The 69,962-nt window shown below is 41.1% G+C and overlaps 2 protein-coding genes and 1 long non-coding RNA gene across 4 annotated transcripts; 2 read left to right on the forward strand and 1 right to left on the reverse strand.

Annotated features, from left to right (window-relative positions):
• Positions 1-13,834: 13,834 nt before the first annotated feature.
• Positions 13,835-15,143, forward strand: LOC139081951 (uncharacterized). The gene is made up of 2 exons (XR_011537491.1): positions 13,835-13,999; positions 14,810-15,143. It is a non-coding gene; the product is annotated as an uncharacterized lncRNA (long non-coding RNA).
• Positions 15,144-20,840: 5,697 nt separating this feature from the next.
• On the forward strand, positions 20,841-32,661 carry ANKRD1 (ankyrin repeat domain 1). Its single transcript, XM_008532230.2, has 9 exons — positions 20,841-23,809; positions 24,450-24,629; positions 25,555-25,692; positions 25,820-25,927; positions 26,966-27,064; positions 28,564-28,662; positions 28,952-29,050; positions 29,189-29,287; positions 31,794-32,661. The coding sequence occupies exons 1-9, from the start codon at positions 23,597-23,599 to the stop codon at positions 31,902-31,904; spliced, it is 1,146 nt and encodes a 381-aa protein (XP_008530452.2). The 5' UTR covers positions 20,841-23,596; the 3' UTR covers positions 31,905-32,661.
• On the reverse strand, positions 32,350-60,456 carry RPP30 (ribonuclease P/MRP subunit p30). Of its 2 annotated transcripts, XM_008532217.2 has the most exons (11): positions 60,318-60,456; positions 58,755-58,810; positions 58,132-58,188; positions 57,646-57,720; positions 54,885-54,956; positions 48,907-48,996; positions 40,017-40,133; positions 39,443-39,472; positions 39,009-39,046; positions 38,536-38,615; positions 32,350-35,465 (listed from the first exon to the last, which is right to left on the reverse strand). In XM_008532217.2, exons 1-11 carry the CDS (start codon positions 60,397-60,399, stop codon positions 35,356-35,358), a joined length of 807 nt encoding a protein of 268 aa, XP_008530439.1. In that variant the 5' UTR covers positions 60,400-60,456; the 3' UTR covers positions 32,350-35,355. The 2 variants fall into 2 exon arrangements, with proteins under 2 accessions (XP_008530439.1, XP_070466608.1); XM_070610507.1 differs by lacking the exon at positions 38,536-38,615 and having other exon boundaries at positions 38,987-39,046; positions 60,318-60,433.
• Between the last annotated feature and the right edge of the window lie 9,506 nt (positions 60,457-69,962).

Here is a 69,962-nt window from a genome sequence, read left to right on the forward strand (position 1 = left end):
TTTTGCCTGGTCTTCCTGCTTCCACCCTTGCCATGTTGCAACCTATCCCTTCTGTCGTGGCCAAGAGATCTTTAAAACTTGGGTCAAAAATTGTCATTGTGCTGCTCAAGCTCACCAATGGTTTCTCATCTCATTCAGAATAATCCAAAGTATTACTTATGGTCCACAAATTCCCGCATGACCTGGCCTTCACTACCTCTCTGCCTTTCTCTCTCTGTTGCAGCCACGCTACCTCTTTGCTAGTCCTTAACCTTGCTAAGCATACCTCTGCCTCAGGGACTTTTCACATGCTGTTCCCTCTGCCTGGAAAGCACTTCCTGCAGATATCCCCAAGGCTTCCTCTTCCCGCAGACCTCTGTGCAGCTGTTACCTTATCAGGGAAGCCTTTCTCAATCTCCCTTATAATATAGCAACTTCTTACCTTGTTTGATTTTCCTTTTTGGCACTTATCCCCATGCAGTCTACACATTTACTTGTTTATATGTGTCTAATTTCTTTCCTCTCACTGTAGAATTTTCTCTCCTCTATGAGCTGCTCCACAAGGCCAAGGACTGGGTCTTGTTTGCTGCTCTAATCCTAGAACAGTACCTGGCACATTGTTATCATTCAATATACAAAGGTTGGGTATTGTTAGGGATTACTAGGTATTATTATCATTAGGTAACATGTTAGGTATTATTATACTCCTCATTTGTAGAGGAGAAGATGCCTAAGGTGGCACAGGAGGAGAACTTGGGTCTTTTAAGTCTTAATTCAGAGATCCCTCTGAAACCTTGTGGGACCAGGCTGCTGTGGTCGAGGCAGGAGTTCTAAGTTAAGTGGGAAGGTTCAGACCCAGGTTTTCCCAGATCTCACCCGTCCCAGCTTTCATTGTTAGAGGCCGGAAACTGCAAGTTTCTGTGGTTAGGCTATGGCTGTGTGTCCTGCACAGGAAGTCAGTTAACCGCGGCAGTACTCAGAAAACAAACCGACACGACCTTTTCCTTCCCAGGTTGGGCTCAGAGCAGGTCAATTCTATTACCAGTGATGCGAATGCAGAGGAAGGCATGAATTCTCATCAGGTGTGTTCAGGTACTTTGTCAGAATCATAGGCACTAGTCAGCGTGAAATGCTGAAAATCAGGGGTTAGGATGAAATCCAGTGTAAACCACAGTAAATCATAGTCTAGTGGAGAGTTTTAGTCCTACTAATTATTTGCTTTCTAAACTGTTAGTTAAATATAATTTAAATATAATATGTTTAATTAATTTAATTTAAATAATATTTAAATAATTTACTAATTATATAAATACATATAAAATATAACTTTATAAAAATATATTATATAAAAATATATATGGAATATATAATTAAATAATTTAAATATATAAATAATTTAAATAAATAATATTTAATTTAATTTAATATATTTAAATGTAATTAAATATAATTACCTGAAAAATTCCAACTGTGCAAACGACATAAAGATTTGTGAAGTTTGGCTCAGCATCTCAATGTTTTAAGAGGTTGTCATTTTTTTGCCAAAACAGACATGTTTTGTTTTAGCTTCATACTAAAAATTATCTTTCACTTACTGAAAGTCAGGTAAATAAGTATTTTGGTTACCTATTTCTGCATAACAAGCCAACCTCAAATTTTGTGGTTTAAGACAGGAATTTGCTCTCCTGATCCTGTGGGTAGGCTGCTTGCTTTGGGTTCACTCATGCTGCTGTATTCAGCTGGAGACTCAGCTGTGCTCGGGACAGAGGTCAGAAAACTGTTTCTATAAAGGGCCAGGTATTAAATAATTTAGGCTTTGATGGCCTCTATCGCAAATCCTCAAGTCTGCCATTACAGCACAAAAGCAACCACAGACAATATATAAACAAGTGAGTGTGGCTATGTTCCAATAATGCTCTATTTGTGGATTCTAAAATTTGAATTTCATCTAATTTTCATATGCCACAAAATATTAGTCTTCTTTTAGTAGTTTCCAACCGTTAAAATGGTTAAAACTGTCTTAGCTCATAGGCTATACAAAAATATCTGGGCCGGATAAGGCCCATGGGCTGTAGTTTTCCAACCCCTAGTTTCAAAGGTCCAAGATGGTCTCCCTCATGCGTCTAGCAGTTGTTCCTGGCTGTTGTCTGGGGCGCCTTTGTTCCCCTCCACAAGCCCCTTATCCTCTAGGTGGCTGGACCAGCTTCTGTCCATGGCCATCTCAGGGCAGCATTCCAAGTGGGGGAGGCAGAAGCTGCAAGGACTCCAGACCTCACACAGTGTCCGTCCTGTTATATTCTCGTAGTCAGAGTCAGTCACGAGGGCTGCCCAGACTCAAGGGATGAGAGAATAGACTCCATTTCTTCATGGGAAGAGCTGTAGAGTATTGCGGCTGTGATTTTCTACCACAATGAGTAACTGTTATGGGTTGAATTGTGTCTCCCCAAAACTCATATGTTAAAGCCTTAACCCCCAGTACCTCAGAATGTGACCTTATTTAGAAATAGGGTTGTAGCAGATGTAATTAGGTAAGATGAGGTCACGTTAGAACAGAGGATGAGCCCTAATCCAGTTTGACTGCTGCCCTTTATCAAAAGGAGAACTTTGGAGACAGACAGGCACACAGGGAGAATGCCATGTGAACATGAAGGCAGAGATTGGAATGTTGCATCTACAAGTCAAAGAACTTCAAAATTGTCAGTTTATGAGTTTCCTAGGGCTTCTATAACAAAGGACCTGAAACTGGGTGGGTTTAAACAACCAAAATTTATTGTCTCACACTTTTGGGGGATAGAAGTCTGAAAGCGAGGTGTTGGCAAGTTTGGTTCTTTCTAAGGACTATGAGGGAAAGATCTGTTCCGAGTGTCTCTCCTTGACCTGTAGATGGCTGTCATCTCCCCGTGTCTTCACATTTTCTTCTTTCTGTATGTGTCTGTGTCCAAATTTCCCCTTCTTGTAGAGACATGAGTCATATTGGATTAGGTCCCACACTGATGGCCTCCTTTTAACTGGATTAACTCTATCTAGACCTTATCTCTGAATAAAGTCACATTCCGAGGTACTGAGATGGGACATCAACATACGAATTTTAGGGGAACATAATTTAACCCATAATGGCCAGTAACCCACCAGAAGCTAGGAAAGAGGTGTGGAACAGACTCTTCCTCACAGTCTTCAGAAGGATCCAATCCTGCCAACGCCTTGATCTCGGAATTCTAGCCTCCAGAACTATAAGAAAATGAATTTCTGTTGTGTAAGCCACCCTGTTAGTGGTACTTCCTTACAGCAGCCCTAGAAAACAAATACCATAACCACAGTAAAAGGAAATTTTTCAAGAGCTGAAACTGCAACTGGAAATCAATGAGAGGTTATAACACATTGAAGATCTAAGTTCAGCACTCAGATGCCTCTATTCAAATCTGTTGACAGATAAAAATATTCCAAAAGTCACTTGGAGTGATTTTACATGTGTTAGTTACAAATACCAAGGGTTGGGAATCTTTACATTTGACACTTTTTCAAAATAAAAATCCAGGCAATAATATTCTTGATCCTAATTTATATTCCTACACAAACATGAAAACATAAATTGAAGCAAACCAACTCAAAAATAAAAATATTTAGGGATAAAAAGGGGCATGTGATAACATCTAGTCTAACGTTTTTAATAGCTAAGAAATTGAAAGTTTAAAAAAAATTGTGTGATATCTCTAAATCCAGGAAGTCAGTCCAAGAGCTAGGTCATTACTGGGACCCACTATGTAAGTACTGTGACCTCTTTCTTCTAAACCACTTGCTCTTCCAGCCAGCCAGGGAGCTCCTCTCCTTCTTTGGAATTCAATCCAGAAAGGTCATATTGTATAATTTCAATTTAGGGTTTATAAAGGTTTTTTAACATGTACATCCTCATGTTTGTCCCGAATGATAGGATTTATTATCTTAGTTTTATAGATAAGAAAATGGGAGCTCAAGATCACTCAATTTAAGTGGACAGAACATGAGCCCAAGTCTTCAGATTCCAAACTCAGTCCCCTTTCTACTACACTTTCACTGCCTCCCTAATATTAAACAAAGGTGTCACAAAACTCAGAGCCAGTTGGACCATAGAATCAGGGAAGTCACATCTTGCCTTAAGTTGTGAAACCAAAGCTTTACCGTAAAAGCTCTATGAGCAACTTTATTTTTTTAAACCAATATTGAGCTTCCTTTAGAAAAAAAAGAATACATATATATATATATATATAATGCCCGCTCTAAGTATGGTGAGAAGGGTGTGGATTTTCATTTTGTGGCATGAAAGACCAACTAGCATGGAGCACACACCCTACTCGGTCAGATCTTCAAACATTGTTAACCATCGTTGCCTTTTCAAAACTACGAGCTATCACCAGTGTGTTCACTCCTCAGTTAACCAGAGCACTCTCATCCTTGAGCGCTCGGGCTAAGACGGCACTGTCAGCATTTTCCCATTTCTCGTAACAGCATTACAGAGTTGAGTTTAGTGAAAAATGTGAGCTTAGGAACCAGCAGATCTGACTTCAAACTCTGGCTCTGCCACTTGCTGGTTGGGTCCATGTTGTCTAGTTACTTAATCTCTATGAGCCTCAGGGTCCCCATCTATCATATGGGAATGACAACTAGAAGTCCTAGCACTGTACTCAGCACATAGTGGTTCTCAGTTTTAGTCATCAGCATTATTAATCTAAAGCATACCATTAATTGCAGTGCATATCAAAACCGTTACAGCAATGGAGGACAGGGCGTTGGACACTGATAGCCACTGGTGTTCACTCCTTGATTGCACTGTGCACCTGCCAGAGCATTTTTATTCTGGAAATTGTTAGCATATTTTATCTCTGTTATCATTTAATGGATCATCTTCCCCTTTCTGCTTCGGCTGCTGGAAGGATTGGAACCAAATTTGTGGCTTAGCCCTAACAAGAGTGCAGGACTGGAAGGCCTGTGGATCTTTGACCTGACTTTCCCTTTTCTTGACTATCATTCTATTCAGTTTATATTTTTTCTGAACCTACTTTTCATTTTCCACTGTATTAAATGGCTTTTTATAAATTACATTAAGTCTTTTGTGGGACAAAGTTAGGTATGAAACTAGGTTTCTGAGGAGTTTCAACTTGTTGGAGTATAAACATGAAACATTTTGATTTCTTTCAAATGCTGCTCCCAAGTCCCAATTATACTCCATCAAATCATTATTTATGCTTTAACAGCATCTTAGGTATATTCCATAACATTCTTTTCACTTTCAGCTGTTAAAGTTTAGTCTAGTACAGGGACTGGCCTGGTGGTGTAGTGGTTAAGTTCATGCGCTCTGCTTTGGTGGCCTAGGGTTCACAGGTTCAGATCCTGGGCATCTGATGGCTCATCAAGCCATGCTGTGGTGGCGTCCCACATAAAATAGAAGAAGTTTGGCATAGATGTTAGCTCAGTGACCATCTTCCTCATGAAAAAGGAGGAAGATTGGCAACAGATGTTAGCTTGGGGCCAATCTTCCTCATTGAAAAAAAAAATTTGGTCTAGTACATTGTAAAACTTCAACCTCCTATGTGGTTCAAAGCTCTATACCTTTCCTCTCCACTCATCAGGGCTCTAGCTCCTTCACTGTGCTGGAGTTGTGTACTAGTCAGAGTCTCTAGAGAAACAGAACCAACAGGATATTACATCCATATCTAGATCCATATCTATATGTATATCTGTATCTGTATCTATCTATCTATCTATAGGCTAAGATTTATTATAAGAAGTTGATTCATGTGACTATGGAAGCTGAAGCCCCAACATCTGCAGATGGCAAGCTGGAAGCCCAGGAGAGCCAATGGTACAGTTCCAGTCCATGTCTGAAGGCCTGAGACAAGGAGGGCTGTTGTCCAAGTTCCAGTCTGAATCTGAGTCCAAAGGCAGGAGAAGACTGATGTCCCGGCTCAAAGACAGCCAGGCAGAGAGAGCAAATTCTCTCCATTCAGGCCTTCAACAGATTGGATAAGGCCCACCCACATTGGGGAGGGCAATCTGCTTTCCTCAGTCTCCTGATTCAGATGTTAATCTCATCCAGAAGCAATCTGACAGACACACTCAGAATAGTGTTTAACCAAATATCTGGACACCCTGTTGCCAGTTAAGTTGATGTATAAAATTAACCAACATAAGTGGGGAAGAGGGAAGGAGAAAAGGCAAACTAGTCTTTACTTAACTGGCTGAGGCCCTCCCTTGTTGTATTGCTAGTTATCAAGCTCATGCTTGTCAGTGTCCACGCCACCCCTGTGACAGATGCTCATGCAGCAGTTCTCTGGAGACTCCTTCTGCTGTATAAACCCCTCACTAGAAGATTTGGCTCCAGCCCCACCTCTTCTAGTCCTGGGCTCTCCTTCCACCTCAGCTCCCTCCAGGGGTGGTATCTGCAACATATCCTATTGTTGTTGGGTATCTGCACTGGATGGACAACTCTCAAGATGGCTCAAGCCCAGCTCCCTGCAGTGCAGTGTGTCCAGCTGTCCCATGGGAAACTCAAGCTCACTGAGGCTCAAACTCAGGCTCAGTGCTGGGCGTGCAGCTGCTCCAAGGGGTAGATCATCTCTCTGCACCCTCCATATCGCTCCAATTCTCTTTGACACAGAGGCAGAAGAGCTAGTCTGCTGTGAATGTCTGTCTCCCCAGGGAAAGGAGGTACCTGTCTCCTGTTCAAGCTGGAAGCCCCACTCTTTACACTCAATTCTCTTGGCGCCCCCTCCTTACTTGACGTGGATGGGAAGTTGCCTCCCTACTGCAGGGAGCTGCAGCAGAAGCCACAGCTAATGACACTCTCTTAGACTTTCATCCCTTTCCCAGTCTTTTCTATAAAAGACTATGTCCTCAACAGCAGTAATACCATCTCCTGGGGGCACTTTGGACATATGTAGAGCTGTTATTGGTTGCCACAGTGAATGGAGACTGCATAACACTTAATGGGCTAGGCCAGGGATTCCAGACTTCTAGCAATGCAAGGGACAGCTCCACACCAAGAAGAACTGTCTCACATCCCCTGCATCTTTCTGGTGCCATCCAAGATATTAGATGATTATCTGAGCCTAGAATCTGATTCTATTTTATATTAAAATATAAAATTTTTTTGTAGGGCTTTAACAGACATTGCAGAAACATAACTACCGTGTAAATCAAGGGAAGATTATACAATACTTCTTTCTTCTGGAACTTTACCAAGAGCTTTTAATCGTTGTGGACAATCACATCACTGAGGACAAGGCTGGTTGTACTCTTCAAGTTGCCAATATCAATCTGCATTGGCAGTAAGTCTATATGTACAAACACATTTAGCTACTTATCCCTTATTTCAATGTGTTAAATATAAAGACAAAATGTCAACAGTATTCAACTGTATATTGCCCTACTTTTTTCTGAATCCAAACTTATTCATTGTATATAGACCCAAGCAATTGCCTACTTCATTATATCTTCTAGTGTTGTTACGCCCCAGAAGAATACATACTAAAACACATATTATTTTAATTATAAATTACCTCCCTTTATTTATATTACTTCTACCAAATCGAGGCATTATGTTGGTTTGAGGGCGAATTATACGCATATACAAGTTACATTATCTGTTGATTACATTTCATGATGGCAAATTGTCATTGAACAATAAAAGGAGGCACGCAGTCTGCTGGAGTTGATAGTCATTCATACACACTGAGGAGGTAGTATGGGAGGGGTGGTAATGGGGCTTCCGCAGGACTAGTTCCACCATCTCTTCCCTGTGGTAGGGTTTTTGGCCCCCACCCTTACAGTGTGTGGATGTTCTCCCTCTTTTTCAGTCATAGGCCCTAGACATCAAATCTAGGGCAAGAAGAAAAGTACCACTCAGTGTCTTGTTATAGGTATAAATTAATTAATAATATTTGCTATATCAATTTATTGGTGATTCCTAGATATTGGGAATATGGGATAGGAAGATGCTCTGTATTTTCCTTCTCACAAATTGTAGCTCTGCTCCTGTTTCATTTCAACATTTTGCTGTGTAATATATTGATCATTAGGCTTAACATTACTTTGGTCCAGGTACGTTTAGTTCAATTCAACTCAACTCAATTCACTTCACTTTATTTGATTCAGTTCTAGTTCAGCTGGAATCAACTCAATTCAAATCCTGAGAGGTCTCAGAATTTCTTTTTTCTTTTTTTAAGGATTGGCAGCTGAGCTAACAACTGTTGCCAATCTTCTTTTTTTTTCTGCTTTTTCTCCCCAAATCCCCCCAGTACATAGTTGTATATTTTAGTTGTGGGCCCTTCTAGTTGTGGGACGTGGGATGCCACCTCAGCGTGGCCTAATGAGTAGTGCCATGTCCGCGCCCAGGATCTGAACTGGTGAAGCCCTGGTCCGCCGCAACGGAGCATGCCAACTTAACCACTCAGCCATGGGGCCAGCCCCTCAAAATTTCTGAGGTAGACCTTTACTTCCGCTTCTATAAAATTATGGGATTGCACTAAATAGATCAGAGATGACGTAATTGTGGTAAGCATGCTGCCACTCCTCATTCTAGAACATGCAGACTTGGCTAACCAATCATGACACTTTTTCTTGCCAAGTCTTGATCCATCCTGAGACTATTTTTCAAAGCAGCACTTCAGATTAGTCTTGATCAATTGACTGGAGTTGGCCCAGGGGAAATAGCTCAAAGGGGACTGGACAAAGAATCAGATGGATCTTGGCCCAAGTTTTGGTTCTGTTGGTTACTGGGTATGTGACCTTGAGCAAGTCATTTAAGCTTGTTAGGTTTTCAGGTTTTTTCCTGTTAAAATGGGAACAACAACCCCTAAGTCATGGAGTTCTAGAAAAGATCATCTGAGATAATAGATATCAGTCTTTGCAAATGGTATAGGGCTTGATAAACGTAAATGGTTCTTACTTCAGTGGTCTTCATGGCATTCTAAGATTTACTGAACAGGCCTGGGGTGGGCAAGCAGGCTCCCTATCTGGGACATTTGTTGCCACTGGGCCTCAGAGCCAATTTTCTCTCTGTAGCTGGACTCTTAGGTGGTGAGTCTGGCCATGAGACAGGTATTTGTAAACGTAGACTGTCAGGTCAGCAGATCTGGATTTGAATCCCAGATCTCTCCTTTCCTAGCTGTGTGAACAAATTGTTTTAACCCATCAGGCTCAGTTTCTTCATCTGTAAAACAGGGAAAATAATTGTATCTATATTCAAGTGTTACTATGAGATTTATATGAGCTAATTAAACATTTATCCCAGGGCCTAGCACATGGTGAGTGCTCAATAAATGTAATAAATAGGTTGGGTTGAGGGAAAAGTCCTATTACAGTTTAGAATTTGTCCTAGGTGGAAAGTTTCACACCCTGCATAGCCTTTCCACAAGACCTTATAAACCTTTTTTAATCAATTTCATGAGCCGGGAATTTAAGGGATAGGCTTCCCTGACTCTTTGACTGAGACTCTCCTAAAAAAAAAATCACAAAAGGGAAATATAGAAAAAATGGAGCCGTGCTCGACAGTCTGCACCATAGACTGTCTTCCCTGCCCCTCACTGCAGCTGTCTTCTGCAGCTGAAGAAGAAATGGTCCTGGCCATTTTGAAGATTTTCTGAAGGTTCTAGAAAGAATCAGTAAAAATAAATTCCCTAAAATGCCATAGAGGAATGCTTGATTAAGCAAAGCTCTTTGTTTCCCCATAGGTTGGTTGAAAGTTTTTCAGCCAGCCTTTTGCTCAAGGGAGCGTCTTGGAAAAATACTTCTCAGGTGGGTTAAATCTCAGGCAAACAAAATTATTCTTTATTCTTCACTCTAAGCAACAAGCAACTGCAGTGTTCTAGAAGGTTCCTGGCTTTAGCCACAGCAAGAAATGAGAGGAATTCTTAACATTTTAAAACTATGATGTGGCAATTTCTTTGAACATTCTTTTAAAAGGAGGTTGGGTTAAAAAAAAACAAAGATCTTTCAATAGTTTCATTGTTGTACCTGAGCGTTCCTTATCCAGCGGATTTACTCTAATTATCTAAATGATTCTAAGGAAGACGATTTCCCTCCAGTAAAGGCATAGCAAAGTGATCATAAGAGAGACATGAATGTAAATTGCTATGGGATGGAAAATTGACTGAATTCTAACAAGTGGCAGCTGCCAACAGAGAGCCTCTGCTGCCTTTTATAAACCAAGGTCTGGCTACATCCCTCTGTCTCCTCCTGATCTTAGGTGTCTGGATATAAGGTGGGCCAGTGTCTGTGACAGGCCTGAGTTTCCCAAGCACTGTGCAGGGTGGGAGCATTGCCTGGCTACCATGATCTCACCCCTGACCGAAACCCATTACCATATTTGGGCATCCTTAATGCTCACTCCATCAATAGAAAATGCATCATAGCAGCAGGGGCAGCAGCCACAGTCAGAGCAAAAGGCAGGAGTAAGGAAGGGAGGGAGACAGAAAGAGGAAGAGAGAAGGGCAGACAGCCAATGACTGAGAGAAATACGCTGAGCCCGACGGAGAGACACACAAAGACTTGACCTACCTACTGGCAGACACACAGGGAATGAAATAGAGGCAGAGAGTTACAGACCAGAGGGAACAGAAAGAGAAAAGAGAACATAAGGAACGGAGAGAGAGAGACAGAAGGAGACCCCAAATTGATATCTGTGTATCTATTTACAGTTACATATATAAAAATATATGTGTTCAACCCATTCACACACCAAAAAACCTTGCTGGTCAGTGACCTCGTAGGGTCTCCATTGTGCGTTCCCGCAGAGTTTGGAGGCATTTCTTTGGTTTGGGTGTAGAACATAAGGTATAGTGGGGTCAGCTACGTCCACTCCCCTTCGAGTCTAGGGATCTCGCCTTGGTGTACCTGACAAAGGATCGGGAAGAAAAATCTCTCTTCTCTTGGAAAACTATTTCTCCAGCATTTCTAGCCAAATCATTGACTGATTTACACTTATCAGAATAAATAAACTCTAGATTAGTACTTAGTTCTAAGTTTTCCTTTAATATCAACTCAAATCGTGTCCTCCAAAAGAGATCATGCAGAAACCAAGGTGCCCAGGCCAGAGGCAACCTGCACCCTCGTTAGCTTCTCGGCCTCTCTTTTCCACTGACCCAAGCCCCGCTGGAGGAGGTGAGATATGGTTAAGAACTGAGTGCTTTAGTTCCTTAATTTTGCAGGGACTTTCATCTCACCTATGAGAAGCTCTACGCCACACCCTCCCTCTCCTTCTTAAAAGGTGGTAGATATGAGTTGAAATGAAGGAACTGGTTTTCTTTCTGTCTATTTCCATTCCTGGCAAGAAAGGGTTCAATTTTCTGGCATAAATTCTTTTCCTGGATTCATGCCCACCGCCCTGGAAGAGTTTAGCTATCAATCCACTCAAGTTTGATTGATTTGTCATTTTCTGATGCTGGAATGAGTTTGTTAGGGGGAATTTACGAACACATTACCCAACTGGCAAGAGCCTCGAGTGCTTGAGGATTTCCGGAAGAGACACTCCAAGAATCTTCTGTGGCTTTTTTTTTTCCTTAGGATGTGGTTGAGATTTTCACGGTCTATTTGTTATAATGCTTCCCTGACGTAAAATACTCATGCTGCATAAATAAGCTCTCCCTGAAACCCTTTGAATCTTTCCAATCTGGAAGTCTGAGCTTAAGCGCCCTGCTTTAAATACACAGTAGGCGAATTATTCCCTGGAAGAGACGACAAGTTCTTATCGGGCCCAAACAGTTCCTTTTACTATGTGAACTTGTCCTTGGGATGCCTGAGTTCACAGATTTGGTCTTTAGATATTTCGATGCTATGTGGTTGACTGCATAGAAATTAATTATTGGTAGAACTTCTCTTTGGATGATGTTTTCATCCTTGTTTGTCCCATTTAGTGCCTTTTGCTTTGAATTTAGTTTCTGGTACTAATATTCCCCTTCTGCCTATTTGGTAGCATTTACATGGTGTCTTTTTGTTCATCCCCTTATTTTCATCCTCTTAATGTCATGCTGGTTATAAGTGTGTCTCATAAATAGCAGTAGCTTGGTTTATATTGTTTTACCCCATATACGAACATCTGTCTTTTAAAAGAGGCATTTAACTCATTCACATTTATTGATTTGGATATATTCCTGCCACTTCATTTCATTTTTATACCTATTCATTTACAGATGTGTTAAGCAAATATTTTCTCTGCTTTCTTGTTGTTTCTCAAATACAGAGTTTTCTTAAGTTACTCTTGCATTGTCTTTGTAACCATGGTGAGCATGGCAATGTTGATGAATAATGCAAGTTCACCTTTTTTTATGCTTTTTTTTTTTTTGGTGAGGAAGAGTAGCCCTGAGCTAACGTGTATTGCAAATCTTCCTCCTTTTTTTTTTTTCTCCCCAAAGCCCCAGTACATAGCTGCATATCCTAATTGTAGGTCATTCTATTTCTTCCATTTGGGATGCCGCCACAGCAAGGCTTGATGAGCAGCGTGTAGGTCCGCGCCCAGGATCTAAACCAGCGAACCTCAGGCTGCCAAAGCAGAGCATGTGAATTTAACCACTTGGCCATGGGACTGACCTCTGGAAGTGCACCTTTTGATGCCATGTCTTGAAGAAAGAATACTTGTCTTGAAGTTAATGATGGCCAAACTTGGTAAATTGTCTTGACAGTGATTGCCGTCAGAGTCACGCTTAGTTGTGGTGAGTTTTAACTACAATAAGGGTGCTCTGGACTTGTAGTTAGCCTCAGGTTTGAATCCACAACTCCCCCTCCACCCCCCCACCCCCCAAACACATACACACTTGCTATGTGACCATGGATATTTAATTAACCTCTGCACCCACTAATTTCCTCATCTGTAAAAATCCTGGGGTGATTGAGAGGATTAACTGGAGCAACATGGGAAAGCACTTTCCACAATTCTGGGCTTATTGCAGAGTCTTAACAACGTCTATATAAAAATAAAACTCCACCTCTCTTGGTTTGTGGTACATTTCATTGTCGGAGCTGGGGTCTGGTTGGTATGCAGGAAAAAGAGAAGGCATGTGAGCTATGTTATCTGCTTGTCATCACAAGAGGAGCCAAGTGGCAGGCAACGGATTGAAGCGCATCCGGAGCGTTGGGGTGGGCCTTGGAATTCCACAGTGAAGACTCTGAGATAAAGAAGTGCCAAGGGTGGGGGCTGCCCGATGGCTTGGGCTTCTGCTGACGAGGGCCAGGTTCTTATGGGAAGAGAGATGAGGAGGGAATGAGGCTCACAGAGCCACCAAATAAGGAAGGATATCATCTCTCTCCACTTCATCCAAGTGTAGATGTCAGCAAGCGGAGCAACTCACCCCACACCGTCTCAGTACCCCCTAAACATGCTCTTGAAAGGACCCAGGATAAGCTCTGAGCTAAGTGGTACAGTCAGGAAACTCACAAATAAATCAAACATTCCTTTTATTTTTGATATGATTTCTAACGTCTCATTTCTTTTTTCCTTTTCTTTCTTTCCCACTTCATAATTTACCTAGAAAAGAGGACAGCTGTCCTTTGAAGGCAGGAGTTGCTTTAAGCATCACAAGGCTCCTGTGATCCCAGCCCCCTCCCTGCCCCGCCCAGGGCGCTGTGTCCAGGTTGGTGGTTCTGATCTGTTACTAACCCAAACTGACTCCCCAGGGAGCCATTGGGTTGTGGCTCCAGAGGTCATTTCCTTGCCAAACATTCCTTTTCAGTGAGAGGACGTTTTCATCCCCTGGTAAACAATCCCCAGCCCACACAAAGCAGAAAAGGGTGCCTGTCCCTCTCCGTGCTCTCCACTTAGTCCTGAGCTGATTCCAACCCCAGAGGCGTCAGTCGGCTCTATAAATTCCTTTGTGAAACCTGAGATCCCGGGCTCCGAAGGCGAGCAAAGATCTTGGAGGGGTTACAGTTTCCCTCCTCCCAGAAGATCTGCTTGTGTTGGCAGCGGAAGAGCGTGTTTTTCCGAACAGGCTCTTCCCTTTCTTATGTGAATTCAGTTCAGAAAGCACTGCCAGCCTCCTTCCAAGCGGGAGAGGTAAGATCACCTCCCTTGCAGGTCTACACAGGAAAGAGATGACAGGCCTGGGGGAATTTTTCTAGTTAAAAAGGTCTGAACCTCTTTCTCAAACGGTCGCTGTGAGGAAGGGCATGGCTCCATCTAACACGGGGAGACAGGGAGGTGGAGGCTGGGGTCAGCCTGAGCTCCACCTGCCTTTAGTTTCAGTTACTGTGGTTTGTTTAATTGAGAGAGAGAGAGAGAGAGGAAGGGAGGAAGGAGGGGAGGAAGGAAAGAGGGAAGAAAGAACGAAAGAAAGAAAGAGGGATGGAGGCAGAAAAGAAAGGAACGAGGTAGCGAAAGAGTAGAAGAGAGAAGAGAGAAGAGAAAGAGAAAAAGAAAGAGGAAAGACAGACACCTGTATCTAGGTGGCCTTCTGATGAGCCACCAGCAGTGCACACCCCTGGGTCTCTCACCACCGCCCCCGTGTTCTCCTCCATTAACCTCCAGGGCATTTTTGCTTTATTCATATTTTAAGCATTTCTTAATATAGATGTTTCTTCAACTCTAGAATTTGGAAATGAAGTAATGTCGTCAACAGGTAGAACCTCATAAAATTCATCTTTTTAGAACAATATATTGTTTTGGTGGCATTAAAGGAGATCAAATGAACGAGGAGGTCAGCTGTTGCCTTGCTATAAGACTTCCAATTTCACCCATAATGGGGAATCTATCGGATCTCACAATCCTGGAGGTTTAGCAAGGGGTCAGTCAAGATTTCACCTGAACCCAGGGGATGGCTGAACCCATGTGTGCTGACAGATGTGTACATTTTTATACTCTTATCAGGAACATCTTGACATTTCCAGTGGGATCGTGGCAGGTGGTGAGAAAGCAGGTCACCGGTAAGCCCTTCTGGCTGAGTGACTCTTCTTTCCCCAAACCCTGCCCAGCTGGCAGCACCAAAGACAGATGCGGCAGAGACAGCACCGCCCGCAGGAGCCTCCTTCTGTGGCGTTCCTGTGGTTCCCGGGGAGCTCTGAAAACTGCTGACTGGCAGGGCGCTGTGCCAGGCAGACACGCCAGCTCCTGGCTTCTGTCTCCTCCCTCTCTCCCTGACCCCAAGCTGGGGCCGCCTTCTTTTTTGTTTTTTGTCTCATTAAACATATGTTCATTGAGTGCCCGTTATGTGCTGGGACCGTGTTTGGCGTACATCAGTGAGAGAAACAAAGAAACATCCCTTGCTTCGTGGAACTTATGTTCTAAGGTTCCTATTTTACCAAAAGGCTTTATTTATTTACTTTAAAATTTTGAAAAGTACAGGAAAATTGAAAGAATAGCACAATGAGCACCTATACTCTTCACCTAGATTCAATTGTTAATATTTTAACATTGAGTGCTCTCTCTTTTTCTTTCTTATCTTTCTCTCCCTCGGTATATATACCCAACACACACACATACTCTTTTTTGCTGAACCATTTGAAAGCAGGTATCATGTCACCTCACCCCTAAATAATTCAGAATATATCTCCTAAGAACAAGGACATTCTTCCACATTATCGCAAAACCTTCGTTACACATTAGAAAACTATCAAGTCAATAATAGTGTCTAAAATGTAGTCCATATTCAAATTTCCTTAATTGTCCCCAAAATGTATTATATAGCTTTTGTTCTTTGAATTACAAGATCCAACCGAAGTTCATGCATTTTGTTTGAGTCTTATGTCTCTTAGTTTCTTTTTATCTAGAACAATCTTCCCTTTCTTTTTTGTTTGGCTTTTCAAGTCATTGACTTTTTTGAAGAGTCCAACTAGTTGTCTGGTTGAATGTCCAATATTCTGGATTTGTCTGGAACTTGTTTCATGATTGGATTCAGGTTAAACATTTTGGGGAAGAATATTACATAAGTGATGGTGTGTACTTCTTATTGCAACACTTCAGGAAATGCATAATGTCAGGTTGTCCCACAGGAACTGGCTAAATAAACATTTCTTGAATGAATAAATTATATTTATATGATGTATGTACTTTTTTCCCATAGTCTTAGCAAGGTAGAACCTTTAACAATCAATATTCGGAGACTGTGTTAAGAATGGCTTAATTGTTTACTACAACTTCAAGAATACATATGTACATTTACATGTGTATTCATGTAAATCTAGACCCTAGGATGGTGTTCTCAATTCTGGACGGAAATTAGAATCATGCAGAAAGCTTTAAAAAATACTGATATCTGAGCCCTAGCACTTCTCTTCATAAGGTTGGTGGTGCCTGCTGGGTCTCTCCGTTACAAAGATACATTTTGCCCCTTAGTATTTAATATGTCGTCTCTCTGTGATCTTTTAATACTATAAGAATATCCTAACACCCAAAGACCTTTCATAAAATGGTTCTAGTGTTCCCTGATGATCTTTGCTTGAATCAATTATTTCATTTGGGGGTTGTAAAACAGTGAACTTTTAAATTATATCCTTCCATCTACATTAATTAGCTGGCATTCTTCTGCAAAGAAGAGCTTTCCCTTTTGCCTTCCTTTCTTTGTTTATTTTCTTGTTTATGTATTTATATTATTTATTTATTGAGCATCACCATGGACTGAGTAGATTGGTTCCCTCATAAGTTACCATCATTATTCCTTTGGACGCTCCGCGTACCTTGTATTTGGGTAGCAGGAGCCCCTTACAGCTGCTTCTTTGGGCAAGTCCCCATTAGTCCATGATTCCCTCCTTGCTGTCTGGCACAGGATGGTCTAAGCTCATCTTGTACCTTCTCTGGCCTAGACTGAGAATCAACTATTTCTCCAAGGAATGTGAGCATATGTATTTTTGTTTTGAAAGTGACAGAGGAGTAGGAAGAGACAGAAAACATGAAATAATACATATGTGGACATTTACTTTGAAGGGAATGGAGCGCTAGATAGAGCTAGCATATCTTTGTGAAGAAAAATGCTGCAAGGCTTTTAATCTGGGGATGGAGCAATGGCCCGGAAGTAAGGAGACCTGGATTTGGATCCTGACTCGCTGTCTCATCTGGGATGAGCCACGTAACCTCTTCAGGTGTCGTTTGCTCCAATCTGTTTAATTAGGGCTCTAGAGTAGACGGTATTGAAGGCCTTTCTATGTTCCAAAATTCGATGTTCTGAAGAGTTTAACGATACCTAGTTATAAGACGGATTGTGAGACAGTGGAGGGGGGTGGTTCCTATAAAATTTCAGTGGTAGGAACTTCTTCTTTTTCTCCCCTTGATCTAGCAAACCTCATTTTAAAAGGCACTCTTTTTACAATTGTTATTAAAGAAATAAATGTTTTGACGGTAATGATCTTTCCTGAAGCTAGAATGAGACTAAACTGTCGATATCTAGGTACTAGATTCAGATATCTAGAAACTATGCTGCAGTGAGATTTTAAGCATTGGGATGTTTATAAAGGGAGGTTTTAGTGTTTGGAGTAAGAGGGTCCTACCTGCCTGAGCCTGGCCCTTCCTGATGGTCAGGGAATGGACTCAATGACCACTCAGTGCTTTTCCTGGCCCTAAATTTCTCTGCTTCCCAAATAACCCATATGTAAGATGTCTTGCAGCATTTTCTCTTTTATTAGGAAACTCCAAACTACACCAAGAAAATTTTTTCCCAATACTCCTTATTTGAAGTCAGAAATTGCATTTTAAAAATAATTCACCCCTGCTTTAATAAATTGGCTAAAAAGGCTAAATGGATTTTCTTTCTGTGTTTGCAGTCACAGAAGCACTTATCTCTCACCCCAAGTGGGTGTCCTATGTAATTGGATGTGAAGTTATTCCGAAGTTGCGTCAAAATCCTTTCAGAGCGTTACTATGACAATTGGACTTTTTTTTAAAAAACCACTTCAATGCAAACTCTCCATCATCCTACTGTCCATTCAGGGAAATTTCATCTCATGAAGTAAGTTTAGCTTCTCAGAAAGGTTAGGGGCAGGAGGGGGAATCATTGTGCATTCACATTAGCTCATTCTCCCACAAGACCGTTCTTCTCCAAGTTGTAATGGACAGTCCACTCATCCTTATCAAGGTCTCAGAATGTTGATTGTTAAAGACTTTCCCTTTCTAAGACTATGGGAATTAGAACAGGGGTCTAAAAAAGAACTCACTCTTTGAGGAAATAAGAATTTCAATATAAAGTTACTGACCGCCCTTCCTGACTGTTTATCGCTATTCTAAATGGATGCCAGCAAAGGCAAGAATTTGGGCACAGATTCTCAGAGAGGGGAGGAAGAGGAAAGACTTATCAAAATCTCTAAAGTCCATGAGGTTTGGAAAAGCATGTTGAAAATTATAGATGCTTTGATTTGGTTTGGCCCCAAATTGATCTTGATCTTCCTATTCATGTTAACAGAAGGCGTAAGATTTTCATGTTTATCAAATGGGTGCATGTCTTTAAAATGGTTGAAATACACTGGGCTAGTGAAGGCTTTATGGACCATTTCTATTTTAGAGGCTTCGGCAAATCGACTCTGCTGGATGTGATGCTGCAGTCATGAATGTTTATTTCTACCTTTTGATTCAGGGGTTTTGAGACCTCAGTAAAACTTTAGGGCCCCAGAAATCATTTCATTCAAAGCTCTCCTTTGGTAACTTGAGGATTTAAGATTCTAAGAGGTGGAGGACTTGCTCAACTACACACAGGGCAGAGCCAGGACTGAAAGCCAAATTCCCTAATTCCTCATCCCATATCCTTCATACTCCACAACTTCATACATACGCAACTGCTACCTTCCTTGACCCTCCTTAGTTTTGTGGCAGAAGTGTGTTATATTGTCTGAAGTTTTCCTTAAATACCTCAGGAAAACTGTGAAAATTCCACAACGGCAGGGGAATTTGTCTCTTGTGAGCATTGTCATACCTCAACTCTAGAAAAATGCCTGACGCGTACATAGTAGGGCCAAATAAATACTGAATGAGTAAATTTTATGTGTTCCCATAGTCTTAGTGAAGGCAGAGCCTTTAACAATCAAAGTTCTGAGACTGGGATAAGGATGGCTTGACTGCCTACTATAACTACAAGAATATATGTATGTATATTTATATACATATTCATTTAAATCTATGCCTGGGATTGGTATTGTCAATGCTGGGCAGAAATTAGAACCAACTGGAGAATTTTTTTAAATCCCAATACCTGGACATTAGAGCAAAGATTCAGATTTCATTTACCTGCACTGAGGCAGGGGAATCAGCATCTTCTAAAAGCTTCACGGATGATTCTAAGGTGTACCCAGCCTTGAGAACCACTGTCCTAGGAAATGTTAGTTCAGTTCTGAGGTGCTCTAACTGGCAAATTACACTTGTGGTTAGTTAACATTTAAAAGATGCTAATGAGCTTCTCATGCTCCAGAGGAGGCTAACATAAGCATTTTAACTATCTCTACATCAAATTAGTACTAGAGGATTTCTTGTTAATTAGCTTTAAAAATATGACAAATTATTTGTCACGGAGAGGAAGATTCTAGATATTGCGGTTTGGCTAGAAAAGAACATAAGACTTCTATGAGCTGTCAGCTAAATATTTAGCCCCATTATGTCTCAGGCACTTTGCTATGCCCTTTGGTGTCATGGACCCAAAGTGAGTACTGGGCCTTGGTCAGATCCTGTGTTGGGCCATATTTGGAGGTTCCATTGTCTGATTAGACTAGAAAATTAGCTGAAATCTGCTGCTAGAATGTGGTTTCATTTGCCTCAAGTGAACCGTTGATGTTGGACACTGTCCGAGGGCCTAAATGGACAGAGCATTGGCTTCACTGAGTTTAGAGAACAGCCAGTGAGGCTGTGTGTGCCTGTGGGGCGACATGGGTTCATATGTGTGGCAGAATTTGGATAGAGACATATAATTTACCATAACAAGGCACCTGCTGTAAGATGTCGGGGCGAGACCTACAGCTTTCATCTACCCCTACCACTGGAGGCCGCTGACATAGGCAGAGAGGCAGCTTCGACTGTGTTGCTTAGAGCAATTTGTGCTCGCTTTCCATCCACAGCCCTGGGTAGAAGAAGAGGACTTTAGTCTTGACCTTCTCCTTTAAGAGGAGATGAAGGCAGATGCCACAATCCTGCTCAAAATGTCCCCAGTACAGTCAGCTTTTCAAATACAGGTGATTCCATGTCTGGTTGTTGGGGGTGGGGAAACAACCTTCATCCTTGTTTGCTTCACTCTTATGACCTCCCGTTGGCATTTTGAGCATGTAACTGAACCACGGCTTGGCCATAAGGATACTTGGACTTCTCGTCAGGCGAAGTCAGCTACTTCTCTGAGCCAAGGAAGGTGAGGAGCAGCTCGGACTGGGAAGGCTATTAAGAGGGATGGCACAATGAGCAGTTATGAGTGCAAGGGCAGAACAAGGTGGCTTCCAAGTCAGAATCTGGCTGCAGTCCCTGGAGTCCTCCCTTTTAGCATCAAGGTGGGTGTTCTAAGGACAAAAAGTGTTAATAAAATTTTATGTGCTATGAAATGCCGTGGTAGCAAATAAAAGTGACCATTGTGAAAAAAAGTATAAAGGTCTATAATTAGGGGAGTTGTTAGATGAGCAATGGTATGTCCACACGTGGAAATCTATGCAGTTGTTCACAATAATGAGATAGATTCCTTTGTGCTGGTAGAAGATGATCGCTAAGACACATTATCAAGCGAAAAAAATCAAGTATCAGGGGCCGGCCCCGTGGCACAGCAGATAAGTGCCCGGGATTCGCCAGTTTGGATTCCAGGTATGAGCATGGCACCGCTTGGCAAGCCATGCTGAGGTAGGCATCCCACGTATAAAGGAGAGGAAGATGGGTATGGTTGTTAGCTCAGGGCCAGTCTTCCTCAGCAAAAAGAGGAGGATTGGTAGCAGTTAGCTCAGGGCTAATCTTCCTCAAAAAAATTAAAAAATCAAGTATCAGATCAACACTCAGTAAGATTGCAATTAAGCAGCATTCTTTCTGTGTTGTTTTAATTTTTAGCTATATCGTATTTATATATTGCTTACACAGTTAAAAAAATATAATAAGAAAAATAAAAAGTCTGAGTAGAAGTACGATGTCCTAAAATTTGGAAAGACAAAATTGTACTTGGAGCTGATCTACGGCACACGAACCTGGTGGTGTCTGGACACGTCTTTCAATCCCTGGGCAACAGGGTAAGTGCTTTAGGCCCACTGCTCTGTCTCTCACTTTCTCCATCTGTAAACAGGGTTACAATTCTGGTCCCTCTGAAAAGCATAGATCCTGAGGGGGCAGAGGGAGGAAAGGATCATGAGGTAACACTGGCAAAGCTCAGGGACCCTTCCCCTGCTCATTCTGGCCATAGATGGCTGACACCGGGTTGCTAAGATGGTAGAACTAACTTGGAGCTTTATTGTCTTAATTCATCTTGATAAGGAAAGGTTATGCCTAGTTTGAGCTCATGATATAGCCTACAAATTTCAGAACTTCCCCTATTAGGTGACCTTTTACAGGAAGGAAGCGCCTTAAAATCAAGTGATAGAGAACTCTCCTCTAGTTGAGGAGTTTTGTTCTCACTTTTCGTGAGTTAGAATGATTTGAAAAGAGAGTTTTGTCTTACGTGTTGCTAAGGAGCTAATAGTATCTAGACTCTCTTTTTGAAAAGCAAATTCTGTCATGTTTTGTGATGACAAACTGGACCAATGTGGGAAAAGGGGGAGTGGAGAGGCCTGAAGATGTCTGAGGATCCGCCCAGCTTGCTCCTCTCTTTAAGTTCAGCCCATTCCATCCACCCTTCCTCAACTGTCATCCTCTGCAAAGTTTTCTTCAGGACTTCCTAGAGCTTCCTGTACAGAACCAGCCAAGTTTGAGGGGATAATTAAATATTTGGAGGAGGGAATGGGCTTGTGAGCCATCTGACCCACTTTTATTTGCATTCTTTGAGTGAGTTGAACACTGAAGAGCAATGTAACCAGTTCCGGTTGGGCCCTGAGTGGGTCTAGGTGTGAACTGCTTTAGAAAATCTGCTCTGGGCTCAATGATACTCTGCTTCTGTTGGATGGAATCAAAACTCTTCAACCTAGCATCCACCAACTAGCTATTTTTTGTCTGCAGCAAGTTCTTAATGTTTCTCTGCCTCCTCATCCTCTCTGTAAAATGAAAGCATTGGTCTTGCTCAGACTTTAAGGGCACTCACAGCTCTGGGATTCCATATTCAAAACCCTTAAACAACCCATGACTCTTCCCCAAAGACGTCTCCTAATGGTCCACTCAGTTTAGGTCAGGCCTGGGACAAAAAGGCATAGGAAATGGTGGGAAAAGCTTAAATGGCCACTTCTCACTTAGATGAAGAGACCAATGAAAATAGCAATAGCCATCTCTGTCTTAAAGAAAATACCAGGAAGTTTCCTTTAAGTAAAATTCCTTTGAGGATAGAACATTAGGAGGCCAGAACAGATACAGGAGTTGGAAGGGTTCCACTTTGCCAGTGTTTTGGTTTTGGGGGGAGAGGAGGGAGTGTTAATGTCTCATTCTGAAAGTTCCAGAAAAATCATCCATTGGGCTAATCAGTTCAAGGGAAAAGAAGAGAATGGCAGCTCTATTTGTTGAGTGGGTAAGTTTAAGGGAGTGACAGACAAAGAAAGGTGAACCTAACATTCTAATTAACACTCCCCTCTGTTAATACTCCCTGTTTCTCACTCTCCCCTCCTTCAAATGGCTTTGAAGATAGTAACCCCAGGTTCTCCTTGAACTGTAAAAAGATCTAAACATTTTTACATAATTTAACACCTCAGAGATGAGAAACCAGAAACAGAGGTCTTTGTCGCCCCTCCCCAAAGCAAAGCTCATTGCCCCTCTGGCAATGTGTCTCAAACCTTGATCTATCAGAATTACCTGGGTTCCTCGAAAAATATAGATTTCTAGGACTCGCCAAAAGTCGACTCAGAATGCCCTGGAGTGGGGCCGAGAGATCTGCACTTTTGACAAGCTCCCACAGGTGAATCTTTTACCCATAGCATCTGAGAACGTTGGCTCTATGACCTAATCAATCATTGGTAATAACTGGTCTCATATAATCTATCTCAGGACCATTCAGATTCTTTTTGAATAAAACATGTTCCAGTAAGGATGCTGTTTTAGAAGACAGTAAGCATGTCATTTGCTAATTATGGCAGTGACACCATAAAATAAAAGTGCATTACTGAATGCTTTCAATTTCTTATAATGATGGTAAGGTGGCATGTCATGGGGCCTTTTTAGCCCCAGACATCACTCTAGGGAATTCCAAACAGATATAGACAAGGGCCTTTAGGACCCGGATCCTTCCCTCTCAGGCTGTTTGCCCACAGGAATAGGATGTCCTGAAGCAACACTTCCCCCCAGTGAAGTGTTGATAAGTCTGGTTATCAGAAAGATATTATTGGGAGTGTGATATGCAGGGCATTTACATTTTCTTGATAGGGTTAGTCATATGAAAGCTGACAAAGAAGGAAAAAGAGCAGTGCTGTGGTGCAATATCAACAGACAGCTGTCCCCTGGCTTCTCGATAAATAGGATGACTTGCATTGCTGAGCGGTGTGGTCACTGCCAAAGGCATGGCCCTCTCACATTTCTTCCTGATTCACATATTCAGTGGGGTTACTTGTCATCCCCTCCCTCTTCTGCTTCCCAGACATTGCGTCTGGAATGAAAATTCACCTGCCTCTGAGTTGGCCGCGGGTGGGGGCAGGGGTGTTACTTGGGTTCCCAGGTTGGAAGATTATCTCACCCAGCCCTGGCTATATAAGCCGACCGGTGTGGAGCGGCTCACAAGGGCCGACTCAAGGGAGTCATTCCACAGGAGAAGAACATACAGACGAACTTCAGGCTGACATGAAGATGCTGAAAGTAGAAGAGCTGGTATGTAAGACATTATTTTTTATGCAATGAATACTGGTTCAGTCTTAATTCTTATTTGAAAATCGAAATACCCCTTTCTTTCCGGCATAATGCACAGGTACTCTGAAAATGTCCAATATGGAAAATGGTTGGTTTAGGTGATGAAATAAGTGAAATTGGAAAAATGGAGCTGGCAGTAACAGATTCTCTACATAGTTCCTATTTATTATCTTCTCCTTTGGTTTTATTACTAAAGAGTGGAATCGCATGCAGTTACCAAAATGCCTTAGGGAGGAAGTTCTATTGCAAGAAATGTATGTCTGGAAACTTTACAACTCAAGGCCAAGGGTCATCAAAAGTATCTAAAATGGAAGAATTTTAAATAATCAGAGAGGGGTTGGGATTTCCCTAGGAGAGATGTGATGAAGCAGATTAAAGTAGATTTAACTATATCAACCTAACCTAAGACCTGATTTAACTGAGCAGAACAAGGTAATCCTGGAATAGTGCAGCAACATGGCACAGCCCAAGATCTGACACTGTGCTGCTCGGAGGTGTCCATCACCAGGGAGGGAGGACCGGGGGCCTCCTGCAGCATCCTCTGTGGAGAGTGACCCCAGGACCCCACTACTTCTGACCGTGCTATCTTCTTCCCTCTTAGGTCACAGGGAAGAAGAATGGCAGCGGGAACACAGGAGAGTTCCTTCCTGAGGATTTCAGAGATGGAGAGTATGAAGCTGCTGTTACTTTAGAGAAGCAAGAGGATCTGAAAACACTTCCAGCCCACTCTGTGAGCCTGGGGGAGCAACAATGGAAAATTGAGAAGCAACGAGAGGCAGAGGTAAGAACCTTCCATGGAATCCATAGTGGGGGGGGGGGGGGTGACCACGGAGTAGGGATGGAGGTGCCAGGCAGGAAGGAGAAAAGAGAGAAACAAGATAACCACAACCATTGCAAAGATGTTTCTTTACCAAACTCAAACCCATAAAGAGGCAACTTCCATGGGTCAGGTAGTGGGAAATAATTGTCTGGCAAGACTATGACCTTTGGATTCTGAATCAATGATTCAATGTTCTATGACCATGTTCTGATTGAAAGTCTTGGAAAGACAAACATGTCCAGTGAATTTCTGATGTCATAGGCCGTCTAGTTAATCCCAAGCAGAGGAAACCTCTGTTTCTCAATAACGTGGTTTGTGGTCCACTGATCATTGTTTGACTGTGTCCGCTATCTGTGTTGACAAGATCTGTGTTGCTGGGCAAATTTTCATTACTTACTAACCACAGATAAAACACGCATTAGTTAGCTGTAGTCCCAAGACAGTCTGTTTCATGGGCCTTTCTTAGTGGGCCACCTGAAGGAGTTTGGCTTTGATATTTCGGAGCTTAATGCTTATTATTGGGTTCTTTGGGGTAAAAAGAAAAAAAAAATTCTTGAGCATGATTTAAAAATCCTACAGCAATTGGGGGTTTGTTTGCGGAAGTGAATACAAAATCCTCTCTTAGAGACCAGAACCTATCTCTAAGTAGTCCAAAGCTGATGCTACAAGCAAAAGTGAAGATGAAGGCAATTAGCTGAAAAACCAGACCCCCAAATACTTAAATCAGAATTCACTGAATCAGAATCAAAGACTTATCTTAAATGTTTTTATTTTTTTGTTCAAACTGCAACAAACTTATCTCAGACCTTGCAGATTTTGCTTAGACACAACCAGAATGCTTATCAGTAGAACTCACCCTAGTTTGAAATACGGATTTCTTTTTTAGCTCAAGAAGAAAAAACTAGAACAAAGATCAAAGCTTGAAAATTTAGAAGACCTTGAAATAATCATTCAACTGAAGAAAAGGAAAAAATACAGGAAAACCAAAGTTCCAGTTGCCAAGGAGCCTGAACCTGAAATCATTGTAAGGACCGTTTGGTTTTGTCCTATGACACGTCCGCCGTTGCGCTCCAGGGGAATGAATATCTGTGGAGGGTTTGACTGATGCTGGAAAGCTCACGGTAACTCTCACGCTATTTTTCTGGCTGTAGACAGAACCTGTGGATGTGCCTCGGTTTCTGAAGGCTGCCCTGGAGAATAAACTGCCAGTAGTAGAAAAATTCTTGTCAGACAAGAACAATCCAGATGTCTGTGACGAGGTAAGGCTTATACAGAGCACTGCGAAATCCAGCTCATTAATTTTGTGTTTCTTATGCTTTACTGCAGCCATGCTAATATGGTGCCAAAAATCCATCCACCTGAAACAGTTTCCCCAGCTGTTGCCACATATGCCAGTAGCATAATAGGCGAGTGCTGTGGTCCAAAAAGAGGAAAAACGCTGGATTGGTCCTATGGATTGCATCATTTTTTGCACTCATACACTTTCAGCTGATTTTTCAGATTGCCTTTAACTTTTTAGAACCTTGGGATAGACTTTTAATGAGGCAGGACCAACAAGTTACTTTTGGAGAAATTATTAGCATTGACTTTGATTGGACCCAAACACATCAGCTCTAGACAGGGAATCTGGAGAATGGAGTTCAAGTGCCAGCTCTATCACTACTTGACTATGTGATTTTTAGCAGCTAATTTGCATTTTCTGAACCTCAGTTTCCTTATCTGTAAATAAAGGGCATTGGAGTGAAATCACGCCCAAAGTTGTTCCAGCTCTAATAGTCTATTCATCCATTCATATGAAGTCGATTTATCAGAAATCACTAATCCTTTTTGTATTCTTTCCCCTATGAACTGAAATGGGGATTCATTTCTGAAGTTAAACTAAAAATGAGTCTCCCATTCTCTTACAAATGAATTGAATACTTTTTGATATTCAACCTAGCAACAGTTCCAGACAGAAGAAAACTATCTGATCTGCATGGCAAATACTTCCCAAACAAGGAAGGTGCAAAATACAAGAAAGGAAAGTGTCAGCATTTTGGTAGCTTTGAACCTTTAAGTTCACATCCCTTGATTTAGACCTCTGAGCACATTGTGGGAAGCTCAAATCTCAGTTGCAGGATAATTGTTCTAGTTCTGTAATTTGAGTAAACTTGACATTTCTAATTCATAAAGAAGCACTCGAGGTCCTATCTGTTAGGTCATCAGAGTCCCCTGCTTCATACCTCTTAGAAAGGATTTATACATATTTTTATATGCATTGCTATCTCTCTCTTTTTTTAAAATCTCTATTCTGACAGTATAAAAGGACAGCTCTTCATAGGGCGTGCTTGGAAGGACATTTGGCAATCGTGGAGAAGTTAATGGAAGCTGGAGCCCAGATCGAATTCCGTGATATGGTAAATATATTTCTTTGCTTGGAAATGAGCCAAAATAAGTAGACTATATGAAGCTTGAGAAAACCTACAATGAAATACTGGGTTGATTGGATTGCAAATTTATCTGGGAGAACTAGGCAAAAGCTCCTTTCTCCATACAAAGGAAAGCTGGGAGATGGGACCATGTCATGTGGAAAGTATTTTCCATACACACCAAAAAGGAGAGGAGTGTTCCAGGGAAAATAAGGAAGTGAAAGCTGTTGAACAGAATTCAATAACCTCATCAGAGGGCTGGGTCATTATCAAGTCAGTAACGTTACTGAGAAGTAATACTGTCAACACTTGCCTTTCAACATCCCTGTCCTCCCATTATACACGGCAGTCTGCTCGTGGCCCCTTGGCTGCCAGCAACACATCAGCATTCTCTAACTGCACACCTTCTATGATAGACACCCACTGCCATCCATGAGATTTGGGGCCAGACGGTATACAAAATGAACTGCACGTATGGAAAGTCGCTGTTATTCAGACCTCAATAATTCAACCACTGTGATTTCTACAAAGACCCGTATGCAGCATATTTTATGACCTGAAGATTGAAGCTGGGAAAATGCTTTATTTATTTAACTGCAGCTCAATTTGACTTTACAGCAAAGTGGAAAGGGGATATGAAAAGTCCAAAGGATATGGCTAAAACTGAACCCAAAAGACAAACACACAGAAGAACAATTAAAGAAACAACAAAAATAGTTTCCCTAGAAAGACAGTAAAATTCATGAGTGTGGAATCCGGAAAGCCGGAGATCTATCAAACAGAGCAGTCAAGAGGGACTCTCCTCTCAGTAAGCGCAGGATGCAGTGACCATACATGAAGATACTGGAGGTACAGAGGCTGTGGTAGCACAAATGACAGCAGAGAACCAGCAAGAGAGGAGGAGAAAACAACAGGGATACAAGAAGTGTCAGATCCAGATTAAAGGCTCCTGGAAGGGACTACTCTTATTCTGCCAGAATTTTTAAATATACTTGTCTAGAACTTTTGGGTATATTTGGCAAAAGTGGCTAAAAGTTCCAGGCAGATGTGGGTCTGAATATTTATTCTGCTACTTATTAGCTGTGTTTCCTTGGGCAAGAAGCTTGGATATTTTGGAGCCTTGTTTTTCTCATCTGTAAATGAGCACAGTAACACCTCATAACGTTGCTGGGGGGATCAATGTGTCTAGAATGTGTAGCACCATGCTGGCATGAGAAAATTCACAATAAATTGTAGTTCTGAATCTTTTTTAAAAGAGATTTATTAAGAGTCTCCTAATTATGCACACACATGCACACAGATACACACACACGAGTGCATTCACACATGTATAGTGAAAACATTTGACAATCTAGATGAGGACAACCCAGCGTTACCACAGATGCCGTAGGAAACCTGGAATTCCTGGGCCTTAGAAACCAAGTACCAATTCCTTGGACCAGGTTCTTCTTTATGTTAAGTCATGTCCATTTATCTTCCTGGTACAGCTTGAATCCACAGCTATCCACTGGGCAAGCCGTGGAGGAAACCTGGATGTCTTAAAACTGTTGCTGAATAAAGGAGCAAAAATCAGTGCCCGGGATAAGGTATTTCTCCTCCTCCCACCACCGCCCCCCTTCCTGTCCCTCTCCTCTTCCTCCTCTTCTTTCTCTCTCTTCCCCTTTTCTCCTCCCTTGCCTCCTCTCCTTCCTCCTTCTTCTCCCTCCTCCTCGTTGCCCTCCACTACCAAATCCACCTCACCATTGCTGTCAGCTGGAAGCTCATGGTGTGCATAGTCACCATTGTGCCCACATCCCCTTCTTGCACATGCTTTGGGGTCTGGGAGTGCCTCTGTCTTCACGCCCGGTGAATCAGTGGTGTTCTTCAATTTCCCAGTTGCTCAGCACAGCGCTGCATGTGGCAGTGAGGACTGGCCATTATGAGTGCGCGGAGCATCTCATCGCCTGCGAAGCTGATCTCAACGCCAAAGACCGAGTGAGTAGCTGGACCAAGTTTGGCCTCTTTAAGCTTCATTCCTCATTTATTTGGAATCACTTCCCAAGCTGGGTACCCTTTAGGTGCCTACTTCCCGGCCTCAGGCCCACCTTTAGCCTGTTCACTCTGCTTCTCTAGGAAGGAGATACTCCCCTGCATGACGCTGTGAGACTGAATCGTTACAAGATGATCAGACTCCTCATTATGTATGGCGCCGACCTCAACGTCAAGAACTGTGTAAGTGCTCCAGACACGGGGCCCCACTTGCAGGCTTTCTCATTTACAAAAGCGTATCTTACATACTTGAAAATATTCCCACAGTGGTAGTATTTCAGGGGTCTTCTGATGATTTAAATGCCCCTGTTAACCCCATAAGGACATTGCTAACCTTGGCAAGGACTTGGGTCACCTGGTCAGAGATGGGGGAAGCCATAGTGACTGCTTTGACTTCAGTGCCTAATATGGTGTCTAGTAATTGTTTAAAAATTGTCTCTTGAAAATAAAAGACGGTCAAATTGCTCACCTTCCCAAACACAACCGTAGTCTGCATGGGCCACCTCTGGCTGAGCAAGACACCCACCATTCCTGAAGTGGGCTAAAATTCCACAGTGGTCAACACAGCCGAGGGCCAATGAACCCAAATTAATCAATCTCTATCTGAGTAATTCAGAATAGGCCTCCCCTCTTTACAACAGCATGGCATGCTACCACTTTCTTCCAGAGGTAGCATGCTTTTGCCTATATTTTTGAGATAATTTCCATTCATTCTCCACTTTGGTGTATCTGCACATCCCTCAAAATAATTTCCCTATATTTAGACCTGAAAAATGCTTGTATAAGTCCCTTCCACAAGTACATATTAATTTAGCTTCATCTGTAAGCAGGGAATGTAACCAACTTTTCCTCATGGTCCCAATTCCCAGACAAACGTCATCTAATATAAGCTTTAAAAATATCACCCAGAGGAATGAGTGTAAATTACTGAAGAAATAACTTGAAATAAGCTTTTGGAGAATCACTTTACAAAGAAGGAGAAGAAAACCCCAGTCATCTTAAAATGTGAATAATTTCTTCCCCTTATTGTGTTACTATGAGACTGAAATATTTTAGCACTAAAAAAAAAATAAACTGGCTTGGTGATTTAGGAACAAAGAATAAATGCAATAAATAGAGACTGCTTGGGGTAGGAAAGTGTTAACAGTAGGGTTCCCTCATCCTTGATATTAGGACTGGTCTTATCTAATTATTTAAATAAACTATCAGAAAAAGAGTAGATTCAATGAAATCTCCAAAGCTGCAGAAAATACGATTTTTTTCAGACAGTGAGACACTACCAGCAGAGGAAGCTAGCATATAGATTGGGGGAAACTGTGTAAGCAGCCAGAAAATCAGGAGATAAATTTCAATAGAGAGGAGTGCAAGGAATTTATGGAATAGCCCAAAATATACAAATAGGGCTCAAGGCTCTGAATTATTAGACTCAGGCATAAGGATTTTGGAACTATTAATATCATTGACCCAATGGATTGATGTTCCCCAAAAAGACCTCTAAGCTATTGGACACCATCTTGATGGGGACTGGAAACAACACACGATGCGTTATTCTATCGTTGTCCAAAACTCAGTCTTAATGTCTGCTGATGTGTTTTTCAAGGAAGATGCTAGAGAGGTAAGAAGTTCCAAAATGAAGGTTAGAGGGCCACTCAGATACGCACAGGGGCCATGCAGATCACATACATGACTTAAATGGGTGGCTGCAGGAGTCTGTGCACGTAACTTGTAAAGGTGGTGGCTCTTTCCCAGCCCAGTCTGTTGCTGCTCTGTAGAACCAGGGGTACTATGCTGCCAACTCTTCTGATTTTTTTCAGAGACCACAAATTCAGCTGGGAAATCTCTTCATTGCCAACTGTTGCCAATTAATTCCAACTTTAAAAAAAAAATCTAAGCTCTGTTTGGGCCCAAACAAAACCGGTCTCTAGACTGATTTGCATCTCAAAGCCGCCAGTTTGCAATCTCTGGGTTAAAGAGACTTCTCAATGAATAAAAATGGAAAAATTTAGTACTTCTCATATTTAAAGACAAGAATTGAGGTGACATAGTTTTAATTTTTGTAAATATTTTGAGACACATGCATAAGGGAAGAAAATTTCGGTCTCAAATATTTATTCACACTTGTCATTGCTGTCACCTCCAAGAAAAATAAATTTCCTGGGAGCCCAATGTAATTCTGAGCAGTTATGAAAAACCTACCCCCTGGAGCAGGAATAGTCCTGAGCAGTACCTGAGCACTTAAGCCCAGGTGTTGAAGGAGTTCATTTACCACCAGCTTTTATCAGTCAAGGAATCATCTTCCAAATTGATAGGAACCGGTTTTTGACCAAGAGATCAAGATTACCACCCCATGCCCATTCTGCAGCATACTGGAGATGTATGGAGGCATTTTTTTGAATTCCAAAATGCTTGGCGTGCTCCTGCCATTTAGTGTCTAGGGACTAGGCATTTTTATCAATACCTGAAATAGTCCCATAGGAAGAAAACCACTGCTAATCTCAAATGCCAAAAGCATTCCCTGGGAAACAGTGAAGGACTGGTTTGAATATAAACTGCAAATCACTCATAGTGGAAAGCATAAAACACTTCAGTAACACACCTATCCATCACCTCATTAAACACACAGAGAGGGGCTGTGAATTTATAGATGCCTCCCATCTGGAAGTGAAATTTCCTCATCTATTTTGACTAGGCTGGGAAGACCCCAATGGATCTGGTGCTACATTGGCAGAATGGAACCAAAGCAATATTTGACAGCCTCAAAGAGAACTCCTACAAAACCTCCCGCATAGCTACGTTCTAAGAGAAATGACGACAGACTTTTCAACAGCTGCTCTTCTTCGGTATTTTGAAGGCACGGCCCTAAAGAGTAACTAGTCATAAAATCCAGCTTCTCTTCATCAACCTGTTGTAAAGCTGCACCTAATGAAGTTTTGACAAAGCACAGGGATATAGGTATTGAAATTTCCCTTAGTGAAGCTCACTCTATTTATTTTTATTTATTCCTGTTTATTTATTTTTTTAAACTTACTTCGATACCACAGATATTCAGATCCTTCGCAATCATCCGTTTGGTGAGCAAAGCTTAATTTGTGTGTAACACTTCGGAGTCTTCTTGTAGACAGTTCTTAAGCCATGTTACAGAGCAATGCTCTCAGGGCCTACTCATGTGTCACCTCGCTCATGGAAGGTCCTTCAAGGTGTTTTTAAAAGACGAAGGTGATAATGCAGCCCTCTTTTCTCTTGAGTTTTTAATGCTGAAGTTTGAGGCAATGGAAGGCATGTGGTGACAGGGAAGGAAACAGGAGAATGAAAGCGACTCTGTGGGAAGGACAGTCGAGCCAGCCTGGGCCTGGTATTTCTTACCAAGTCAGGCACAGTATCGAGGTGAAGAGAACGTTGGAGCGTGCGCGAAGAGTAGTGGAAGGAGCAAGCACCGGGGCCATGCAGAACCGAATCTGCTCAAGAAAGATGAAAGTAACTGCAAATTGTAAATGTGTAAATGTACATTATGTTGTATGTATACTTTATATTCATAATAAAAGCGAACAAACTCTAAATCTCTTTCTAAGTACTTCTATAAGTATCGAGGGAAAGCAGCATGTGAAGGAGGCCATTAAGATGGGGTTTTTCTTGCCTTCCAAGTTCCTCAGATTAGGAATGTCCTGTCAAATAGGACTTCTCAGTATCTCATGTGTAGACAGATCACCTGAGGGTCATGTTAAAATGCGGATTCTGATTCTGCCTGTCTCGGGTGGGGCCTGAGATTCTGCATTTCTGACAAGCTCCCAGGTGATGCAGAGGCGGTGGATGCCACAACCACATGTGGAGCAACAAGGCAAGGTCCAAGCAGGGCAAGTTCTTTTGGCCCCAACCATGGGGAGAAAGAGACCCCTGGTGGGCAGAATAGTTACTGCAAGTTAAACATGTGCTCTTTAAGAAGTTCCCATCAGAGCTGGACTAATCTGAGATTTCACAATTATTGTGGACACCGGCTGGCAGTGTCAGAGACACCCCTCCCACCACCAACCCCAACGAGAAAACACACCCGGTCCATGATTTTTGACCTCCAATGTAAGCTATTTTGTTCCCAGGTGTGGGGCCACATGCTAAGACCCGTAATGAGAAAACTTGATAGTCCCTGCACTGCCTTCCTGGAATAGATGAATATCAAATAATCACAGGAAAAAATTTATAGTAACAATCTGTGGCAAGTACAACGAAATAAAAAATACAGAGTGCTGTGAGAGTCTAAGATGTGGAGGCACATCATTTGATGGAGGGGTCGGGATTTCTAGAGTCTTCTCTGAGGTGGTGACCTTTCAGTGGAGTCTGAAGGAGAAACGAGTTATTCAAGCACAGCGTTCCAGGCAGCAGAGAGAACAGAGGAAAGGGCGAGGTTATGGGAAGAGTCTGGCACTTTAGGAAATGCATGAATGCTGATGTGAAACACTAGCACTGGCAGCCACCCTTCCCTCCCCGAATACCCTTCCAGATAGGGTCACACACGTAACCTCTCAACTGTGCCTCTAACACTCTGAGACGGTGTACAGTGACAGTCCATAACCAGGTCTCCCAGTTAGCTGGTCATGGACACATACAGAGTTGTGAGAATGGTTTGAAATATTTTTGAACCTTTTCTATCTTGTCTAACAACCCGTAGAGTTCACTTTCCAGGAGCACTGGGAGCTTCATTCCCTCTGTTATCTCCTTCCCTCCCAATCCCCTTTTGTCACCCCTCTACCTTTCCTTGAGGGTCCTGGTTGTAACCCATCAAATCCTTGAGGCTCAGGGTCCTTCCATTTCTTCCAAGTAAAGCGCCAATTGTGCATAAGCTCAGAAGCCCCTATGTTTCTAATCTGTTCCCAGCTGCTGCTTTTGAGGTTTTCAAGAAGACAGTCACATCTGCAGTAACTTTACTTCCTTCCTAATCTAACACGAAAGTCCTCAATATTCTACCTGGTGCAATTGGGGCTCATAGATACAAAGTCAGCTGGCTGAAAAGTACACTGAGGTGGAGCATCAAAAAAAGTTGAACATACATCCCCTTAAACATTTTATTTGAGTTTAAAACATATAAATGTATGCCAATCTTTTAAAGGAGGGTCAAAGCCGGTTCTTGGGAGAATGGATCCACTGATGGGAGACCTAGTTGTCTTTCCTGAGTTCCAGTCTCTTTAAAGAAGAGAACTTACGACTCCAGTGAAGTAATCCAAGTATAGCAATTTTATGATTCTTTGTTCTATTTCTGTAAAGAATGTCATTGGGATTCTGATTGGGATTGCGTTGAATCTGTAGATTGCTTTAGGTAGTATAGACATTTTAACTATGTTTATTCTTCCAATCCATATACATGGAATGTCTTTACATCTCTTTATGTCGTCATCAAGTACAGCATTTTTACTGGATCGCCCCTAAATCTTAGTTGTCCTGCTCACACCTCCTTTGACAGCAGTTCTTTTTAATGAGTCACCTTTTTCAAATATTTCAAAAGCATCAACTTAGTTTTCCTGGGAATTCTTTTTTGCCCCCCCATTGTTCACAAGTTTTCATAATTTTTAGTTAATTTACATGATTTTATGATGCTAAATACAATGGCATAAACAGCCCTGTGAATAAACACACACCTCAACTTCTGGTGAATCCCCGTTGGGTGAAGGCAGAGGCGAGCTGGCACTCGAGGCAGCGGCAGACTCGCGGTGTGTGGGCTCAGCAGCAGTGGCCGTCAGCTTAACAGAGGGAGTGAACGAGGCCAGTCCATCAAATCGCTCAAGCGCAAGTCAGTCAAAAATGCTTTACATATATGTACATAGAGAGAGAGAGGGAGAGTCCTCAAAAAGAACCACTTCTTGAGTAGTAAGATTAAAAATCATAAGCCATGTATATCAAGTAAAGCAGAAAAGCACTGAGTTTTTACATGAATACGAAACATTTTTAAAGAGTCTCCTGAAACACTGAATCATCTTATTCAATTACCCCTGCCGCTTTATCACTTCACACAAAGGATAAACTAACCAGTCTCTGTTTTTCTCTTATGGTGTATCTAAATTCATTAAGCTGGCAGTCTTTTTTTTTTTAATGCTTCCCTAGATTTTGTTTGTTATCTTAATGGCTTGACTATAAAATCATTTTTATAGACTACTGATTTCTAGCTCCAAGTGAAAAAGTCAGTCATACGAAGGTTTTCTCTCTGTTGTGGCTGATGAACTATCAAAGGGAAGAAGGGAGTGTTGACAGAGACGGGGGGATTCTTTTCAGTCCTCACACTTGGCTTTTTTGCAAGCTGGAAGAGAATCATCATCTGCTTCTGATGGCCGAGGCTTCTTCACTGTGGCAATGATTCCAAAAGCGGTTTTTCTAGTTTCTATAAAACAAAAGGGAAACCATAGTGCTTGAAGACATGATTTAAAAAGAGGTGGTTTAACAAGTTTCACCATGTTACTTTGACTGACAGCACTAGTAAATGATAAAACCATAATGAACTGCTACATGTGCTGATGCCATTTACTGTTAGTACCTTCCCCCCACCCCCAACATATACAAATATCGGTATATTACTAACATCTAATTCATTCCAAATGGATTACCTCAAGGGTAAAATTGTGGGGCAGGTTATGTCTATGGTCTGTCTGTGGCATCTTATATAGCATAAGACCTTGGTGCAGCAGATGCTTTAAGTATGGTAGAAAGACAGATGAATAAGACAGCGAGGACAAGAGTCAACTGCATTGCTCCCATGGTGGGGCGTGTGCTCACTTTATTTTATAGCACGTACCATATCTGCGTCCTTCACTAGATCAATGTACCTCTGAAGAATCAGTTGTATTGTACTGCCAACACCCAGCAATGCCTGGTTATGTAACCACTGTTCAACGAATACTTGTTGAGTGAATGAAGAGAATCAAACTCACATGTTTATTGATCTCATGTGTTAGTGATGACAACGGACAAAGAAGAATGGGAATTATTAGATGTTTAGGTCAGGTTGGCAGCAGAGTTCAATTTAAATTTAGCTAACTTCTGCTACATATCTACTAATGGGCCAGGCATTGTGTCACCTCTGGAGGGTATAAAGATGCCTAACACAGTGCTGCTTCCTACCACACACCGAGAAAAGTGCATTCAGGGCAAGTACAATAGGAATGGCGGCACCCGCAAGAAAGAACTGCCTGGATGAATCAAGAAAGGTATCATAAAGAGGTGACACGGGAATAGGAAAGGAATACTTTCTTCCCCATTTTTTTCTTCTTTTCTCTTCTTTCCATCTCAGAAATGTTCTATTTTTTCTCACATGAACTTCTTAATCTAAACTGACAGACTATAAACAACTGAAAAACAAGACTTTTATAGTTATCAGATAAAGTAACCCAAGTGGGAGTCTTTTAGAAACAAATTTATTTTTTGTAATAGCAAGAAGCTGCAATTTGTATAGGGCTAAGTGTCCTCACATTAGCATTTCCTTTAATCACCCTGCCCAGGACATTTCACAACTACTTCTACAGGAATTATTTCTGAGTACGCTGTTTTGCTCTAGAGGAATTAAGGGGCAGTGTCCCCAGCAGGTCCATCTTAGTCCAAAGGCTGAGTGGACACCAAGCTCATCAATCACAGGCTGAAGCCTCTGGCCTTGAACCTCATTCCTCTGCCCCTTCTCCACAACCTTAGAAGTGCTACCACTGAACCCCACAGGCTCCATCTGATCGTGAGTCCCTACGGCAAGCCTTCCAATGTCGAATGCCAGCGACTACATGTCCCAAGTCTTCTGTTTTCCAGGTATCCATTCCTGTACTGCTTTCACAATTCCTTTCATAAGGTTTCTAGATTCTTTAAGAACCTCTTAACCGCCTTCTGGTAGTGCTCCAGTGCACGTACGTCCTTCTTAAACGTGGCGCTCAGGATGACAGAGGTGCCAGCTGGAACTGCATCAGTGCAGAGGGTAGTAAGGGGACTGAATCCCCTTGCTTCAGAATCCTGTATTTCTTCTAAGGTAACCTTAGACTGAACTAGCAATCTTAGGAACATACCACACTACTGTCTCATACCAATCCCAATGTCAACTAAAACCAGGGTAACTATAATTTATCCTCTAGATGTGTTAATTCTACAGGGACAGCAGGTACAAACTAGGTCTGTCCTGGACACACTAGGGTGAACGGTACTGCTACTAAAGTCCACAAAGTCTTCCTTTCATTTAGCTTTATGTATATCGTATGTTGAACAGTTGAGTTTTTTGAAGTCAAATTCAGAACTTCCTATTTTGCCCTATTAACATGTTTTTACACTTCCCTTTCATGTTTTAGAACACCAATTGTTATCCAAAATCTTGATGATTGCTTACGTTCATTTAAAATAGACAATAATTCTGGCAGAACTAACCAAGTGTGAGTCAACAATTCCCTAAGTTCAAGGCAATCTTGGTGAAGTCCTCGTTACTACGGTCATTCCCAGAGCTTACGTGATGGGGTCTAGGCTACACAACACAACGATGCCAAACTAAAAACGTTGAAAACAAAAGGAAAATCATCTAATTCACAGTAAGTCAATACAGTCACCAGTTCTCCCAAGTGGAAATCAGACCATTAAAATCTAGACACAACACACAAGCCCTCAATAACCTAACCATTCTATGACAAATAACCAAATCGATATGTAGCCACCTACACTGGTTTGAAATTGATCAGGGTGATATCAAGTAAACTGCTTCCTGACCACTGCTACTAGTCCTAAACATTACAAAGAGAATGAAGATAAAACAGCAAATCGAAAGTGTAAGTTTTTTTCTTTTAACAAAATCTCACTTTCATTCCCCAAAGTCTCAGCACATCAAATACTTCTAGTCCAATTTTTTTCATCTGATGAATAAAAAACTCAGTGGTCCAGTAGGTGGAATTAAGGTGAGGAGGTAGATATGTATAAACGAGATGTGAGTAAACACATAGTCTGCACATACTTGAACATGTAAACAAAAAAGGAGCAAAGAATCATAAGTTGTAATAAATGTGAAAAGTCACAATTTGAGTTTGTTAGCTGGGTTTTAAAAAATGTATTTGCTGTTTTTGTGTTCCTAATAAATGGCTTACCATATGTTAACATTTCAGTTCTCTAAAACTGATTCTCAGCAGGGAAAGTGTGCCCCTCTGGAGAGGGAGGAGAAAGGGGGATTAGAAGCCTATCAAAAAATGGAGGCAGGGACACATATGCAGAGCTTGAAAGACTGCATTCAATACTCATTTCTGTAATGCAAACTGTATTCATTCCACAAACTACAGGGTGAAAAAGCATTGATGGGTATGGTTAAAACAGGCTGAGAGGAGATGACCCTAAGGGAACTCTGCCGGGCAGGATAAAACAAGCAGATACCGCTCAAATGTTTGATAACCATGATTGGCTTCTAACAGGACCGTTGGGTGTTTTTATTGGAAGAACTTGCTCACCTCCATGGAGAATTGCTGCTCGGCAGTTGGTGGACACCGCAGCCTTGGCGTCACTTTCAGACAGCCCAAACAGCAAGCCTCTGGCGGGATCATTAAAGATTTCAACCCAGAGTCAGCCAAGGACACAAGACTAACAAAAATATAAGTGAAAAGGCCAGCTCACCTGGTCATACAGAGAGAGCTGCTTCACCTCTCCAGGAGGTCTTAGCCCAAAGGGAACGCATCTGAGAAGAGGCTCCTCTAACTCTAAGCTTTTCTACAGAGTCCCTCCTCCACCTTTTCCCACCTCACCCTTCATCCAGAAAACAAAGGATGAAGCTCTCTACAACCTGATGTAATTCGTTTTTGAAGCTATTAGTTGGAAAACTTACAGTAAAAGGTTGAGAAAAATATCTTGTTCAAGTATAATATCATATCAAATTCAAAATTTCCTAAAAAAGAATTTCGGTACCTTCTTACTCAGAAAAGGATACAAGTTTGCCACGTCATATGGGCCTCTTATTTCTAAAGGCTAAAATAAAATGAACAAAATACAGACATGAGAGAAGTTATTCATAACATTTCAATGACTTCATCTGCAGTAAATTAATAGCATGCTTAAGTAACCAAAAATAAGGAAGTCAAATTCCATAAATTTTAGTCCTTATAATTTTGATGAGTTTCTTAAGTTTTTGAAAATATAAAAGATCCTTGAAAATCATTTTGTAACAATATAAAGAGAAAACTATTGATATAAACAAAACTTGAAGCCCAAAAGGAACTGGGATATATTTTATTCTTCAGCAATTACAATAAGCAAATGTTGTTAAAAATGAAAACATACAATAAACATTCATTATATTACTATTTTAATTTCTCCCCTAGAAAGTTTTCCAAGTTTTAACAAGGTACTTAATGCCAGACTTACCCTTTCTGCAGCACTAGATATAATTACATTCTACAAAACAGAAAGTGATCACTATTAATCTTAGATAAATGTAAGAAAATTCAGAGTCTTATAATACAATAACCAGTAATAACATTTTAATATTTAAGGCTCTATAAATACCAACTTCTTTTAAAGATAAGGTAAATAATTAAAATGAAAGAATGAAAGAACTCACATCAAACTAAAAGCAGCCTATAATAAGAAATAGAATAGGCCTTCTCAATAGATGTTAGAAAAGATGAATTAGTTTTAAAAACTAGTTGAAAAGGTCATATAACCTTAATTCAACTCACTGATGACCAACAGTTGTTATCTAGACTATTCTTTTCACAGTGGGTAAACTGCACATGCCTTACTGAAAGACGAAGGCTTTCAATACATCTTTTGCCCCCTCGCATTATTCTTTCCCTTAAAATTTGCAGAGCGCATTGACGTGGGAGAATTTGTTCTTGTGCCTTTCTACTTTAAGGAAAATGAATCAGTTTGTTAATTCGAGTGTATTAATAATAACACACTGCTAGATTTGAAAAAATCCTAAATTTACAGAACTTACCTTTCCTTTGCAGATCTGCATCAAATTGAGGGCATTGGAAATTGTATACCTTCTCATTGTGGAGTCTTTGATAGCGGGGCTATAGACAAGTTCAAAGCTCACACCTCGGTCAATGGCCTTCATGAGAAGTAAAGAAAATAAAAACATCAAGGATAAACACACACTGTCCTACTACTTTATTTTCACTAAGGCTCCTCCTCGCTTCCTACCACCCACCCCCTGCATGTCAAGGTACAGCCTTAAACAAAGGCAGATTTACGCCCGAATGGCACCATCCACAGGAGAAGAAAACAGATCTGTGGCTCTATTTGATCAACAGAGTTTATCTTAGCTGTGGGGAAGCTGACTTTGTACAAACAGAAATCATGAAGAGGCTAAGGAGAGCAAAATCCCAGTTGGGGGGCAGAGGGCTTTTACTTCATGAACTAGCAAAAGGAAACCGGAGATGTGCTCCCTGCACTTAGGGTAAACTGCTTGCAAACTGTAATCTAAGTAATTCGATCCAAGAATGAAGAGACAAAGAAATGAAGAGCTGAAAAGTGTCCAAGGGACAGGGGTGGGAAGGCCTCTCCAGTCATTTATGATGCACATGTTGAATGAAGGAAGACGAACAGCCACGTTGAGTGCCAGACACTGTGCTGAGAGTCCTATGTACATATTTAACCTTCATAATACCTTTATAAGGCATTGTGGGAGAGACTGCCAATCGCCCCCAATATCTGTTGTCCCCTTTTTCTTTACTAATGGACACCCTGATTTTTAGCTGGACTCACGGATGCCCAGCAAAAAAGAAGAGGCCTGGGCCCTCGACGATTCTGTTCAGCTCACCAGACAAGCTTGGTCTTTTACATGAGAAAAAGAAATTTGCTTATTCAAGGCATTCTTAATAAGTAGGCAACCACAGGTAAGAAAACAGCCTGAAACGGGTGGAAATGGGATTGAAATCCATCACTACATTATGCAGCTTCCTTGAGGAGCAACTCAGTATCTTTACTCATTCACAACAGAATTGTATTAAGACACCTTTGTGTGGGAACAGTGAGCAAAAGCTGACCTCCCTTCTAAGAGCTTACAGTTAGCAGGGGAGACTATCAAATAATTACACAGAAATACAAAGCTTCAACTGTGATAAGCGCCATCAAGGAGAAGTTTAGGAGTGGGTGAGGAAGGAACTAAGCAGTAAATAGTAGAGGGAGGAGTATGTGGAAAGGCCCTGGGGTAGGAGGGAGCACAGCAGCAAGTAGAGAAGGTCACAAGCTGGGGAGGGGAGAATGAGGGGGCCCCTGTGGTGGGAGTGGAGGCTAAGGAGGATGGGACGGCCCAACCATCTACTGCAGTGCAGGTCTAGAACTGGAGATAGGATGAATCTTAACGGCAATAAGAAGCATCAGGAGGATTTTAGCATGAAGGTGATAACCAGACTGTAATGGCAAAGCCCCCCAGTTGCAGTGTCTTTTGAATGAAAGGAGGGAAGGCAGTCCGGTCCAAGTCTGTGCCTGGCAGATAAAGTTCTACTGCGCAGTGGACGAGTCGGAACTGGTCCAGCTGTGGCTGCTGGAGGTCTACTCCCGAGCATTTACAGGAAATAGAAAAACCCGTCCCGTTCCAGAACTGGTAGCCCACCTCGATTTAATTCAGGAGTACCTGGCAGGCTCCTTCTACTTTCCCTTCCTGAGCACAGATTTCCTTTTTTCCATCCCCCAATCTTCCCTTTCCTTAACTTTTCCTTCTGCTTTGAGGCTCCCAGGTTTTATTTTAGATTTTCCTACATATCTGATATTTGTTTAGTTAGAATTTACACTCTAATTTCCACATTGCAACCATACCCTCTCCCCTTTTCTCACAACTTTTTCCCACCTCTAATTCTTGTGTTACTTCTGGGAATGATGTCCGTTATGATATTCTTTGTGCCATAGTTAAATGTGCGCCTCATTCTCCCTGCCCAGCTTGTACACTGAGAACTGGCATCATGATACTTCTTGGTAACACACAGCTGCATTTCTACAAAAAGTGTTTATGATGTTTATATTCCGAGTGAATAAATAGTAGCTTATGGAAAGGAGGTCATTGATAATGCTGTTCACTACGGATTATCCATCATAAAAGGAAGCAGGATGAACTTGGGTAATGGAAATTCAGATAAACCAAAACACCTCCTTTAGCCATATTCTCAACTACTCCTCTGGCTATTTCTCTTACCAAAACTACTAATTAGCCAGAGGCTGACTTGTATGTCTTGTCTTCATCCTTCTTGTTGCTGAACTAAAACACAAGGCAGTAGAATGGAGAAGAGGGGGAAATAAAAGATGTGGATGATACACAGAACTGGGTGATCAGGTCTCAAAGTATTTCTAATGGAAACTTAAAATTTTCGCTTCCTCTGAGGACCAGATCAAAGTAAAAGCTCCTTTTCGGGGGGAGGGTGGGGAGAAAAAAATGACGTAATTATCAGTTTATTCTTTAAGAAAAAAGATCTGATTTTGATCTTAGTACATTAATCAAGTTCACTTTTAAATAGCTAAGAAAACTCTGAGACAGAGAAATAAAAGATGATGTGCTATTGAAAGTTGTGAAGATTTCTTCATAACACCTTATTTGAAATTTTTAGATAGATAAAATACAGGTTCATTACCTGGGCTCCTGTTCTAAGACCATTTTAATGTAAATTGCCTTAAGCTCATCAAATGATTGTTCATAACAGCCTCTTCATAAAGAATGACAGCACCTGCCTGATTGGCCTTTGTTCGCATCTCTGACCAAAGGTTCTGGAATAGGCAGATGATCAGATTTCTTTACTCAGGAGAAATAACAGCCATACTGTCGCTACAAACCAAGGGCAAGTGTGTGATACTTGAATCAAGAGATACTGGTGATAAAATTCCAAGAACTTAGCAAAGCTTAAGAAAAGAGAAAGGAAACAGGGAGTTGATTACTGGGACAATACATAGATTCCCTGTTAATTTGATAAAAATTAGCTCTTTATTGAATTCAAAAGGATGATTACTTTTGGTCTATCTGTCTTTAAGATAGGTAAACTTGTTCACGTGATTCACAAATCAAAGTAAAATAAGAAAGCAATACGGAGTCTTATTTCTATCTCTGCTCCTGTCTGTCCCATCCCTACCTCCCATAATCACTCATTAACTTCTGTGTCTTCTTCTAGAGTTTCTTCACACAAATATAAGCAAATATGAGTAAATATTATTTTTCCTCTTTCTTACTTAGAAGGTAGCTACGTTCTTGTTCTGACTTGAAGGGGCTTCCATGTCAGCTCCCAACTTCCACATTCTATTTTATAGCTGCATAGTATTCCATTGTAGAGGTATGGCGCGTATTTAACCAAGTCTCTACTGATAGACTTTGGGTTGTTTCACTCTTTCTGTAGAATAAACACTAAAGTGGGATTGCTGGGTATTATGGGTTGAATTGTGTCTCCCCATAAAACGTATGTTGAAGTCCTAACCTTTAGTACTTCAGAATGTGACCTTATTTGGAAAGAGGGTCACTGCAGGTGTAATTAGTTAAGATGAGGTCATACTAGAACAGTGTGGGTGCCTAATCCAATACGGTCCTTCTAAGACAACGGCCACGCAAAGACAGGGAGACACACGGGAAGAACACATTGGGAAGACAAAGGCCGAGACTGGAGTTATGCAGCTGCAGGCCAAGATCGCCAAAGACTGCCAGCAAACCACCAAAAGCTAAAAAGAGGCAAAGAAGGATTCCCCTACAGATTTCAGAGGAAGCAAGATCCTGATGACACCTTGCTTTCAGACTTCCGGCCTCCAGAACTGTGAGACAGTAAATTTCTGTTGTTTTAAGCCACCCAGTTCACGGTACTTCGTTAGGGCAACCCCAGGAAAGTAGCATCCTAGGTCAGAGGGTAAAGCGTTTGTAATTTTGATAGCTGTTGCCAGTTACCCACTCCCCTATACGGACTGTTCCAATTTACACTGTTACAAGCAATGTATGAGAATGCCTGCTTTCCCATAGCCGTACAACAGAGGGTATCATCAAACTTCTGGGTTTGTGTCAATCAGACAGGTGATTTTAAAGTGAATTTCTGTTATCATCATGAATTGAAGCAGCTTTCATCTTCAAGAGCTATCTCTATTTCCTTTCTTGTGAAATGTCTTTTTCCTATTCTTAATCTATTTATCAGGACTGTTCAGCTTTCTTTTTTAACTTCTCAATTTCTAGGAGCTCTTTATATATTAAGGAGATTCAGCCTTTTGTCTATGAGATGAGTGAATATATTTCCGCCAGTCTGTCATTAGTCTTTCACCTTTGTTTCTGATGTTCTTTTACCACACAGACATTTTTGATACTGGCAAGTTTGCTGGCACTGGTCCAAGCACTGAATCAATAAAGTACTTAACACATTTAAGTTCATAATATGTGTGATGAAAAATAAAGTTTATGGAGCACTCACACCCAACTCAAGTACAGATGGCATGATTCCTGGAACCACCTCACTGCTTCAGACACCGTTTACTGGACATCTCTCAGTGGGGACTGATTAGACCACAAGGATAGAAATGGATTAGGGTTAAAGGAAGTGGTGAGAGGAAAACATCAGAAAGAGAGTAAAGCAGACCATCAGTGAAAATAACTCAAAAAACTTTCAATCATTGTGGAATGGCAATAACATTGAAAAAAATCAAAGGGAAGGTAAAGATATGTACTGCTTAAAAAAATTCTTCTCAAAACTTCAATTCATAAAGATCACCTTTTTTTGTTTGGTTGGTCGGTTCCTTTTTGGTGAGAAAGATTAACAACAGATGTTAGCTCAAGGACAATGTTCCTCTTTTTGCTTGAGGAAGATTGTCATTGAGCTAACATCTGAAGATCACCTTTTAAAATATGAAATTATTCTGTGCTTAACAGAGTCCCGCTGTAAAGTAACTTTAAATAGCATTATCCACTGGGAAACGACAGCGGATTCAGAAGCAAAGATTGAGTACAAATCCCAAGTCAACCCTTGAGAGAAGAGTATCTGTGTGAGCCACAAACTACGTGGGTCTCAATTCAGTTACCTACATAATGGAGATAATTCACATCTACCCCACCCTAAGGCTGCTGGGCTAGAGCAGGTATGAAAGTGTTTAAAGTATAAAACGCCAAATAATTAGAAGCCATTTAATTATCCAAGAGGAGTTGAATTCAATCTTTCTGAAACCCAATTAGCACATGATACAGTTGTGATTCCACAAGTTACTTAGACTCCAGAAGAGGTCTGAGGAGACTGTGGAGGGAATTACCTAAAGGAAATCAGGGTGCCCTACGCATGTGGTGAAGATAACAGAAAGGATGAGAGCCTGAAGGTACGCAAATGGAGCGCTTTGGGATGTCCCAGCTCCTGTGCCCTCCTGCATAATCCCGACCTTCTTTTCTTTTTAACTTTACTGAGGAATAATTGACCATTACAATTGTATATATTTAGAGTGTACCATGTGATGATTTGATACACATATACACTGTGGAATGATTTCCAAGATCAAGATAATTCACACATCCACACATCTATCACCTCACACAGTTAACTCCTCTTTTTTTTTTTTGGTAAGAACACTTAGGATCTGCTCTCAATAACTTTCAAGTTTACAATACCGTATTATTAACTATAGTCACCCATGCTGTACATTAGATCCTCAGAACTTCTAAGTAAAAATTTGTACCCTTTAATCCTAACCTTCTGAGCGGAAATTCTCACATAGCTTATGGCCTCTAGGTAAAAGACTAACGAATGCAATGTCTTAATGCCCCAGCTTTTCATAACCACAAAAGAAAAGGGTATCCAAATCCAAATTAAGATCTGTGCCCAATAGAGGGATCCTTATAAAGCCAACCTATCAACTTTTCATGGCCAAAGACAAGTTTATTCTCAAGGCCAAAGGAACACAAAAGGGCCAAGACATAAGACAGAACTGCCACCCACATTCACTGCATATTCTATACTCTCATGATGAATATATTTCCATATTTTAATGTAAATATACAGCTTCATATCCAGAATAGATAGTATTAGATACAAATAATACATACATACTCATACAACTACTATTATTTACCCTGAACAACAAGCTGGACACCTTTTCTTGTATGTTTCCAGCTTTCTCTCTCAAGTGAAAATTACGTGCATAAATTAACAGGGACTTAGATTCGGCTTCCTGACCAATTCACACCACAGCCTACTTCTACACTAGATGAAGACTAAAAATAATCTTGCACAGCCTTTCCCTCCACTCCATCATCTAGTTTTTATTAAACAACATATGTAAAATGTTCACAGCAGATTTTTTAAAAAGCAGACGCTGTGTTAAATACTGCATATCCCTCTCACTTGTCAAATTTTTACTTTTCAGAATTCTTAAATTGAAAAATGTGGGAATTAAGCCAAACATAGCCATCAAACAGCAGCAGCTTTCCTGACCTCACAGATGGAACCAGAGGGTGGGATGTCCTACCACTGCCGTCTCCAGCACCCTTCTCCTCATGCCGCCCCAGCACCTCACCTCCCTCACCTCACTGTGTCTGCTTCCTGCCGAACGCTGACAACCAGCTAAAGGATTAACCACAGGCAGAATTTGACTGTGTGCCCCAAGCTGTACCTTGATATGCTAAGTTAGATATACACTCATTCAACTGACAAATTTTAGGGAGGACCAATTATAGGCAAGATATTGTGGTAACTGAAAAAGGCCCATGACACAGTTGGTGCTCTTGACAAGCTCTCAGTCTGGGTTGAATAGTCAGGCATGATCATAAGAAACCAATTGAAAGCCCTCACCAAAACAGCCATTGGGAAGCTTACCACTGCTGTGGGACATGAGGAATTGTGTGCTGTGCACTACTGTCCATTCCGTGGACTTGGCTCAGCATCACATGCTACTATCTCCTCCTAACCATGGACACAGCATCATACGTGGGTTTACTCAGGCAAAGCTGTCTAGAAAATGGCCTTCCTAGTTCATTAAGGTGAAGAGAAAGGTAAAAAAGTTTTAAGTTCAATGGCAATTTATACAGTGGCTGCACTGCTTAACTGCAGGGGGCACCTTTTCCAGAGAAACTGGATTGGCAGTTTGAAGCTGGCAAAGCCTGGCAAACTTCTAGAGACAAAGATTGCTACCTCTGGAGAGGAATGATATGTGAGGCCAACAAGAGCGCCATCACCTTGGGGGCCGTATTAGTTTGTGCCTTTTGTTTTTTGGTGAGGAAGACTAGCCCTGAGCTAACATCTATTGCCAATCTTTCTCTTTTTGCTTCAGGAAGATTGTTGCTGAGCTAACATCTGTGGCAATCTTCCTCTATTTTGTATGTGGGATGCCGCCACTGCATGGTGTGATGAGCAGCGCATAGGTCTGTGTCCAGGATCCGAACCTGCAAACCCCGGGCTGCTGAAGTGGAGTGTGCACACTTAACCACTACGCCACCAGGGCAGCCCCAGTTTGTGCCTTTTATCACAGGTAGCTGGGGCACATCAGAGATCTCATCTGATAGGGAATCAACTAGAACTGTCCTAACCTGGTGAGTGAAGAGGTGAATGGCTTCTTGCTAGCTTTCATTTTACCACATTTGATAAGTGGGCTGTTAAACAACATATACATCTCCAACTCTAAAAGGTGATAATTCAGGGTTTTTGAAGTGTTTACTTATAAATTTATAAGTACTGGCAAGACCACGGGGAAATGATGATTTCAGCTTAACCAATATTGCTGCGTGTTTAGTAGTACTCTCAATATTTATTAGAAAAGACCTGTTATATAGTCTTCCCGTTAAATATAGATGACTTTAAAATTGTGAGTACTTTTCAAGTACAGTTTTAGTAGCATATTTTTAGGGGGTAGAACATAAGCCAACTTAAATTTTTCCACACTGGATTCCATTTTTCCACACCATATAGATCAATTTTCTCCTCTCCCCGCCCCCATTCTCAGCATCAAGCCAATTCCTTAGCACCAGAGACAGGGGAACAAAAATCGAGGAAGTTGTGATTCTACAGAGACAAAAGAATAGGGGAGCTATCTATCTTGAGAAAACACATCCATTTTTAATTTTCCAATTCTGACAGGATCGTTTATAATCTGAGCTGTTAACCCCTTTTCCTCCTTCAACAGTAGTTTTTGAGAGTGGCAAACAGCTTTGGAAACCACTATCCTAAAATAGCACCCTACCCCTTCCTAGGACCTGGCTGCCAAAGCAAACAGTTGACAGGCGTGCTGACCTTATAGCTACTGGTGTGAAATAGCATCACCTTTATCATGTAATAAGACTTACAAGAAGGTATGACAGATGGAAGATGAAGGGTAGGAGAAAACAAGAGAAATGATGTAGCAAGGTAAGGAGAAAAATGGTATAGCAGAGGAAGGAACAAAAGATTCCCTGAATATACGGCCACCCTCCTAGGTTATTATAAAAGCAACCCTGGGCTTTTGGGTGAACTAGCGTCTTCCAGGCAGATTGTAATTTTGCATGGACCACGCCCACTGTGCTTCCATGCCCTGCTCCTGCCTGCACCCCTCCCGCCCCAGTTTGCTGGCACCTCAGGAACCCTCCAGATATTTTTTCCCTACTCCTTCTTGACTGCTCTGTCCCCTTAATGTTCAATGTTCAGGTTATTAGCGTCCGTCACTCTTAAGAAATGTCCTTCATAAATTTTGGTTCCTAAGGCCTTTCAAAAATCTTGATGATTTACTGGATATTTTTATTTTAAGCTTTCTTTCTACCTTTAGTCAGCTTACCAAAAAAGGCCTCCTTCTAAACTGCCTTCTATTTATTACCCAGCCTTTGTTTTTTCCCTCTAAGAACACTGGTTTCTTCTGCTCCTTTTCCAGTTTGTTAATGCAAGTTTCTACAGATTCATGTATAGAATGGAAAGTGTAACACTTACCACATTAATCGGGGGTCTTCTGAAGTAAAATGGTAGTTTTTCTGTTACAGTTATGCAGACTAAATCCACATCTAAATGTGTACAAGCAACCTGTCAAGAAGAAAAAAACAGGTAAAGCCAAAAGGAAAATTGGCACACATTAAGGATGGGAGATAGGATCAAACCTGATATAAAGAAATGGTTACTCCATAGGCATTATGACGGTTCTGTGTTGAAGCACATCTGTCCCTTTGCAAAGTCAATGGTCAGCCATTCCTTCTCGTTTGGTTTGACGGTTTAACTGCAATCTAGCTGAAGCAGAGCAATATGTCCACAGACAGTCTCAACAGACAGGGCCTAGAGACCCTCCAACTCACGGTCTGCCACATAAAGATGGGTTGCTAAGAGAAGCTCAGTTTCTGGAAGGCTACTTCAGATTGTTCCAGAAAGAGGAAACCAACTATTCTGAAATCCAAGAAAAAGAATAAGCCAAAAGGAATGTATGCATGATCCATTTATTCCACAAATTATTTCTGCGCCAGGCCTGCGGCTCCTATCAGTCTACAGAGTGGCTGAAGACACACTAACATGGCACTAGCAATGGCAGTTTGTTCAAATGCTAACAGAAACAAATAGTCTACAGAAATGGTTAAAGCAGAGTTGTTACGAATCAAATGATACTGAATGCATTTTTTCCAACTTTTAATTTCCCTTTCCTTTGCTCTAATTTTTGCTACTACTTGTTGATCAATACTCTGCATTTACTTCCAAAAGAGATTTGAAACTGCTTACAAAAAAATACATACAAGATAAAATAAACAGATAAGGAAATCAGGATAAACAGAAAATAAGGGCAGGAAAATAAAATACAGCTGGGGAAAGGTTCCGAGCCGAGGAATACAAGCCAAAGAGGCTGCCAGAAGAGGGAGCTCTGGCTCTAACTTCACCACTATGTGATTACAGTGATAAAAAGAACTGGCTGTTTTGCACTGTATTTAAAACAAGCCTAAGTGACAAGGCTGGTGTATACGACCTTGAAGAACAAATTCAAACTGCCAGGATGGCTATGCTGGCAAACCAGCCTCAGCCACATGGACCCAGGGAAAGGGCAGAGTAAGGAAAAGGGGTAGAGAAGGGGCAATAATGTCCTGTAGGATCCGCTCAACCTTCAGAAGTGACAGGAATGTCACATCTTGCTCTTTCTCTTCAGAATCCCCACTTGAGTCCTACCCCACCCCAGGGCTTTAGGAAGCAAGTAGTGATCAAAGGTTTCCTGGCTTAAGGCAGACAGTCCTAGTAACTCATGAAGCCCAGGCAGTGAGCTGTTTTGGCAGAAACTGGCTCATAAAGAATCTGCCCCGTGCCAACTGCTACAGCTGTCCAACTCATACAAGAGTCACCGAAAATTTGATAAGAATGGACGAAGAAAACCCCTAAAATGAGTTCAGCTTCTGTTCACCATTTTTAAACTATCAGAATGGCAAAGATCAAAAAGTCCAGTAATACACGGCTGACACGAGAATGAATAAACAAGCACTCACAGGGTCTTCAAATCAGTACAGGGTCTTGAAAAGCAATTTAGCAATCAAAATTTTAGATGCTTACATCAGCAATGTCACTTATAGGAATGTACAAACGCTCAAAAATATTAGTGCAAGAATAGTCACTGCAACACCAATTGCAAAAGACTAGACACAATTAAACATCCCTCAATTTTACGTGAATAAATTATGATTCCTTTATACAAAAGAAAATGCTGACTCTTTAAAGGGAATAAGGTACATCTCTAATTGATATTATGGAACCACCTCAAGATACACTGTTAGGTGGAAAAGGCACGGTGTTAGGTAGGAAGGGAGGAAGAGGACAATGACGGAAGGAAGGACTAGGTAAATGCTATTTCTGAAAAGAGACCCAAGAACTGTTTGTAGTGGCTGCCAATGGAGAAAAGGGAGAGGGAGTCTCAGGTAGGAGGAAGATGTACTTTTCAATGCATATCCCTTGGTATTGTTTGCATTTATTATCACGAACATAAATTTTTCATTAAAAAAAGTTGATTCATTTTTTAAAAAGCTGTTAAACATTCTTCTCCAGAGTAAAGCTAAATTAGGTTATTTTTTTACTTAAGTATTGCTTTTTTTCCCTCTCCTAAATAACGGTAATTATCCAAAATATCCCTTGTGTTGGTTTAAGTACACATACTACAATAAACTTTCAGTTACAAAGGACAGCTCCACTTGGCTCCCTCTGACACCTCAAACTTATAATGTCTCAAACCAAACTCTTCTTATTTATTTATTTATTTTTTGAGGAAGATTAGCCCTGAGCTAACTGCTGCCAATCCTCCTCTTCCTGCCAAGGAAGACTGGCCCTGGGCTAACATCCATGCCCATCTTCCTCTACTTTATATGTGGGATGCCTGCCACAGCATGGCTTGCCACGCAGTGCCATGTCTGCACCCAGGATCCGAACCAGTGAACCCCGGACTGCTGAAGTTGAACGTGTGCACTTAACCGCTGCGCCACCAGGCCAGCCCCCCTGCTGAACTCTTCTGTTATTAGCTTTCTATTAATCCAAATGCTCAATTCATACATTTAGATAACTATAAAATAAGAGCTAATGTTCACATTATAATGAAATATTTTCTATATCACTAAAAAAGATTAAATTTTGCCAAATAATATCTGTGGTTAAGAATCATCTTACAGTGGTTTCGGCAGGTTGTATATGAATTCCTATCAATTGTTCTCATCCTTTTTTGGTCCAAGGACTCCTACGAGGATTTAAGTAAGGCTTATTCCCAAAACTGTACATACACACACATACGTTTATTTTTGATTTTATGGAACAAAGAGAACAGAAGGGTAGGGGTTCAGTCTCCCCCAAATCCCCTTAATGGATGTCAGGTTAATACATCTTGGTATTTTATGATAAAACAGTATGCGAGGGAGAGCCAGGCTTACCCAGGGAAAAGAGAGATGCCCATAAACAGTACCTCTCAACCTAAAGTGTGTAAAAAAAGAATTCCCCTGAAGAATTTATTTAAAGTGCAGATTACCAGGCCCTACTCCCAGCAATAAGTTCAGCAGTAGGGCCTAATATCCTGCATTTTAACAAACATCCCCAGCAATTCTGAATCCGGTGGAGCCACACCACACTTGAGAAGCACTGACTTGAAAGGTACTCCTGCTCCTCAAGAGCCTCAGGTGCTCACAGCCTACTCCACAATACTGTTCTCCAACGCGGAAGGCATGGATTTCAGAAGCTGGATGGAAATAGAACTTCCATTTCCATTTATTTTTTTAATTCGTTCTCTTAAAATTTGTTTTGTGTGTGCATATTATTTCATAAAGCACACCGATACAATGGAACATGTAAATAATTTACAAGAAAATAAAGATACATACTGGGGATGCAGGCTCAACATTTTTTTAATTTGACAGGATACACAATCAAGTAGTTTGGAGACCACTGGGCTAAACAAACTGAATTCTCCTCACCCTGTCCAATCGCTTTAAATTCTAAATGGAAATAACTAACCCAGAAGCTTCTATGTAACTGTCTCTGCCACATTCCACTGCCTCCCCCTAAACCAATAAGCCCTGGCCAATGGACTCCCCTTACAATCTTTCATCTTTGCCTTATCCCCTGGGGTAACTATGGAGAAGAAGGGTTTATTTATGAGACACCTTCCAGATACTCCAAGTGGAAAACAGTGTTATTCGCCATGGAAACAACGCTATTTAAAGTGGTTAGATTTTATATTACTAATTGTTAACATATGTGTGTACGCTTTTATGACTCATCTTAGGGACTTAACTTGGCTTTAAATATCATATCTATAGGGACACTTGTTTAAATTCTAGATAATCAACTTACAAACTAAACAAATAATACCATGCACAGAATGCAACCTGTTAAAGCAACAAACTGCTCTCATTTGACTCAATTCCAAGCCATGATATAGTTACAAAAGCTTTATGATGATAAGAAAGACATCTTTTTAAATTGATTCTCTACAGACAAAGGAGACTGATAACTTCAACTGAGTCTTAAAGAATGGGTAAGCCTGGGACAGATAAGACATTCCAACTGTAAAACATGTTTTCACATAACTTTTTCCGTATATCTGTACAGTCAATTCCAAACAAACACTTAGTGAATTATTTATAGCTTTCTTCCATCTTCCAGAATATTTCCACCCACCATCATCAAGCATGTGTTCATGCTTTCGAATTCAAACTTTTGAATAATCTGAGAAAAACAAGTATTAAGATAAATAATATAAAATCACTAGATGAAATTATAATGTATTCTAAAACCCAAAAGTCCTAACTTTACTACACACAACCTGAGATTTAGAGCAATTTATTTAACCTAAGTCTCAATTTTCTCTTCTACAAAACAGGGATAGTAATAAACATCTGTACTGATTACCCCCAGGATTGTTGTGTTAAAGGTAATAAATACGTAAAAGTCTTTGGAAGATTGTATAAATGTATGCCTCCCAGCTGTGTGATTTTTAAATATTTTGTTTGCTTCTCTAATCACTAATAAATGGCTATGGAAATGTTAAGTTGTATGCTCTTCAAAATCAATTAAAACAACACACATACAACAAAAAATTGGGTACATCACCAACTTTTAGCCTACATTATAACTGAGTTGTCATTAGTGAATAATAAAACTAAGCTGCTGTTTAACAAATTTGGAAATACCCATGGTCCTCCTCAGGGTTTCTGCAATGAGTCAAAATCCTCTGTGGGACTTGAAAAAACAGATACCCTGACTCAACCCCAAACATCCAGTGGTGGAGATCTGAACCTGCCTGATTTTAAAAAATTCCACAGGGGTCTCTAATGACTAAGAACCACTCTATCTTACCTCTTTTCCTGAGATGAAATTTTTGGGAATTACTATAATTGAGAATTTTATAAAGGCAGTCACCAAAAAAAGGGCATTCATGGATAATTTGTGCTGTTTCCCTGCATTAACATAAACAATTCAGAATTGATAGTATGCTTTGAAAACTAAATTTACCACAGGTCAGCCTCTTTAGTCAACAGCTCCATCTACTGGACAAACTTAGGGAAAATCTTCGTATAATTTTAGAACAGATTTTACTTAAAAATGAACTATGGTGCAAAATTAAAACATCAAAGACCAGTATATTTTTTTCCCTAAAATATCCCTTTTGTGTATATACTTTTGGTAGAAGGCTATTTTTCTGAACCTAGATAAAGCCAACATTCAGAACTTCCTGAAGTAGCCATACTTCATTTCATACAGTAAGACATATTCCTGAAAAACCGTTACAGTTGATTTTTTTTCTGTAATCATTTAAAATGCCCAGGTGGTGTGTCTCAAGTTGACAAAATGAGCATACATGTTAAGCAACTTTCTCTCCTGAAAAGTCACAGTAATGGCAATTTTGAAAGTATAAAAGGAATTAAATTCAAAAAGGCTCTCTGAACATGAAGGGGAATAGTATCAGCAGGCTGGTTTTGAAGAATTTCTGGAAGACTAAAGGTTGACATGATCACACTGGCATATGGACCACCCCTGAGAGCATGCAAAGGAGAAAGCCGAGATGGGATCCTTTACGTCCCAGGAGAACCTTGCAACTTTCTTCCCTCACAGGCAGCAGTGAATAGTAAGGACAGAAACTGAAGTGATCTTAGAACTAGAACGACATAGACCAACATTTAACTAAGAGAAGTTTCACATGAATGAATGAATGAAGCAGAGATAAAGAAACAGAAGAAAACCTTGATGGACTTTTTCAATCTGAGCCCATCAAACATCTAGCAGGGTGAATAAAACAAAACAAAACAAACACATGCCACCTCGATACGCTTGAGGAATTCCAGAACTCAAGGCATAAATGAAAAATGCTGAAAGTTTTCAGATGGGGCAAAACAGGTCATCTACAAAGGTATGACATCAGACTTCTTATATAAAATAATAAATTCTATTCTCTTTTACTATCTGTTACTTACGTGAAAAAGTTTTTCTGTCTTTGGAAAAACTGCAACAATATCATACAGCCGAACCCTTGAAGAAGTTGCTCTCTGGTAATGCAAAAACAATGTCATCATAGAGTAACAACAACAATACACGTGGAATTCTGAGTAGTGGCCTGGCTACACTTATATTTCAATCACATAACACTTCTAATACACCAAGGACATTTCTGCTTTGCTTTGTCTGTTGGCAGAAGAGACCTTCTAAGCCCATGAGAATTTAGATGTCAACGTCCATTCCACTAACCATCCTCCTTCTTTCCTACACTGTTACACTTTACCTGTGTACCAAACACCGTTTGAGATATAAAACCGCAATTAGATAGCTCTTGTTCTTACAAGCTAGTGGAGGAGCTTGCCAGACATTTACTGAGCACCTGCTGTGTGCAGGGCACTGGGGGTACAAAATCATTTAAGGCATCTGTCTGCCCTCCATGGAATTCGCCATTTTTCTGTGAGACAAGAAATACACATGACTGAGGACGATATGACTAGGTTCATAATGAGAATACTGCTAAATACAAATTAAACTACTAGACGTGCAAGAAAATACCTGAGAGTCCTAGAACAGAATGAGAGAAATATATCAGTTAAAGAGAAAGAGTTCTTGTTTTAAAAAAGAAAATCTCAAATTTATACTGTATGTGTATGTATGTGAAAAGACTACAAAACTATATATTCAAACCTACAATCTCTGAATGATGGAGTAATGTGTGATATTTCTTCTTTACCTGTCGGCACCTTCTAAATTTTTATCTCTTATTTTGTAAAAAGAAAAGCCATCATAAAAATGAGAGGAGGGCTGAAGAGAACCAGCAGCCACCATGCTGAGGTAGGTGAGTGGGCCTACTGGGTGGACCTGTGCTGACACAGGACCAGCTCCAGGTCTCAGAACAAGTCAGGATCCAGGATTCTCTGCTCTCAGCCTGCCCACTCTCACCTGGGAAGGGGACAAAAAGGGGCCACCAGGATCTTCAGGATAACAAGAGAAAACGAAAGTCTTTGTGATCTATCAAAAGGCAGCTCCATTTATGTCTATCTGGGCCTAGAGAACCAGAATGCTGCTTAGCAGCTGTATAAAACACCAAAATTTAGCTTTAGCAATGTTAATTGGTACAAGGACGCTAGCCTTTCCTTGATTACTCCTGTTCTATGACAGAGGCATCCATTCCAGCTAAAGATGAAAGAGCTCACCTTCTCAGGGGTCTTACTTTCTCTCTCCCCATCTAGGCCCTTCCCACCAGCAAGCACACTCCAGTCTCTCCCATCTCACAAACAAAATCTAGACAGCAAGTTCTCATCCGCCAACCTCTCTATGCCTTCTGTTCCCCTACAGAGTCAAATTTCTCCAGCCAAGTCTGCATCACAGAGTCCCTACACCTTCTCATGGCCCTACCATTTCCATGGAAATGGTGTTTGCTGAGGCAACAAATAACTTCCTTGTCAATAAATTCAAGACATTTTTTAGCCCTTCTCCTGCTTGACTGCTTAGGTATACCGATGCTGCTGACACTTCCTCATTTTTCCCTTCTCTCTCTCTACGATGTCCTTCTACTTCTCAGACAGTCCCTCCTCCGTCTCCAATCCCAGCTCATCCTCCTCTACTCCACCATTAAATGCTGAAGTCCCTCTGGACTCTGTCCCAGATCTTCTCTTCCCACATGGCACTTTGATCAGCGAGTCTCATCCATTCCCATGATTTCAATTACTCTCCACAGGGCCACCCCTTCCAAATCAGTATCTTCTTAACTGGGATCACTCTTCTGAGGGCCACAGCTTTTTTCCCAAATGCCCATTTGACAAACTCCCCTGGAACTCTCACAATAACCTATTATGTCCCAAACATGATGCCCTCAAACATGCTTCTCTTTGATTTCCCATCTTGGGAAATGGTACCCTCATCTACCTTCCAGGCTGCCCAGGCCAGGCCAGGAAGTCATCATTCTATATCCAATCAACTATCAAATCCTGTCAATCCTCCCCAGATGCTCAAAGCCCCTCCTTAACCCCTCTGACCCATTCTCTATAATGTAAACCTCATAACTTTATTCCCTTGGTTAAAACCTTCAAGAGCTTCCAAGTGCTCACCCAGACCTGCCTCTCTAACCTCACCCCAGGTTAGCCAGCTCACTAGTCTCAGCTCTACTGCTGTTTCATTTCCCAGAACACACCATGTTTCCTTGGCTTCAAGATCTCTGCATAATCCATCCTGTCTGTGGGAACTCTCTCCCCTGCTCGGTACCTATGCAACACTTACTGATTCTTCTGGCCCCAGTCTGAACATCAACTTCCTCAGGTCAGCCCCGTGTTACACACTCCCAGAGCATCCTTTATGTACTATCTCCCACTTTTTACACCTTCCTCACATTTTTAATTACTATTTATGTAATGCTTGTCTTGCCAATTAATTTGACTATAAACTTGAAAAGTTCAAGATGTATGTCTCTTTATTAATCACAGCAATATCGTCAACACCCACTTTATGTCTGGTTCATGTGAGTTCAATGAATAACAGTGGTCAAAGGACTCTTTAATTGTGGTACCCCTACACAAGTGCCATGAGGAGAAGAGAGTTTGCTATAGTATGTGAATTCTGAGGATAGGGGGAGCAGGCAGGTGTCACACGTGGTGGGGGTCAGGGGATGTAAGAATGGAGTGAGTTGAAAAACAACACTGTTCAACATTAGCCAATACAACTTACAAGGCCAAAAAGAGAGAAGAAAAATAATTAACTTACCAAAACGTTGCAGTGAGATGGATCCGAAACGATAATCGTCAGTCTAGTTAAAATTTTAATTGGTCTTGATTTTCCCTACAATCAAAAACATGCTATCAAAAAAGCACAAAATACAAATGATTGACTATCCTCTCTATCAGTGGAAAGTATTCATTAAAGGGTACTAGCAATAAGGGAAGTGAAGATTAGTAAAACCTGGTTTTTGTTTTCAAGGAATTTACAATACAGCTAGAGAAAAAAAAAAGAATGTACATATATTAAACTACATAATGAAATAATTTAAAGGTTGTAGGACTTCAGGAAAGAAGATCATTGAAGTACTGAATCGACAGGCAGAGAACGCTTCATGGAAGGGCTGAGTTTTGATGGAAAGGTGAGACTGGTCAACAGAGGAAAGGGCAGTGCAGGTAAGAGAATCACAAATATCAGTGGGCACGTTTGAATGAATGAACAGGTATTACGCTTCTGAAACAACAAAACACCTACCTGCACAATTGGCAAACTTGTAAAGAGTTCAGAAACAGCTACTGGCTTTTCAATTTCCTACAACAAACAATCAACAGTCACCTAGACTGTACATGTCAATGGGACGAAGCCTTATGGGAAACTTAGAAGAGGTTTTCAGAAAAGATAATTAAAAAACAATAAACAGGAAAGCTAATTTCTGGTATTCAGCAACACTAAAATTTTTTTGTTTGTTTTTAAAAAGGAAGAAAGCTGAAGAGTAGAGAAGCAGCTGAGTATATCAATGATGGGAGAGACAAAAACTAGTGTTTAGACTGAAATAATCTGTAAGGTAGAGCTGTTGGTCTAAAGAGAAATAGACATATTTACTAGTATATTTAAGAGGGAAATCAATGAGTAACGAGTCTATAATAGTAAAATAAAAGGTCTAAATAATGAGAATACAGTTCAGTGAATAACAACGCACTTTTTAAAAGTTATTGAAAAATTTTATCATTAGCACAAATATGCATCAGTTCAACTGTTAACATAGGATAGGGCACAGAGTGCATTTAAGAAATATGCTCATCTGTAGCTTCCATATTACCAAGATAAACACAAATAATGATAAATTCTGGTTATTAACTTCAGGAATTGTATTTTACCTGTTTCTTTTCCTTAAATTCAACAACATGATTGATGGCAACAACTGAATAGCCCACTGAAAAGAAAAATTGAACATTCCTGTTAAATATAACAATCTGTCTTTCCTGTACACATAGGGTCATCCAACTCATGTCAGGACTAGGAGGCAGTTAGCAGAGTGGTTACAGGTCTGGGTTTTCGTGTCAGATTGCCTGCCTTCAAATCTAAATCGCCACTTACAAGTTATTTAACCTGAAGTTTCAGGTTCTTCATCTGTCAAATGGTGATAATAAGAGAACTTACCTCATATGTCTGTCATGAGAATTAAATGAAATAATACAGGTAGGATGTTTTAGAACAGTGCCTGGCACATAGTCAGGGCCTTGTGTGACCTCTGTTATGTATTGTTAGCATGATACTAAGACCGTTAACTTCATGCTTTTCCTTTCAACCATCACTCTCTTTCATGTCCTTTCTTTCACTTTCATCCCATCGAGTTTACACTTTTTCAGTGTCACTTTTATTTGCGTTCATTTCTTTTGTTTTTTACCCTTTCTACTTCCTTCAGAGGCCTTCTTCCTAAGGAGAAATGGAGCAATGACCCCCTCACACCACTGCTCACTTCCCCTTTTGAGCTGCCCACCATCAACAGACTGGGAACTCCTTGAGGCCAGGGTCTTGTTTTATCAGCCTCAACACAGCACTGTTCTAGACATTTGTACTACCTAAAATATGTCTAAATCATGACTCCTAGCTTTAAGTTACTAAACACCAATGGGGACGACAGGATATTAATAGTAAAAGATAACGCACATTAATACCAAAATAGTGATCCTCCCTCTGATCAGTTACTCCAACTTCCCTGTTTCCTTCCTCCTTCAAATATTTATTGAGCACCAATTACTTGACAGGCTCTGCAGAGAGCTCTTTATTCTTAATCCTCTCTATCCTCATGCTTTACAGTCTAATGAAAGAAGACAGCTGTCATCATTAACCCCAATAATTAAAATGGGGTCCGATCTCTCAGGGCTTTCGCTTCCCTTGGATTCAGACACGAGTAACATTCTAGCATTTGGGCCAGGCTGCTCCCCTCTAACTCGCTTAGTATGTCCTCCGCCCCAACCTACCCTCCCTCTAAATAATATTATTCCAACACTCGCATCCCCATCTCCCTCCCCGTCTTGTCTGAAGCCCCACAGTACTCCCCGTGTGTGCTGACACTGTTCTAAGAGGCAGGGAGGAGAGTCATTAAAAGCACTGGTGTAGGAGACTGTATACTCTGAAGTCCTGGCTTCCGCCAACCACCAGCTGTGCGCCCTATGCAAATCCTCTCATGGCCTCAGTTTCCCCAATTTACAGGAAAGAAGGAGCAGGACTGGGTAACAGCTCCCCAGTGTCTTCGAGTTTCCCGCGCTCGGGAAGAGCAACACCGCAGCGGGCATCAGCTTTCAGGGACATCCCAGAGACCCCAGGAGACCTGAAAGAGCCCCGGCCTTGCTGGCTCCCTCCCGAGCGTGGCCCGACTGTCTGGCGGGCAGCGAGGCTGGGCGGGCACCGCGGCCCGCGAAGCCAGAGCGACTCACGGTGAGCAGCGTTTTCCACCAGCCCGCGCAGCGCCTTCAGGTCAGAACCTGCACGCAAGTCCAAATCCGCAAACACCGCCATGCCGAAGTCACATGACACCCGCGCCCGTCTGCGCAGCCGCAGGGCCCACCCCCTCAGCACTCTGGGAATTGTAGTTTACCTGCGCGGTCGGTCCGTCCCTCGAGTTGACTTTAGTTTAAGGTTCGCAGGTCCTTGCCTCGCCTTCAAGTACCAGCCAAAATTAGTGTGTTGGAATCAACAGCCTCACTTCAATCCTTCTTTGTCTTCTGAATGAGAATGTTTGGTTTCCCTCGGAGGGGTTCAAATCTCTGAGCATTCGTCTCATAAAATAATGTAGAAAGTGACTCTTTAGAAAGGCACATATACAGCGCTTATGGAGCGCCTACCGTGAACCAGACACTTTTGCTAAGGGCTGGAAACGCTTTTTAAAAAGTCGTAGAGAACCTGTTTTTCTTTAGTTTTCCTAAAGTCCATTGTGTTGTTAGACTTATCGGGAAGAGGGGGAAACTGACCTGAAGCCCTCGAAAGCGGACTGCCTGAGAAGAGAGTGTCTTTGCCTAGTCAGAACTGGCAGTGTCACGGCACGCTGCTCTCTGTCACAGTCAACAGCTTCAACCACAAGATGGCAGGGCTTTCTCTAGGATGAGCGGTTAGCTCCAACAGTGGTTTAGCCAAAGACAGGTTTGATAAGGGAGGTGCAAAATTGAAATGTTTTACAGTTTTCCATCTGAGAGATGTACAAGGTAATGTATATCCCATATATTTGATGTTTCCACATTTTTGGACTTTGTATAAATGAACTCTTGAAGATGGATAAATCAGTTATCTGAAAAAGTTGTGGAACTATGGCTTACATCCGTGCTTCTCAAACTGTGAGGAAGGGCCGCCCCCCCTTCCCGCCCCCACCCCCCGCCCACCCAATTCTTCTCCCATCAGTCGTCATCCCTTGTGCATTACCAGTAGTCAGCTCTAGCCCCAGAAGATTAATTTGACGACAGCCGAACTGCTCTATAGTTGGCTGAATAAGAATAGTCCACTGGCAGGGCACTTGGATATCTGGACAATGCGGACGTGCTGTAAAAGTTTCTAAACACTTTCAGATTCTGTACTTATCACAAACAGTACACAAATAGTCTGTGGTCTATAGACTACACATTGATTAACACTCCTTTACACGATTTCTTTCTTGGTCTCAGAAGGGAATTTTAAGAGAGATCTGTTCCAGATAATAGTATGCAATTCTCCTTTCGGTTAAATTTTATAGGGAAGAAATATTTTACTTTTTCCAATACCTGATATTTCGTAAGTAAGAACAGAAGAAAGTTTTAGTTCTGCAGGTAGAACAAGGTCATACAAAACAAACCGTTTGCTTATCATCAGAAAATCTAGAGTTCATTTTGCAGGATCATAGAGGCATCTTCAGCTATGAGCACAAAATGTAGATTGGTCAGAAATGTGACCAATGGGTGATGGAGGTGAATAAGATGACTGATTATCTGATGCCAGCATTAGACTAAGAAGGCTTCTTCCCTTGAAAGTCGTGGTGTTGTTGCTGTGAACTGTAACCTTTAGACTTCTGTTCTCATCTTCACCCTGGACCGAGGTGAAGAGGTAGAGAAAGGGCTCAAAAGAAAATCTATAGGTAACAGTCAGTGAGCACTTCAGTGAGGGCCAGCCAATTTGCTAAGTCCTTACCTACATGTCTTATTTAATTTTCAAAGCAACTGTGAGTTAAGTACTGTTTTTTAGCAACATCTGTATTCAACATCTGAGAAATCTAAGGCTTAGGTAGTAATGGTAGAACTACGTGTGGATCTAGGCAGTTTGGTTTAGTTCTCACCTCATGTACTGTCTCCCGGGCAAAGCAAGCAGAGAGGAGGGCTGGGAGATGGAAAGAGAAGGGAGAGAAGAGGAGGGAAAGGAAGAAGAGAATGAGAGCTGGAGGGGAGAGGAAAGAGGAAGTAGGGAGGGAGAGGGAAGGAGAGGAAGGAGGTGGAAGAGAGGAAGGAGAAGTGGGAAGAGGGAAAAGACAAGATGGGATAGGGGAGAAGAAGAGGGAAGAAGGGTCAAAAGTTGGTCTGGAGGGGTAGCTGAGGCAGCAAGGATCTGGAGTTTGAAGAAGACCCTGGAAATTTCCAACTGGGCAATGAGAGTACTGTATAATGACTCTAAGTACTTTGTATCCTTTATCTGATTTAATCCTCACAACCGGCCAAGAAGAGAGAGATTGTTATTCCTGTTATATCAAAGAGGGGTCCTGGGCTCAGAGAAGATGGCTCTTGAAGAATTTCCTCTTCCTTAGGGAGCTTAGAAAGAGAGGGTGGTGGGGGGCCAGCCCAGTGGCATAGTGGTTAAGTGCACATACTCCGCTTCAGCAGCCGGGGTTTAGATGTTCAGATCCCAGGCATGGACCTAGCACTGCTCGTCAAGCCATGCTGTGGCAGAATCCCACATACGAAATAGAGGAAGATTGGCACAGATGTTAGCTGAGTGACAAACTTCCTCAAGCAAAAAAAAGGAAGATTGGCAACAGATGTTAGCTCAGGGCTAGTCTTCCTTAAAAAAAAAAGAAAGAAAAAGAGGTTGGGTTTTGGGATCCAAAGAACCTTCCAGCACCTCTCAATCTCCCCACCTCTCTTTGTTGGGATGGCCCCTAAAAGTCAGTCTGTGCTCAGTTAGTCTTTGGCCTCATCCTCTTTTTATTTGGTTCACCCTTTCTGGATGAGCCGAGAAACACTCCACAAGGCTGCTGTCCTCTGGGAGCTTAAGGCTGAGGCGGAGCAAGGCAAGAAAGCAATATTGTAATATGATTTGCACAGGTGTGTCAGGAGCATCTGGCAGGGTCTTCTTTCCAAGATTGAGGAGGAAGTTTGGGAGATTTGGAGAGGATAAAGGACAGTTCCTGGGAGAGTTAATGTTTGAATTAAACTTTGATGCATGGGATCGAGGAGTAACAAGATGCACAGGTCTGGGGTGTATCCAGAACTGGCACAAAGTAGTGGTACTCAGTCAACAGTTGCAGATTTAATAAATGAATCCATGACCTCCAGTTCACCTTCATACCCATGTCAACACAACTGTAACACTGTTCAATGTGTTCAATTATCTGAACACATGGCCAGAAGTTCACTGAACTGTGCATATGGTGCACTGATATGATATACCAGCAACCCAAACATAACCACCTCTCCTGTCCCAATGATGGAGCACTTAGGGGAGTTCCTGTGCAGATGGAAAAAAAGATGCTCTTCTTCCAGGCAGACTTGCCTCGGCCCCTATTCTCCACATGTCTGGTAGGTGTGCAATGAACCACCTGCCCAACTCTTCCCAGAGGCCTTGATAAAGCACACTAGAGGAGTTAATTGCTAAACCTGGAACTCTAATGAGATGCCACAGGACATCACCAATCCAGGAGGCCTCCTCAGTAATTCCTCCTTCATCTTCTTGCCTTCCCCCAGAAGCTCCCATTACTGAGCTGATATCACGAGAATATGTCTATCTTCTGAGTGGGTGTAGAGAGAGAGTGTATACATATATACAGAGATTATAGAGTATGGAATATAGAGTGTATATATGTAGATATAGCATATAGAGTATATACATATATGTACGGAGTCTATATATAAAGAGAGAGTATAGGGTACGTATATAGAGAGTATACAGTATATACATATATAGATTTAGAGTATAAATATGTGTGTGTGTATATATATATATATATATATTTAGAGAGAGAGAGATATTTTTGAAAAGGAACTGGCTCATGTGATTATGGAGGTTGACAAGTCCCAAGACGTGCAGTTGACAAGCTGGAGACCCAGGAGATCCGATGGTGTAGCTCCAGTCTGAAGGCAGGGAGGCTCAAGACCCCGGAAGAGCTGCTATTTCAGTTTGAATCCAATGACAGGAAAAAGCCGTTGTCCCACCTTGAGGCAGTAAGGCATGAGGAATCCTCCCCTCTTTGAAGAAGGGTCTATTTTTGTTCTATTCAGGCCTTCAACTGATTGAATGAAGCCCACCTACATTAGGGAGGTTAATCTGCTTGACTCAGTTTACTGATTCAAATGCTAATCTCATTCAGAAAAAAACCCTCATATATACACGCAGAATAATATTTGACCAAATATCTGGGCCCCCCTGTGGTTCAGTCAAGTCGATAGATAAAACTAACCATCATAGTGATGCTGCATTGAGATTGTTGCCTATTAAGTGAAAAAAAAAAATTGCTCAGGCACCTAAAACTTTTTACCAAAGGTAAGTTTACAAAGAATGTTTATTGAAGGCAAAAGAAAGAACAGGTCCTAAACAGAAACTAGCATTTGCAAATGTAATAACTACAAATTCTATTGCTCAGTACATTGAAAACACAGCTGAGGACTTGCAGGGTGAGAAAACTAATGTTATTTCTGGCATTTTCTATTGCAGCTGATAAGCAAATAGATACATAAAAGCTATTTGTGTTCCTGAGAATTTTGACACGACTAAATATCTTTTGGAAATGGCATGCCTTCCAAAAAAGGCAAATCTTTAGGAAGTGGCTTATTTTTGTGTTATGGAGAAGAATTTTGAGAATTTTAAAGTAGACTTGTCAGAATAGGTAACCATGACTACAGATGGGACTCCTGCCGGGGTCAGCGTTAACCTCAGACTTATGAAACATAAACACAATCTGACAAGATTTTGTCAAGACACAGAATTTTAGCCAATTTATTGTACTATTGACCAAAAACTACTTTGAGTTCTAAACTTAAAAACTATACAAATAATCGCCATGGTAATTAACCATGACCCCCACACAGTTCATGGTCCAAATACCTGTAGTGGATGCTGAGAAAATTCTGAACTGCTGAAAGAAGTTCACCTATTAATGTTATCAAGGAAAAAAATCTCCACCTCAGTTCACCAATGAAGGCTGGACCATTTTGGTTCTTTTGGTTGATGCTATAACCCATTTAAATATTCTGAATTCTTCCCCTGCCCTTTAAAAAAGCATATAAACAGATTTGTTCATATATAGCAAAATTGTGTCTTTGGGAAACTCATCTGACTAAGAATAATCTAGCTCATTTTCTGTACAGAAACTGGTTTCCAGATATGAAAATTATGGTCTAACCTCATATTGCATCACCAAATTGTGGAGTTGAAAACTATGGTCCAAAAAAGGTACTCTGATATAAACTTTATCATAAGCTTTATGATAATACTGCTTAATTTGCCATTTTCAATTAATATCATTAATGTGAATGAAAATTACAAAAGGAAGTTTTGCTAATTAAGCACCTATAAAATAGCCTCAATTTTGCATCTTGTCCCACAAAACCTAAAATATTTACTGTCTGGATATATATATAACTTTACAGACAATGTCTGCTGAACCTTTCTTTAAATCATTGTTCCAAAACAGAGTTGATACCCTCGATTCTACCTCCCGGCCAACCCAGGGGGGCATTTGAAAATCGTGTGGGTATTTTTTTGCTTGTCACAATAATTTGTTTTAAATTTATTGTTGTCACAATAGTTGAGAAGTGAGGTGGTTGATCCTAGCTTCTGGCTTTTTGTGGTAAGGGGCCGGGAACGCTAACTATCCTGCAGTGTATGAGAAACTCTTGGACAATGAACACTTGTCCCTTGTCTTGCATGACTTTTGAATATCCTGCCAGACATTCACATGGGGTAAAGCTTGTTTATCATTATCTGAGCCTAGAACCTACATAGGTTTTACATATAAATGCACAGCAATTCTTTCACAGTTTTTTTTAATGCACTGAATTTTCCAGGAATGTAACTATTATGTAAACAGAGGGAAGATTGTACTCCGCCTTGCTTGGAACTATAAGAGTTGGTTGGAGCTATATGAGAACTATGAGCTGTTCCCCATTTCAAAAAATCATGTCATTGCAGCAACACTGCTAACGTTATTTGGCTTTTCAATGCAGCATACTGTGTCACTCTGCATTTATAGCAGTCACATTCATGGTGATTCATACATAGACATATAACCACACATACTCATACATACATACATATATGTATATCCTCGTTTTATAGATTATCTAATACATGTTAAATAAGTAAATATATGTATGTATTTAGCCCTTACTTCAAAATATTACATGTAAATTAGAAGTATTGACAATATTCACTTAGTTATCTTAAATCTAAATTTAAACATATTAAAACCTAAACATATTTATTAGAAGTAGATACAGGCATCTAACTACTATGTTTTTGATCCAGTGGTGCCCAAGCATGCACATACTTAAATACATATTTATTTACTCTTTCCTCTATCATTACAAAGTATTTTATTTAAAAGGAGGTGCTATGAATTGAATGTTCAAAAACCCTCCAAATTCATATGTTGAAACCCTAATCCCAGATGTGATGGTATTTGGAGATGGGCCTTTGGGAGATAATTAGGTCAGGAGATTGGTGCCCTCATGGTGAGATTAGTGCCTTTAGAAGAAGAGACACGAGAGAGCTTGCTTCCCTTCTCTGATCTCGGCCATGTGAGCCACAGCAATAAGAGGGCCATCTGCGCACCACGGAGAGGGTGTTCACCAGGCCCCACCCTGGCGCCCCGATCTCCACTTTCAGCCTCCAGAACTGTGGGAAATAAATTTCTGTTGCTTAGGCCACACAGTCTTTGGTAATGTCTCATAGGAGCCTGAACTGACTAAAACAGGGATTTTGGCTCTTATGCATTGAGAATTATTGCCTCGAATATAAAATCCATTGTGCAAAGAATTTTTCCATGTTCAGAAGTATTAATATTTCTGCACAATAGTCTTTGGTTATGAAAAAATGAATAAAACTAAATATTGCTTCCAGTTGGAGGAATCAAGGCTGAATCCTGTACTGCACACAATGCAAAATAATAATAATAAAAGCCCAAAAAACAACTCTGTAATTTATTTTGGTTCAGAAAAGAAGAAATGCATCAGGTTTTCTGTCTAAAGCCAGAAAATACTAAATTATTTTTAAAAACCTGTTAAATATTTTTATTTCTCAAGCTGTGTGTTTTCAGTTTAAAATGAAGTCTATAATATAGTTTCTCAACCTTAGCACTATTGACATTTCATGTGATAATCCTTTGTTGTGGGAAGTTGTCCTGTGCCTCTACCTGCTAGATGCCAGTAGCAGCCCCCCAGCTGTGACAACTGAACATGTCTCCAGGCATTGCCAAATGTACCCTGGAGGGCAAAATCCCAGGCCAGTAACATTTAAGTGTTCATGCCAGGTAATGGTATGGGCAGAGTATTGGTGACTTTTTTTTTTTAAAGATTTTATTTTTTCCATTTTCTCCCCAAAGCCCCCCCGGTACATAGTTGTATATTCTTCGTTGTGGGTCCTTCTAGTTGTGGTATGTGGGACGCTGCCTCAGCGTGGTTTGATGAGCAGTGCCATGTCCGCGCCCAGGATTCGAACCAACGAAACACTGGGCTGCCTGCAGCGGAGCACACGAACGTAAACACTCGGCCAGGGGGCCAGCCCCGATTTTTTTTTTTTGAAGGAAGTTTCAGAAAGCCAGAGGGAAATGGAAATGAACAAATTTCCTGACTATAGGGAAGATGTGGTTTGCATCTCCTTATGTAGTAGAAATCTTCAGGGAATTGGGCAAACCTACTGGAGTAATAGATGCTCCATGTACCCAGGGAGGCTGGGCCTTAGACTCTAGGTGTCCAGGCTCAGCCAAGGTTCCCATGCTCTCGAAGGACACAGGAGCTACAGTACTGCTTCATGGGATTATGGGGGCTTGGACAACAGTGAAAAACAAAGCACCCTTCTGGAATGTTCTGCTTTGGGTGCAACACTCCGTGTCCATCATGCAACCTGGCAGTGGGGCAGGGGTAGGGGCAGAGGAAGACACAATAATGATTAGAGTTGAATTTCTCATCAGATGAATAGGATGGGGGCTCAGTGTCATTTAACTTAATTTTAGAAAAATAATGTGACACTTCTTACTCAGAGTAAAATTCATACCCACCTCGCATGGCATACATATTTCTTTATGATCTGCCCCCAATAAGTCTACCCTTACTACTTCCAATGCATTTTACCTGACATAGCTTTGGCAAGTGTTCCACATACTTATGGAACCCTGTTGGCACTGCACTCCCCTTTCCTCCAGTCTACTAATGAAATATCTACTTGAGCTGAAATGTTAGCTCTGTGAATTCCTTAGTTTCCCCAGGCAGGGCCACTGCCTCTTTCCTCTGGGCTCCTGTGTCTTCGGTCCATACCTATATTATGAAGCTTTTCACATTGCACTGTAACTTGTCTGTCTCTTCTACCAGGCAGTGAACATCTGCAGAGCAGAGAATTTACCTTATTTATCCATCCCCAGCACTTAGCACAGTGCCTATTAATATGTAGCTGGTACATGTTTATTGAATGACTGAAAGAATGAATCAGGTATAGTCTTGCCTGGAAATGGGACATGAACACGATGGCAATTTTCATTTCAGATATTATTTTGAAGAATGTAGAAGGATTCCTGAACTTCTCCAGAGCATTAGAACATGTAGAATAAGATGCATCCTATCAATTCTTCATTGAAAGCCTTTCTTACGTCTTTCTAATTTGATTATCTTTAAATACCACACGTCCCTCTAGCTTCTGCTCCAATTCCCTGCTACTCTTTTGAATAAAACAACTCCAAAAGTTGTCTACTCTCCCAGTTGCCATTTTCTCTCTTCTCATGATCTCTCAAACCCATTCTAGTCCACTTTTATCCCTACTACTCCACTGAAATAGTTCTTGCCTTACTTGGCATTTGACTCAGTTCATCAATCTCTTCTCCTTGAAACACTGTCTTCCCCTACTTTAAGCATCCAACCTTACTGGTTCTCCTCCTAACTCAATGGCCTCTCCCTCTCAGTCTTGTCCGTTTCTCTTTGCCTCCCTGACATCAGGATGTTGGAGCATCCTAGGGTTAATTCCTCAGACCTCTTCTCTATCTACTCTTCCTCTTGACGGATCTTTTCCTGAACTTGTATCTGACTAGCTGACATCTCCATTGGATATTCCATAGGACGTCAAACTTAATGTGTCCTTTTAAGAACGAACTCCTAAAACAATACCTGGTATGTATTAGACACTCAATAAATGTTGATTCAATCAATGAGTAAATGCTGCTTTTATCTGTTTTCCTTTAAATTGAAAAACTTAATTTTTCTTTTAATTAGTCCTTCAGGTTTGGACCATGGAAGCTGACATTGTCCAGTTTGTTCCTTGAAAAAACCTTTCCATGGAAGCTTCCTCTTCATGGAATTTGTACTGAGGAACAGATTCCCCACTAGGGGGTGTGCATGTACCACTTACATTTCAAAATGGTCCTGGTATGAAAAATTGACTACTTAAAAAAATACACAAGTGTTCGTGGATCTGTTTTCTGATGTTCTATTCATCTTTTTTTGATGAAAGTTTTTAAAGGTTGTCATTTTCTCTCTTCTCATGATCTCTTGAACCCATTCTAGTCCACTTTTATCCCTACCACTCCACTGAAATAGTTCTTGCCTTACTTGGCATTTGGAGGAGAATGAAAATTTTCTAAATGGAAGGAACCAAAGAAAAAAAAAGTGCATTTTGTAGTCAGCATTAAGGGATAATGCAAATGAAAT

This window comes from Equus przewalskii, chromosome 1, assembly GCF_037783145.1.
Source record: "Equus przewalskii isolate Varuska chromosome 1, EquPr2, whole genome shotgun sequence".
NCBI lineage: Eukaryota > Metazoa > Chordata > Mammalia > Perissodactyla > Equidae > Equus > Equus przewalskii.

Excerpts from the sequence above, each read along its gene's own strand:
- ANKRD1 (XM_008532230.2), top strand. The coding sequence starts at position 23,597 with ATGAAAATTCACCTGCCTCTGAGTTGGCCGCGGGTGGGGGCAGGGGTG. Across the intron at positions 28,663-28,951 it reads AAATCAGTGCCCGGGATAAG|TTGCTCAGCACAGCGCTGCA; the intron begins GTATTTCTCCTC and ends TCAATTTCCCAG. Across the intron at positions 29,051-29,188 it reads ATCTCAACGCCAAAGACCGA|GAAGGAGATACTCCCCTGCA; the intron begins GTGAGTAGCTGG and ends CTGCTTCTCTAG.
- RPP30 (XM_008532217.2), bottom strand. The coding sequence starts at position 60,399 with ATGGCGGTGTTTGCGGATTTGGACTTGCGTGCAGGTTCTGACCTGAAG. Across the intron at positions 48,997-54,884 it reads AGACAGAAAAACTTTTTCAC|GTTGCTTGTACACATTTAGA; the intron begins GTAAGTAACAGA and ends TCTTCTTGACAG. Across the intron at positions 39,473-40,016 it reads TGCAGATCTGCAAAGGAAAG|AATGTAATTATATCTAGTGC; the intron begins GTAAGTTCTGTA and ends TCTGTTTTGTAG.